Source organism: Choloepus didactylus, chromosome 7 (assembly GCF_015220235.1).
Source record: "Choloepus didactylus isolate mChoDid1 chromosome 7, mChoDid1.pri, whole genome shotgun sequence".
NCBI lineage: Eukaryota > Metazoa > Chordata > Mammalia > Pilosa > Megalonychidae > Choloepus > Choloepus didactylus.
Window position 1 is genome coordinate 27583559 of NC_051313.1, and position 72089 is coordinate 27655647.

At 37.7% G+C, this 72089-nt stretch overlaps 1 protein-coding gene, 1 long non-coding RNA gene and 1 pseudogene across 2 annotated transcripts; 1 reads left to right on the plus strand and 2 right to left on the minus strand.

Annotated features, from left to right (window-relative positions):
- Nucleotides 1-11882: 11882 nt before the first annotated feature.
- Nucleotides 11883-13129, minus strand: LOC119540507 (annotated as a pseudogene).
- Nucleotides 13130-22004: 8875 nt separating this feature from the next.
- Nucleotides 22005-34345, minus strand: GJA1 (gap junction protein alpha 1). The gene is made up of 2 exons (XM_037844531.1): nucleotides 34151-34345; nucleotides 22005-24918 (listed from the first exon to the last, which is right to left on the minus strand). Exon 2 carries the CDS (start codon nucleotides 24900-24902, stop codon nucleotides 23754-23756), a length of 1149 nt encoding a protein of 382 aa, XP_037700459.1. The 5' UTR covers nucleotides 24903-24918; nucleotides 34151-34345; the 3' UTR covers nucleotides 22005-23753.
- Nucleotides 33344-52106, plus strand: LOC119540391. Its single transcript, XR_005218084.1, has 3 exons — nucleotides 33344-33385; nucleotides 51090-51168; nucleotides 52066-52106. It is a non-coding gene; the product is annotated as an uncharacterized LOC119540391 (long non-coding RNA).
- The last annotated feature ends 19983 nt before the right edge of the window (nucleotides 52107-72089 follow it).

The window sequence follows — 72089 nt, forward strand, 5'->3', positions numbered from 1 at the left end:
CTGGCTGGAAGTCACGACTCGAGCCACACGGCGGTTGCGAGAGCAAGTCTTTTACTGAAGCTAGATAAGCATTCTCTGTTACAGGTTTCCACGCGGGGCAGAGTGCCTCGCGGGAGAGCAGCCTCGATGTGGCCGTCAGGTACGGCTCCTAGTGGGCTGTCTCCCCGAGGTTCGCTTGGGCAAACTCTTAAGTACTCTACTCATAACCAATGATCTAGCGCCGCGCATATGCACTCAATTGGCAGATAGGAATAGTGAGTGTGCACGTCATAAGCGGAAGCAGGATATGGGCGCCATCTTGGCTCATTCGATGGGCGGGGGGACTTTGGAGCAGGTTTACAGCGCATGCGCTATGCCCGTCCCGGGAGACGGCTCTCCACATGAACTCACTGGGAAAGCAAAGGATTGGTAACCTAAGATCAAGTTCTAATTTCCCCAAGCTTTTGTGACCTTGTCCAAGTCCTTTTGGTCCTTCTGGAATTATTGTCATCATGTGTACAATGAAAGGATTCCTTACATCTCTTCCATCTTTAGCCATCTCAGTCTTGGTAGAACATATTTTTTACTGGTTTTGTGTAGTAAGTCAATATATCAAGAATTGAAATGTTAAGTAAAATAAAGTGGCCACTGTTCAGTTTTGCTAATGCTACTGTTACGCAAAATACCAGAAATGGATTGGCTTTTATAAAAGGGGTATATTTGCTTACAAATCTATAGTCCGAAGGCCATGACATTGTCTAAATGAAGGCATCAACATGAGTACACCTTCACTGCAGAACAGCCAATGGCATCCGGGAAATCTCTGTTGGCTGTGAAGGCACATGGCTGGCAACTGCTGATTCTTTGCTCTGGGGTTCTGGTTTCAAAATGGCATTCTCCAAAATATCTCTGGGTTTCTCTTAGCTTAGCATCTCCAAATACCATTCTGTCTGCATCTCTAGGAATCTATAAGCATCAGCAAGCATCTCTTGGGGCATTTTTTTCTCTCCTAGCATCTCTGGAGCAAACTCTGGGCTAGCATCTCAAAGTATTGGCAAGCAACTGTTGGCTTCCAAGCATCTAATTTCTGTGTGTCTTGGCTTAGCATATCCCAGGGCAGTTTCCTCTCTCTGCTCTCTGTGAGAGCATTCTTTAAAGGACTCTAGTAAGCTAATCAAGACCCATGCTGAATGGCAGGGCCACATCTCCATGAAAACATTTAATCAAGAGGTCACACCCTGGTCACAATGATTAATCAGTCTGTCCCCACAAGATTGCATTAAGGAATATGGCTTTTTCTGGGGAACATAATATATCCAAACCTGCACAGTCACCTTTATTGGCTGTTGCCAGGTGGGACACATTTCCCAAGTAAGGATTTTCCAGAAGTAAAAAACAATTGACCTGCAGGAGCTTTCCAAGAAAACGGAAAAATGGAACACACACTAGAGTATTGCAGATAAACAACACCTGGTGACAAACCTGTTTCTGGTCAGGAGGGAAACCCTTGCTTCCTCCTGGGATTGGTAGTGTTCTGGTTGGCCAGCAATCCTTGGGTTCCTTGGCTTTCCTGTCATGTAGTGATGTCCTCCCCTTTTTTCTTCAGGTTCAGTTAACTTCCAACTTATAGCTCCAGCTCTTCCTTATGGCTTTCTGTTTATCAAGTCTCCAGTTATACAACCTGATTTTGTTGTCCACTCCTTACCTAAAAATAACATCTTCACAAGATCCTACTTATAATGGGTTCATAGCCACAGGATGGGAATTAATATTAAGACAATATTTTTTTCTGGGGTACATAATTCAGCCTACCACCATTCAAGAGAGATGTGCTAACACACGTACACACAAATGGCACAGGTACACTTATGTTCATGTACATGTGTATCTTTCCTAAATCTGTCCACTAAAAGGACATAAAAGCAATGATTAACTCAGGACTCTGAGAAGAAATGACTGATTCTAGGCCTAGGATATGGACTGTTAAATATGAATCTTTAACATCTTGTGGCACCAAAATGTAAGGAAGTAGTTAGAAAATGATGGGGATATATCAAAGGGACACAGGAGCCAACTTGAAGTGGTCCCCACAGGCCAAATCTAGGTCAATTTTAATTATCAAAATGCAGAATGTGACAAATAAATCTAACTGTATTACAAATGTAAGACATGATCTCACTGAAGGTGGTGGTAGATAAAAGGAGCTGACCTAAGTAACTTTGGCAAGCAGTATTTTGAGTAGAACTATAAGAACAAAAAGAATTGTACATAAACATTTTACTCTAATTTGTAAATTTGTTTCTCACTGGGGTATGGTTTAACAATTCTGAAAGTACTTTACATCTGTTCTAGGGTTGAACAAATAAGCAAGTTAATAGATTATGGGAGCCATGTTTCCTACTGTCAGAGAAAGAAACAATAAGCAAGCAAGAGGAGAAAGCTAGAATGAACTATGAAGTATTGGATTAGAGTTGGAGACATCAGTATGAATTCATATTTAACTTAATATAGACAAATAGACAAATAGTTACAGAAATAATTATAGATAGATATAGATATCATCAGTTGATAAACAGACATATGTTCCCTAGCACTGTTCACTAGGAGAGCCTCGAAGCAGTGTTACCCCAATAGCCATGAGCACACCTGCATGTAGTTCTTGATTTCTAAAACCATTTTCCAATAAAAGGAGAAATGGTTTTCCTAAAGTTGAGGCAGAGAAAATACATGACAAGTCTGGAGCATCTTGTAGTGCACTCCTTTGTAGCAAGAAAGTCAAATAAGTGCTCCAAAAAGAAAAGGATGGAGCATGTCAAAGCAACACAGGAGCCAACCTGAAAGCTCTTGCATTGACCAAAGCTAGAACTAACTGAATGACAAAATAAATAACATATTATTGCATGATAATGCAAAGAATAAAATAAATATACATGAATACATATTGATATAAACAAATAGTTGAGTAAATAATTAAGGGAAGGGAGACATATCTTTCTTATAGAAGAATGCAAATATTATCTGTAAATATTATCCTTCCGGGATATAGAGGCTAATCCCTTTTCCCCTTGAGTGTAGGCTGAATTTAGTTTCTTGCTTCCAAAAAATAGTAAAGAAAGAGAAAAATAGTAACTTTGCAGTCAAAATCACCTGGCAGACACTATGTTAACCAAGTTATCAAGGTTAATATTAATACTAAGTCTTGCCTATGATGTGACAAATAGGGCACTGCTCCTCTGTGGTTTTCTTAAAAACAAAAACAAAAGAAAACGTGAAGGAAATATCAGACAAATACAAGTTGAGCGGCATTCTGACAGAATCTGTCCAGTACTCTTCAAAACTCTCAAAGTCATGAAAAATAAGGAAAGACTGAGAAATTTTCACAGACCATAAAAACTAAGAAATGCAAGATTCTATTATGGATTAGATCCTACAAAAGAAAATGGAAATTAGTGGAAAAACTGGTGATCTTATTGACATTTATAGACTACTTCCTCCCAAAACAGCAGAATATATATTCTTCTTAAACTCACATAGAACATTCACCAAGACAGACCACATTCTGGGCCATAAAACATATCTTAGCAAATTTAAAAGAAATGAAAGTCTGCAGAGTGTAATTTCAGACAACAAAAGGATTAAAGTGGGATTCAGTAACAGAAAGATATCTGGAAAATCCAAAAATATATGGAGATGAAACAACACACTTCCATATAACACATGGATCAAAGAAATGGTCTCATGAAATTTTAAAAATTTTAGGAACTACATGAAAATGAAAATACAACATCAAAATTTATGGGATTCATCCAGCAGGGAAACTCACTGCCCTTCCGCCTACTTGGGACGTGACTCCCAGGGACGTAAATGTGGGACACAACTCCTAGGGATGAACCTGGACCTGGCATCGTGGGATTGAGAAAATCTTCTTGACCAAAAGGGGGAAGAGAAATGAAACAAAATAAAGTTTCAGGGGCTGAGAGATTTCAAATGGAGTCAGTAGGTCATTCTGGAGGTTATTCTTGTATGTTATATAGATATCCCTTTTTAGTTTTTAGTGTATTGGAATAGCTAGAAGGAAATACCTGAAACTGTTGAATTGCAACCCAGTAGCCTGGATTCTTGAAGACAACTGTATAACTACGTAGCTTACATGGTGTGACTGTGTGATTGTGAAAACCTTGTGGCTCACACTCCCTTCATCCAGTATATGGACAGATAAGTATAAAAATGGGAGCAAAAATTAAATGAATAATGGGGGTAGTGGTGAGGGGATGAGATTTTGGGATTTTCTTTTTTATGAAAATGCTCAAAAATTCATTGTGGTGATGAATTCACAACTATACGATGGTACTGTAAACAATTGATTGTACACTGGATGATTGTAGGGTCTGTGAATATATCTCAATAAAACTGAATTTAAAAAAATGTTAACTACTGAGAGAAATTCATGGGATTCAGTGAAAGCAGTGCTTAAGGGAAATTTATGACATTAAATGCGTATATTAGAAAACATGAAGGACCTAAAATCAATTATCTAAGCTTCTAGCTTAGGAAAATAGAGAAAGAAGAGCAATATAAACCTAGAGCAAGCAGAAGAAAAAAAATTCAAATTAGAGCAGAAATAAATGATTTGAAAACAAGAAGTCAATAAAACAATAAAGGAAACCAAAAGTTTTTTGAAAAGATCACTAAAATTGCTGAATCTAGCCATGTTAACCTGCAAAAAAAGAGAAAAGACACAAATTATTAATAACAGAAATGAAAGAGGGGGTCATCATTCTTGATCTCATGGACATTAAAGGATAATGAATACTATGAACAACTCTAGGCCCACAAATTAGATAACTTATATGAAATGGACCATTTCTTTGAAAGACAAAAACTACCAAAACACATGCAAGAAGAAATAGATATTCTGAAGAGACCTATATCTAATAAAGACATTAAACTAATAATTAAGAACTTTCCCCTCAATAAAAGTACTAGACCCAGATAGTTTCACTGTTGAATTCTATCAAACATTTAATGACGAAATGATGCACATTTCTGTAACATCTAGTTAAAACAGAAGCAGAGACAACACTTTCTAACTCATTCTATGAGGCCAGCATTACTCTAATACCAATACCAAATAACAATATCCCAAGAAAGGTCAACTATACAACAATATCAGTCATGGACATAGTCGCAAAAATCTTCAACAAAATATTAGCGAATTTGATCCAACAATGTTTAAAAAGAATTATACACCACAACCAAGTGGGACTTATTCCAGGCATGCTAGGCTGATTCAACATTCAAAAATCAGTTAATGTAATCCATTACATCTATCCTATCAATAGACGCAGAAAAGCATTTGACAAAATCCAACACCCATTCATGATGAAAACTCTCAGCAAACTAAGAATAGATGAGAACTTTCTCAACTTGATAAAGAACAGCTATAAAAAACCTACAGCTGAAATCATCTTTACTGGTAAAAAAAACTAGACACTTCCCCCTAAGATCATAAAACAAGACAAGGATGTATGCTCTCACCACTCCTATTCAAGACTGTACTGGAAGTCCTAGCTAATGCAATCAAACAAGAAAATGAAATACAGATTGGAAAGGAAGAAATAAAACTGTGTTTTGTTCACAGATGGCATGTTTGTCTATGTGGAAAACCCAAAAGAATCAACAACAAAAAATCCTGGAAAAAATAAATGATTATAGTAATTTGCAGGGTACAAGGTTACTATTCAAATGTTAATTACCTTCCTATATGCCAATAATGAACAATTGGAGTTTAAAAGTAAAAGCACAGCATCATTTACATTAGCACCAAAAAACAAACAAATAAACAAACAAAAACTTAGGTATAAATCTAACAAAATTGTACAAGACCTGTAAGGGGAAAACTACAAAATTCTGATAAAAGAAATAAAGAAATTCTAAATAAATGAGATTTTCCACTTTATGGATAGAATCAATATTGTTAAGATGTCAGTTCTTCCCAACTTGATCTGTAGATTCGACATACTTCCAATCAAAATCCCAATAACTAATTTTGTGCATACTGACAAACTCTTTCTAAAAGAATAACCAATACAATACTGAAGAATAACCCACAATACTGAGAGGCTCCCCAGGATAAGGAACTTTCAATACTAAAAGGAAAATTCTAGGCAAGCTGGAATGTTGGTCACACTAACTTCCACAGAGAAGTAAAACCTGTGTTCCCTCCCTTTGACTCTGGGGTGGGGTGGGGGTGGGTGGTAGTGGTTTGTGACTGCTTCAATCAATAGAGTTGTGGTGGATTTGAAGCTATGTGACTTCTGAGGTTGTCATAATAGGCCACACATTGTTTGCCTTGCTTTTCTGGGACACTCTTTCTTGGAGTCCTAAGCCACATTGTCATAAGTCCAACCACCTGAGGTTGTGGTGCTCAAGAGAAGGTTTATAGGCACTCCTGTCAGTAGATCCAGCTGAGCCTGTCCTTCCAGCCATCCCTGCCAAGGCACAGACATATGAATGAAACCATCTCGGACCTTCCACACCAGCCCACTCACCGGGTGAATACCACTCAATGACCTCTGACAATACCATGTGGAACTGAAGAATCACCCAGGCAAACCCGGCCTGAATTCCGAAAGTTATGAGAAATATTTTTTAATATCTCTCTCTATAAAAATAGTTTTTATAATTATAGTTTATAAATTATAAACTGAAGTTTGTTATACAGCATTCAAAATTGGAACGGCGTAAAAATGGAAGAGCACAATGATCTGAAATGGGACACGAGATAGGCTAATGAATAAGTATGATTTACTGTTAAATCCTGTAAGATGGGACTAAAGATCCCTAAATATCTCCTTGCCCTCTAATGGGACTTGCCCCTGATTTCAAGGTAAAATTAAACATAGGCACAGATGGCTTCAGCTATGGTGAGACAAAGGGTCCCAATTAGGAATTGAATAGGACTTTCAATTGCAGGCACTGTTCTTATACTTTTTCTGATAGAGTGTTTTTATTTTGTTTTGCTTTGTTTGGGAATGTTGTTTGTTTTGGGGGGTTTGCAAACTGAATAAAAAGAGAAAAGTCAACCCATTTCAATGAGCAACTAGTAGAAAGAGAGGAATATGCAATAGTCATTAGAAGGTGTGCATATACCTTGTGACTTAAGCTTCTGAATCATACTAGTTAGGGTATAAAATTAGAGTCACAAAAATAATCTCATGGGGTATTTCTCTCATTTTGCTCCTAATTTTTAGCTCAGGATTTCCAGACACTATATCAAGAAATTTTCTCCCTCAACTAATTCTTGGAGTTCTACAAAATGTCTCCCACATGTTCAGAAACGTGGCCCTTCTGCTACTGTGGTGGTGGCAACAAACTTCATCTCTTTTGCTTGGATCCCTTTGGTTGCCTACTGCTAAGAATTCTGGTATGTAGAAGCTGTCCCTGCTGCTGCTGGTGATGAGAAAAAGTGGAAAGTACATGTTATATTTGGTTATGTGTATCTTAAAGCACTGTGGTTTTGACATCTTCACGTCATAGAGAAGTTACAGCGAAATAACCCTTTCAGTTTTTATTGCCAAACTTCCCTCTCTAGGACAAAGGCAAAAATCTATAGAAACTGAACCCAAGAACCGCCTGAACTGCAAACCTGTTGCTTTCTTCAGAATCCTAGTCCCTTATTTATCTGACTGAGAGAATGTCCTTAAATCAAAGCCCATTTATTTCCTCTGAGAAGTCCTGTGGGTATCACATGTGGTGAGAGGCACTGGTGACCAACGGCGATTATCACCCAGTTCCTGCCCTCAAAAGCTCACCTTGTAATAGTGACGATCGAGAACAAAAATAGACAATTATGAGATAGTTTAATACATGCGATGACAGAGGAAATAGAGATGACTATAAAAGCATAGGGTAGTAAGTCATCTAGACTGGGGAGCTACCTGGAAAAGATATCATGACCAAGAAAAGGTCTTGAAAGATAAGAAAGTTTACCTAGGCCAAGAAATGTGTTGCCAAGAGTGTGAAAAACAAATGCAGAAGCATGGAATTGGGAGAGGGCCTGACACTTTCAGGGATGTGCTAGCACCCTTGGCATAGTTTGTTTTCCAGAAGGCTCCTGGCTTCTTTCATAATATGACCACTGTCTTTGGCCTGCACCTCAATCTACCAGGTGTTCAGGGGCATTTTTTCAACTGAAGGTTAATAAAGTACAAAGTGGAATCATGCCTGAGGTAAAAACCACTGCCATTGTTTAAAAGGGAATTGAGGAGGTAAAATTAGGTGAAAGAAAAAGTTGATGGAGAAGAGACAGCAGTCCTTACCTCCTCCCAGGCATCAGGAGGTCTCCTCCTCTAGGTATTTTGGTTCTGGCTCAAGAGGTGGCCTTGGGAGATGGTGTGCCATCGGTCATGCAAAGTGGGACACATTTTCATGGGCACATTTCTCACCTGAGAGGTGCCAATTGCTGGCAAATTAAGCTGTGAGAAAACATGTCTTTTGCAGCAGCAAACTAAAATACCAGGTACTTAGCCCCCCTAATATAACCTACCAGTGGGTTCTCATTCTTTGCTGCTGTGTTTTTGAAGCCCATTCTTTGGGGTCCCACGTTTTGGTAGCCCCAGAAGATCCAGCTAGATTGTCTTTAATTTCCTTTTCAACTTGATACTCACTGTTCTACCCTTAGTTGAGAAATCATCCCAGCTATCCCTAAGCAGCTTTAGATGTCGAAATTTATCATACTTCATCTTACAAACAAGTTAGGCAGGTTACAAAAGCTTGAAATTCCATCCTCACATTATGTTGAGATACCAAAAAATCATAGACTTAGCATGTCAGGAGAGAGCTTAAAGATAAAATAATTGGGCAACCGAAGTTCTGCTATGGGTCAAGGGAAAGATTTTTGTAGAGAGTGAATGAAATTATGTAAGCTTAACTCCTCGTCTTTCTTTTTACTCTGCTCCTTCTTGATCAAGATTACTAACACGATAAAATGTTTTTGAACTCTTACCTTGATTTCATAAACATTATTGTCTCCAGCGTGTCATCTTGTCCCTTTTCCCCTGGATTCAATTCAGAAGGCCACAGAGGAAAGTGTCCTTATCTAAGTTCCTCAAGCCATAGCAATCTTAATTCTTCTTTATGGATTTATTTTCTTTTGTATTATACCCAAGTCATTTACTCCAAAATAATTTATTTCCTTAAATTAATTTTTTAAATAAATGAAGGTGGTGAGTAGAAATGGTTTTGGATTTGTTTTCAGACACTTTTGAAGTGGAGAAGTATCGAAAATAATACATTGCTACAAAATTATTGGTTTACCTGAGTCTTTTATGTCAGTCTAGAGCCTGTGAGCCAAACCTTGGGTTTAGAAACACCTCTCTTCATTTGAGAAAGTTAAAAGGATCTAAGGTAGCATCTGGAAGAATAAATAAGAACAGCTAATGAAAATAGTTTTTAAAATAGTAGATTGAATTCTAAAATGCCCTTCTAAATAGTAAAACCTACTTTGAAATAAAAACACATACACACACACATTTGACAAGGCCAACATAACATAATACTAGACATAGTTGAATAAAGCAGATTTGAGGGACCAGAACTGACTCTATTATGTGAATAATATGATATAGGTGGCATCACAGTCAATGAGAAACAGATGGACAATTCAAACAATTGTGTTGGCCAAAAAAATCAATGTCATAGAAAGGGTAAAAGAGACTGTTAATCGACAAGGGATATCACAAAAATGCAAGGTATGTAATTTGTTTGGGTATTAGATTAAAAAAATCTATTGTAAAAAGACACCTTTGAGCCAGTGAAGAAATCTGAATTTAGAATGAGTATTAGTTGATATTGAGGAATTACTGTTAGTTTTGTTAGGTGTGATAAAGGCATGGTAGTTACATGCTTTTAAAAAAGACATCTTTCTCATCTAGAGAGACATATTGGATTTTTACAGATAAAATGACTAAATGATTGGGCTTTGTTTTAAAATATGCCAGATTAAAAAACAAAAAAAAAAAAGTAGAGGAGAGAGAGATGAAATAAGAAAGACAAAATGATCATTGTTGAATAATATAATGAGAATTCATTATACTAGTCTCACTACTTTCATGTATGTTTGACATCTTTAATAACAACAATTTTATTTTTAAAACACTGGAATCATTTCTTCAAATAAAAATCTTCTAGAAGGGGGGGGGGGGCGGGAGGCAGAGTTTTTTACTGGTGGAAGTGCCAAAAGAAGACTATAAACACTACTTGTTCTTTACCCTTTCCTAGGAGAGCCCTTGAAACACATCTAGGGAACATGGTTTGAAAACTGCTGCATCTGGTTCAACACCCCCATTTGAGGGGAAGAGGTTGTCTCCAAACCCCAGAGTTGACTGCCCCAATCCCATAACTGAGTTATTTTTTGTAGCACGCACTGTACTCACCTCCTCAATTCAACCCCTGCCCACTCTGCCTCTCTCCCTTGTATATTACTGACTGCTCTTGGTGCCTGACAACTTAGTAATTATGTTACTCAACTTTTCATTTGTTCTTGTGTGCAGAATAATTCACAGTGCCGGGCTTTTTGTCTTAAGAAAGGACTGTTTTGGTAAAGAAAATGGTATTGAGATGATTGGTCAACTACTGAAAGAAATTTAACACCTCAACATATACTCCATTAAAAAAAAAAAATCCAATAGTAATAAAAAGAGTTAAACGTATAATAAAAATAAAACCATAAAATGAACAGCTAACATAAAGTTGTGGTTGAATGTATGTATGAAAGAGACAGCCTCCTATATTTTGAAAGTAAAGATGAAAATATGACTATACAAAATTTTTAAAATTCCATTTCAAACACACATTAATTTTTTTTTCATTTTTTAAATTACATTTGGACCTTTAAAAACATACACCATTAGTTATACCACTTTTCAGGAAATATCTATTCTAGTTTTTGGAAGCATATGTGTCACAAACTGTCTTTTGCTTCTAGTCTCCAAGACTATGGAGTTTATCAAAAAGAGAGTCTGACTGTGGGATCCTGAGCCTTGGGGTTTTGAATGTTTTGATTACTGTGAAACAATTTTAAGCAGATGAACTTAATTCTCAGCTGTTTTTCTTCTGGAATGGACTAATCATTTCGAAGTTACTTTTCCCATTACAAGAATATTCAACTCCTTGGGTTTTGTGGTCTATTCCATCTTTGGAAACTTGGTAAAAAAGTAATTGTTTTCTGTAAAATAAAATGAATTTACCAGAATGTACTCTACATTAATTATAACAAAAAGCAGCAAGATAACGTGTATGTGCTGTGTTCACTTTAATGACTGTTTTGTAAACTAGTAACTACTCTAACCTTGGAGACAGCCACTATTTCTGGATCAGTCTGATTCAAGAGTAGCCAAGGGCTACACTCAATACCTTAACACAACTCTTGGTACCTGACATTTTGATTAAAAATAGAAAAGGGGAAGTGAACCAACACTCATACGTGATTACATTTTCAAGAAGCTACTCTTTGCAGAAATAAACAGGAGAGGGGACTTTCAGGATGCTTTTGATGGGACTGGAAAGGGTTTAAAGCTATGGCTTTGGTAAGCACCCAAGTGAGCTGTAGGAAGGCGAAGGTAAGAGTAGATTCCACAGCATCAAAGGATAATTCTCCAAAGAGGTGGGCATTTTCTCAGTCTATATTCTGAGCATTTCAGCAGTTGAGGGCTAGAAACTAGGTCCAAAGAAAAGAGCCATCTTCACAACTGCTCTGGAAAAGGTGACTGTGCCATTAGGCCCATGAGGCTGTACGGTCCCAAAGCCTTTGGTAGTGTGATATGGACAAGAAAACAATGAATACACAAACCACATAACACCATTAAAACTCCAAAAAAACAGTATTTCATTTTAAAAAGTATTTAGAACACATGAAACAAGGTAACATTTATTCTTTTTTTCTCCTCTTCTGATATGGGATCTGTTGGTTGCTCCTCCACTGTTGCAATGTTGCTGTCTGAGCCAGTGTTGCTATCACTGGTTCCTTCCTTCCATACTGTCGACCCCCTCCTGCCCACTCTCCTTGTCCTCAGTAGATGTGCCTTCTTCACCATTCTGTTTGCCTTCTGTTGCTTATTCAAGATGTGCCTCCTCTGTCTCCACTGGAATGCTCTCATCTTCCTTCTTTTCTTCGATTTTATTAGCAGCTTGCTCTTCCTCAGGAACAATACTGCTCTGGCTGCATTCAGCTTGTCCTGCTGCCTCTTTCTCCCTTTCTCCCACCTTTTGTGGGCCTGTTCCTCTGCCTGTGCAATTTCAGCTGCAATTTTCTCCATATCCACTTCTACCTTCAAACTGCACAAACTTTTAAGTTCATTGTTAAATGAATCTGTGCTTTCCAGGAATTTCCTCTTCTTTTTTGGTGTCGCTCCTCTATTTGAAGAAGTTCAGCTTCCAGTTTTCACTGATGAGCCATCAAGGACTGGACCTGTCATTTGAGGACCTGCATCCTAGCTGTTGTGACAACTGACCGAACATCTGGCAACACGCTCACTAAGGATTTCACTGATGAGGTTTTTCTGGAAACGGGCGGTGGCTGTATGCTTCATTGAAAAGCTGTCATCGTAATCGCCTGGGTCTTCAGCAGGCTAAATGCTCATGTAAGGTTCTCCTTTCTCCAAGCGAGACTTTCTCTCTCAACTTTCTTCTTCTAAAGCAGATTCTCACAACTTTTTGCATTTATGTATGCAAGGTATGAGGGGGAATTATGATAGGCCTTCATAGATTCATTGTACTCTATCTTTTCTGCTACATATTCGTTTGAATATTCTTGTTTCTCTTCATCAGTGAGATCTCGTCACAGGCCACCAATAATCTTGCCAATTTCCCACAACTTTAGGTCAGGGTTGGAAGCCTTTACTTGGTCCCAGACCTTTCTGCTGTACCTCATGTAGGGCATCAGTGGCTTAACTGGTTGCTTTGGGAGTTTTGGAATTGTAATACCAGAGGATGCTGTGACCCGGCTGTTGGTGCCTGGGTTCTCTCCCAGCCCGTAGTTGTTGTAGGCAAGACGACTGTATGGATTGTATCCCACAAACCCTGGTGTGCTGGGCATTTGTGTGGCAGGAGCTGGGGTGGGAGGTAGGGTATAAGACGGTCTTTTTGACATTTTGGAAGATTAAGTTCTCAGTTCCTTAAGAATAATATGAGACACCGAGTGCAGAGAGGGCGCTGGCAGCTCCGGCTACACGTCCCTTTGTCCTACACACCCATATTAATTTTTAAAAATTTAAAATCATATAATAATCTAGGAAAAAAGTAATAACAAAAAAAAGACAAGTGGTTAACATTTTTATTATAAAAAGAGCTCTTAAAAATGCTAAGAGCACAGAAGAGCAAAAGGCAAAATAAAAAGGTCATACACAGTCATTTCATATAAGAAATATAATAGGCACATATATATCACTCTTAACTAAGGAATATAAATTAAAATAAAAATGAGAATTTTTACATATCAAAACAGCAATTTTCAAAGCATATCATATATAATTTTGGCTAACTTCAAAAGAGTCTTTAAAATGTTAAAATCTTTTTCTCTAATTGGTAGAATTTATCCTACAGAAACAAACATTAAAGAAAATATATGGTGAACAAATTATTTATCACAGTGTTACGTATTATAGCAAAAAGATTGAAAACAAATCAAACATTCAATAATAGAAGAATGATTAGGTAATTAATGGCTCAAATGCTCAATGACATTTTAAAAGAGAGTCTGTTAATGCAAAAATGCTTACCATCTAAGGGTAAGTATAAAAATAATGAATGACCGTTTCACATAGAAACTATCACCACTAACATTTTATAATTAAAGGCAAACATTCAAATTCAAAACCATTGAAATAAACTCTATAATTAGTCATTCTTCTCTTTCTGTGTTGAGATTAAATGAGTTTTTTTTGGTGTGTGTTCTTTCAAAAAAGTTTTTTCCCCTCAAAATTTCTCTAATAAATACTCATTACTTTCTTAATTGTGTTAAATATTATTTGAAAACCACATATCTTCACTTACAATGTGTAAAGAAGGAAGGAAGGAAAGAAGGATGGCTGTAGGGGCAGAGAAAGCAACACAGCACAGAGTCACCTTAGTGAAATCACTGCAGGCTGACGTATGGCTCTAAGATTTTGCAGGTCAAATGTCAGTTTACTAATAGATGACCTATTATCTGGGCTGTCTCCAAATTTGAGGCAGATGTAAAAACCAGGAAACCCTTGTATACATTTACAACTAGAGTTAGATCTAAAACTGAACCTAAATCATTGGCGTTCTAACACAAGGCCATTTGGGAGACACTGGAAAATTAAGGGTAGACAGACCTGGTTTCAAATCTTGATTGGTTTCAAATCTTGACTGGGCCATGACTTTGGTCTAGTTAATTTAACCTTATGTTACTCATCTATAGGTGATGTTACTAATAATTATCTTGCAGAGTTATTGTGAGGAATATGAGGTAGTTTGGTAAGCACAAAAGAGGGAAGAAGTTGGGTAATGTGAATGGCTATTTTCAACTGATTTCCCCAGGAATATATCTGACAAGGAACCAGAGTGGTAGCTGCCACAAGCACATTCCTTAATTAGCTGGCAATAATTGCTACGTATTGCTATTATTACTATGCTAGGCAAAATGCTAGGCACTGGGGATACAGCATTGAAAAAGACAAAAAGGGCCCGGCTTTCATAGAGAGTAGGATGTATTGTCAATCGCTGAACAACAATTTCCAATCCATACAGTGTTAAGGAGAGAGGAGAGGACTAAACAAGCAGACCAGAAATCCGAGAAGGCTTCAGGAGGCCGGGAGACTTCAGCTGAGATTGAAGGACAAAGAGGCGTTAGCTGGTTGAAAGAAAAGGAGGGATGCAATCTAGAAGAAGAAGCCATTTGTGCAAGGACCAGAGGTGGGAAGAAACTCAGAGCTCTGTAGGTACTGAAGAAAAGGCTCATTTAATCATCACAGCAAGCTTTCAGGAACACATTACTATTTTTGTTTTATAGCTGGGGGACTGAGGCTCAGAGGTTACGCATCTCAGTGAAGAGGTGACAGACACTCCCTCAAATTTTCAATGTCAGTTTACTTGTGCTTTTGCCACCTCAAAAAATTCCTAGAACCATAAATTAAAAAAAAAAAAAAATGTATTCCTGGACAGACTTTCAACAACTTCATGTTTGATGTTATGAGCATTGAAAGGCATGAGAAGAAAAGTGTTCTACTCCTCAAACCTCTATCCCACAAACAACTAAAAATATGCAAAATCTGGTCATTGATGAAAAATACATGTTACTTGCTATAAATGGAAATGAGTGGTAAATATAAAAGTAAGAACACCATGTCCAAACCATCAATACAGCTTTGCCCTGACATATGGTTGTGTTTATGGTTTTGGGAGATACTAAAAATAATAAAGGGCACAAGACTTGTTTTAAAGCATCCTTTCTTAAAATGTGCAGTGTATGAGGATGAACACAAGACCAAATCTTATTTAATGTGACAAAAATATCTTCAGATACCCTTTTGTTACAAATTCTCGTCTAATTCAACTTACATCACTTTTGCATGAAGCATCTGACCACAGAGCACACTGTTATCGATCATGCAAGTTTTGTGAACACTTTTCAAGAGGCAACATACTTTATGTCCTACAAATGTTGGAAATTCTCCAGAAGTCCTGGGGAAAATCTTAAGACCTTTGTGTTTCTAATTCTTGAAAACATTTGCAATCTTAGTGTAATGTGGCTTTTAAAATCAGTGCCTGCCTTTTAAACACCATCTTGCATTTAGCTCCAAATTGAGAGCATTGTTAAAAATATTTCTTAAGTGAAAAACAAAATCCAGACTAGATACTTGAATTGATCATCAGTTATCTTTGTCACCACAAACTCTGTGTGTGCCTAACACTGTGCTAGGCAGATTCATGACAAATTGAGAGAGTGAGTTTTCCTGTTAATGGTAATTTATTTCCAAGGCAAAGGTGCCAGTAAACCACACAAACACATGCACACACACACACAAGAGCTGTACATTCCTTTGATTTGTTAACTTGCTAACTATATTTTTCTATCAGAATTTTTTTTTTTTCTTACTAGGTTAGGATAATTTTATATGAGCAGATAACCACACTGAAAATTTTCATTAATTTTGTGCTATGTTTAATATATTATAGCTTCCTTAACACTCTTCTCTCACACATAATGACTAATCATCATGTAGAATCATCAGTTTAGAGGCAAAGCTTGGCTGTGATGCTGACTAAAAATGACTGGCCAAATGCCAATTGGCTTCTTCATTCCCACGTTTGCTACATTTGGAGCTTTAGATAACCATCACCTACAGTTCTTATGCTCTTTAATTATAAAGTGCTGCAAGTCCTCCAGACAAGTGAGAACCAGAATAAAGATGAAAATTAAATGCATTTTAATGGTTTCCAACTACACTCTTTAATTACAAAACTTAAACATCTGCTAGATTATCCCAGAGTTACTACTGAAATGTTTAACTTGGCACCTCTTTGTTAAAAGGAAAATATTTAGGGGAGCAAAGTGTAAGGTATCAAGGTATATTAAACAAGGGTGTTTGATAACATGAATTAACAAACAAAATCTAACAAAAAATGTTTTAAATGTATATGGGAAAAAGAAGGGGAAACTATATCTTTTAATCCATTTGAACTTTAACTGTAGATTCAGGATGGGGACCAAATTACAGAATTGAATCTTCAATTGTGAATGAAATGTGAGAGGAAAGTATATATTTTAAGATGCCATCAATCTGAAAATTTGGGTGACAGGTTAGGCTGAAGAAACTAATACTGTGAAAATGGAGAAGAAATATATGATTGATAGGTCTAAATCTAAAGAAATACTTTCAGTTGCATTATAGTTTATAGTGTCTGCTGTAGTTTTTTATTTTAAATTTTAAACTGTAACATGAATTTAAAATATTTCAAATATACAGAAAATAATATAACAGGCAAATCTCTGTTATAGTTTTTACTTACATTGAATTATAGATGATAGGATGCTGGATATAGTTAAACTTAGCTTCCAGATTACTTTAGTCTCACTGAAATTTGAAGCTCATGAATGTAAGGTGGTTTCTCTGAAATATTTACAAATCACCTCCCTTAAAAAAGGCAGTCATTGACAAGCTTGGCCAAAATATGGGAAATTGTCTGAGAACAACAATGTCTTTACTCTGGTAGTGTTCATTTATCCTTGATAGGTCTTTATGTAGTGACTAGTTTGAATGATTAGGAATTAATACACTAGAGAATTATTAAGGTCAATTTAATTCCAGTTGCTCTGAGTTGAGAAAAACTTGAACTTGAGTCACAATTGCATCAAAGTCTTCAAAGGGAATAGCAGACCCTGGGACTCCAACTCTTTGTTTAACGAATTTCAACATTTTACCTTTCTTCTTCCAGAGGTCTTTGAGTTAACCTCAATTGCAGTCATTTTCTCACAGTACTGCGCTTAAGGTTGGCTTGAACTTTTGTAGGGAAGGGTTTATGCAATAGTTTAACTGCATTCAGAATTAATAAACAAGCCTGAATATCTAAAACATGTAACACTGACCTGAGTTAGAAGAAGTAGTCTACTCTTCTCTTCACTTAACTTTTTTTTTTAAAGGCAGTTTTATTGAGATACATTCAGATACTGCACAAACCACCTGAAGTATACAATCACTGGCTCTCAGTATCATCACATAGTTGTGCATACCACCCCATGATCAATTTTAGAACATTTTCATTACCTTAGAAAAGAAATAAAAAGGAAAAAGAAAAACCAAATCCTCCCATATCCCTTACCCCCACCCCCACCCCATATTGACCTGTACTATTGGTGTAGTGCATTTGTTACTGTTGATGAAAGAGTAATAAAATATTACTGTTAGCTATAGTCCATAGTTTGTGATAGTTACATTTTTTCCCATAAACCCCTCTATTGTTAACTCATTGTAATAGTGTCATATATTTGTTCTAGTTCATGAAAGAACTTTTTTTATATTTGTACAATAAATCACAGGCACTGTCCACTGCTAGATTCACTGTGTTATACATTCCCATGTTTTAACCTCCAACTTTCCTCCTGGTGACATACATGACCTTAAACTTCCCCTTTCCAACACATTCACACGCCATTCAGAACTGTTGGTTATTCTCACAATAAAGTGCTACCGTCATCTTAAACATTTCCAAATGTTTAAGTTCAATCTGGTTAAACATTTTGCACATATTAAACAACTGCTCCCTATTTCCTTAGCCTCATTCTATATCCTGGTAACCTATATTCTAGATTTGTTGTCTATGAATCTGGTTTGTATCAGTGAGATCATATAGTATTTGTCCTTTTGTGTCTGACTTATTTCACTTAACATAATGTCTTCAAGGTTCATCCATGTTGTTGCATGCTTCGGGACTTCATTCCTTCTTACTGCTGAATAATATTCCTTTGTATGTATATACCACATTTTGTTTATCCATTCCTCTGTTGATGGACGCTTGGGTTGTTTCCAACTTTTGGCAATTTTCTTCACATACTTTCATAGGTTCTTAAACCCCCCTTGGCTTCTGCTACCTTAATAATTAAAAACTATCTTAGTCTCAATGCTAATTTTGAAAAACAGTTTTGTAAAGAGTAACTGACTGATCCGTCAGAGACTCTGGCACACAAGCCAGAATGGGATCCATTTTGTTCCATGTCACTTGGGGGCAGACAGCTCATTCCGTTAGATAAGACTTGGACCAGGGTTTGCCTTCTTAAAGTTTGTCTTCCAAAGTGGGTGCCTCTTAGACTGTTTTTAAATTCAACAGGAAGGTGTGTGGGCATTGAAATTACTCCGTATGTCACAGCCCAAATAAGCATTTAGTCATTTGAAGGAAACATCCAGTGACTGGAAGAAATAATCTGACTTGAAATTTTAATACCTTTGGAGACCAGGAGACAGATGTAAGGGTTTTTTCTTCCAAATTAGCTTTCTTCCTTACATGATACTCTTCCTTTTCTAGTCTTCTTGAAGCAGTGTTCCTGTGGTGTTTGTTCCATGACTGCTCTTAAGTTCTGAAAATTGCCAGCTGCAAATTCTGACATGCCAAGGGCTCAGCTATATTTTGCCCGTCAAGGAAAGGTAAAAACAGAATCTTGGAGCCAGTAAGGATTAAAAGCATGCTTCCACACTGCTGGTGTGCTGTTTACAGAGAGAGCTCACTTTCAGACTTGAATGAACCCCTACACTTCATTATTTTGTTCGGCCTCCAAGTAGAAAGCACAGAGGTTTTGGCATGTTGGAATTTGAAGTATGGAATTTTTAGGAGAGACAATGCCATGTGGGCAAGGAACTAGCACCCTGAGCCGGTTGAATGCATTGGCAATTTTCACAAAATAAGGTAAGAGAAAGGCCCTTGGCCAGAAGTTTAACGAAAAGCTTCTACGGTGGCTAGTGTGAGACACATGGAATCAAATAAGGGCACTGGACTTCGTAGTATTTATTTACATTACTCTGCCACCTTTAAAAATAGATAAAGTTTATTGTATAAAATTCTGAAGTAACCCAATAATGTAAAATATGTAATTAATGAAAACTAGGGGATTTCACATAAAAGCAGAGACTTTGCTTAGAATTAGTTTCCTATTGTTTACAAAATAAGAAGTAACTGCTAGAATTATAAGACTGGAAAGGACCTTGAAAAGTTTCTTTTTCATATTCTTCCCCTCTTTCCAACATGACAATTCTCTCGCTCATTCCCACCCATTGTCAGAGAAAGCCTTTTTTTTTAAATGACCAGATTCTAAAATTATGCTAATACAATAGCCACTAGCCCCATTTGGCTATTTAAATTACAATTAAAATAAAATTAATTGATTTCTTCAACTGCGTTAGCCACATTTCAAATATTCAATAGCTACATGCAGCTAGTGGCTACCATATTGAACAGATAAAATATTTCCACTACAGAAAATTCTACAGGACAGTAATTCTTCTGGAAGATTAAACAATTTCCCATTTTTTAAAGCATCATATTTTATGCAAAATTTATATGGGGAATGTCTAATATTTGTGGAATGTAACTGCATCATTTTCTCATAATTTTTAAACAAAGCTCAATTTAATTCTTAGACACAAGATGCAATTAGATAAGCAAAATGATTTTGAACATCATTTAAAAAAATCCTGGAAAGATGCATACTGTAAACTTCAAGGGGCCAGGACTGTGTGGACATTCTATGGCTTCCCACTACTGAGAACAGTGCCTGATACATGGCGGGTGTCCGAATCAATGATTTCTTCTGGGAATTAGGACTTCTCTGGTATGTATGTTGCAGAATGAAGAGACATACGATTTTCCATTTTATATACCTCTGTAGCTCCTTTTAAAAAACAAAACAAAACTCTGTACTTGTATGATATATTTAAACACTTTTTTAAAAAAGCCCTAAAATTGGGAAATGTTTAGATGGACTATATGGTCATTTCCGACAGATGAACTTACTCTCCTCCACCCCAATGCATACATCAGTCATTTATTTTATACCTTTACCTTACCACCCAATCATTCAGTGGTCTTCTTGTTTATTCATCCACACTTATGCCCCTTGCTATGCACACATACTATTAGATCATTAGTTTATTCCCCATGGCAAATGCACATATACATATGCATGTACACAGATTCTCAACCAGCCAAATACTTGAAACATTGAATAACAATGACATCAAAAGACTGGAAAACAGGTAATTAAAGAATTCCTGCCCTTGAGGCAATGTACATGACCTTTGTTCATGCCCTGCCCCCCAAAAGAAGCAACTGGACTAGATCTCTAAATTGTGAGCTGTGTGGTTCAGTGATTTATTTTCTTGCTTTGTGGTGGATGTCTATGTAAACAATTGTAATTGAGTATCCTTCTTGAAATGAATTAAGTGTTGATAATATAGTTTATATTTAAAACCACAACCGTATTATTTGGCCAGAAATGTTCTACTGCCTTTGAATGGTTCATTTGGCCTTATTTTCTGTATTTTCAAAAGGTCTTAGAAAAATAGATCATAGGTTCCCTTCATTTTTTGGCCCCTGGGCATAACTATATTCAAATTGACCCTTTACTTATTTCTCTCCAGGAGGCTCTGCTGCTTAAAAATTTCAGCATTCTTATCTTCCAATGCTTTCTTCTGTCACATATAGGTTTACTTAATTATCACTTTACCTTAAACCTTATCATTCCGTTAAAGTTTTATTTCAAATTCAGCACTTGTACACTTCATCTTCTTAGCTGAATATCCCAAAATGTTAAAAACTGATGTTATATCTTCTTGACCAAAAGGGGGATGTGAAATGAAATGAAATAAGTTGCAGTGGCTGAGATTCCAAAAGGAGCCGAGGTCACTCTGGTGGGCACTCTTACGCATAGTATAGACAACCCCTTTTAGGTTCTAATGAATTGGAATAGCTACCAGTAAATACCTGAAACTATCAAACTACAACCCAGAACCCTTGAATCTTGAATACGACTGTATAAAAATGTAGCTTATGAGGGGTGACAATATGATTGGGAAAGCCATGTGGATTACACTCTCCTTTGTCCAGTGTATGGATGGATGAGTAGAAGAGAGGAAAAAAAAAGCACCCAGCGATCTTTTTTACTTTAATTGTTCTTTTTCACTTTAATTTTTATTCTTATTACTTTTGTGTGTGTGGTAATGAAAACATTCAAAAATTAATTTTGGTGATGGACGCACAACTATATGGTGGTACTGTGAACAATTGATTGTACGCTTTGTATGACTGCATGGTATGTGAATATATCTCAATGAAAAAAACAAAACAAAACAAAAAACAAAAAACTGATGTTACAGTGAAACTAGTTGATCAATACTGTACTGCTAAAAGATTCCTGAAAATGTGGATTTTATTTGCACAAGTCCTCTTAATCAAGAGAAATATTTGATGATCTCAAGTAGATTAAAGAAAACAATCACACAGAATCAAGAGGCTATCTTTATACTAAATTAAAACTTTATTGAATAAAGAATACTCTCCAGAACACATGATCCGATGGACTACATTACATGCAATGAAGCTGAACACGACAGTAGTTTAACATGGAATGTCAAACAAATTAGTCTTTCTCATTGTACAAAAGTGTTTATGTTGCTGACTTCAGGAAGAAAAGCATGATATTCACTATTTCACCAATCATCTGTGATGAGTTTAAAAATGGTATTTGAAGAAATGGTCAATTTCTTTAGCATATATTTCAAATAAATTAGTTACATGTGTACTACTGAGACCTCTTTCAACCTCTCTTGCATTCCAAATAAAACTGTAGTGCAAACATCAAAGTTGCTGGCCACTCCAAAGGATTGCCAAACTCATAACAGAGTACAAGTTCTGGATTAAGGTGTGAAAAGGATAAAACCAATGCCAGTTACTGCAAAATTCATGTAGGCACACATAAGAGTCCACTCTAAGCATTTCTTCTAAGTCTCTCACATTAATGACTAAAGCCTGTTTACAGTACTAAAATTCTATCATTCAAGCATCAATGATTACATTTCAGAAAAAAATCATCCGTCAGCCATAGCATCACTGCTATATTCTAAAAAAGAAGAAAAAAAAAAAGGGAAAAAGAACCATAATCAACTAAATCAATATCCACAATAGGATACGCGGGGAAAACTCATTTTGGGGGGAAGAGGGGAAGAAGTGTGCTTTACTTGCACAGCAGGAATCATTTAATGTAAACACCGTATTGGCCCACACCACAAAAAAATCTATGAAAATGGTTCAAATTTGAACACTGTGTGTGCATTAATTTCTAATCTGTGTTTGTGAGTTTATACTGCATCTGCTTGTACCAATATAACAAATTAGACATACTTCTTCCACACAAACACACATATACTACAAGTGATTGTTAACTACCAAGCATGGCTTGCCTCCCTGACACTAACTCAAAAAAATATTAAGTGACTTCCAAACTGTTTTTAAAATGCTTACAGAGATCATTAAATGAATGTAAATAGCTGAGGAATGATGACAGGACGTGGTGGTAATGCTATAATGCAAGTGGATGTAAAAGAGAATGTACATAGGACTGGCTGAGATTTGCCAGTGCAAGGAAAGTCTTTCTGTGGGCCTCCTCTGAACATTTAGCCGACACCAAGAAAAAAATTGTAGCACGAGTCCACTGACACCTGGAGGGGCAGACCTAGAAAAGCTTACCTTCAAAGTGCAAACTTTAACAATGGAATGTTTTAGCAGGGACCTAGGACAACCCTCTTATCTTTTTCTTGTTGAAAAGAAATAAAATCGGTTCAGCAAGTATTTCTTCTGGCAAGTTATTTCAGTTCATGGTAAAACAACTACCACCCACTCTTTCATATACCCTAAACCACTCTAGCGGGGGTGGGAGTGGGGTGGGGGGGGAAGGGAAGGGGTGCAGGGGAGAAGAAGCCCTTACCCATCTATCACCTAATGCAACTTTATTTAGAATTTAAGTTCTTTGAATCGTCTACATTAAATAGCAACGTGTACCTCCCTTAATGCCTCCCTGTCCACCGCCTATACCAGACAACCCCAATGAACCCCTGTATTCTAATGTGTGTATTCTAAGCCTCTTACTGAGGCCTTTTGAGTACCACCTCCACTGGAACAAAATTCACACCTAAGGTGCCCTTTCTATGGCACCTTTTCTCCCCTTCCACTGTGGAGCGGAAGTTGGATGCTCTGGGGCAGGTATTCTAGATCTCCAGGTCATCAGGTCGGGGCCTGCTACTGGCCCGACTGCTGGCTCTGCTGGAAGGCCGCTGGTCCACAATGGCTAGAGGCTGTAGTTCATGTCCAGCAGCTAGTTTTTTAGAATTCTGGTTATCATCAGGGAAATCAAAAGGCTGTGCGTGGGAGTTAGAGATGGTGCTTCCTGCCTGCCCCATTCGATTTTGCTCTGCACTGTAATTGGCCCAGTTTTGCTCACTGGCTTGCTTATTGTAATTGCGGCAGGAAGAATTGTTTCTGTCTCCAGTAACCAGCTTGTACCCGGGAGGAGACATGGGCGAGAGTGGAGCAGTGGGGGAGGAGCAGCCATTAAAATAAGCATATTTGGGAGAGCCGCAGTCCTTGGCGGGGCTCAGCGGACCGGTGGTAGCGTGGTAAGGATCACTTTTTCCTTTCACCCGATCCTTAACGCCCTTGAAGAAGACATAGAAAAGTTCGATGATATTCAGTGCAAGAGACACCAAGGACACCACCAGCATGAAGATGATGAAGATGGTCTTCTCTGTTGGGCGAGAGAGGAAACAATCTACTTGATGTGGGCAGGGAGCTCTTTTGCAAGTGTAGACTGCACTCAGGCTGAATCCATAGATGTACCACTGGATCAGCAAGAAGGCCACCTCAAAGATGGACTTGAAAAGGATGCTGATGATGTAGGTCCGCAGCAAGCCCCCTCGCATTTTCACCTTCCCGTGTTCTTCAATCCCATACTTGAATTTCTTTATTTCAATTTGCTTCAAGTGCATATCCACATTCACACCGTCAGTTTGGGCAACTTTGAGTTCCTCTTCTTTCTTGTTCAGTTTCTCTTCTTTTCGCATCACATAGAACACATGGGCCAGGTACAAGAGTGTGGGTACAGACACAAATATGATCTGCAGGACCCAGAAGCGCACATGAGAGATTGGGAAAGACTTGTCATAGCAGACGTTTTCACAACCAGGTTGTTGAGTGTTACAACGAAAGGCAGACTGCTCATCACCCCAAGCCGACTCGACTGCTGTCCCCAGTAGCAGGATTCGGAAAATGAATAGGACGGAGAGCCAAACCTTCCCTCCAGCTGTGGAATAGGCTTGAACCTTGTCGAGGAGTTTGCCTAAGGCACTCCAGTCACCCATGTTGCCTGGGTGCCGTCTGAAAAGAAACAAAAAGACAACTAAATGATCACAGAACTCAAATTATTAAGTTGACTTGACAGTCTCTTTTAGCTGACAATCAAAATATTATTAAAAAAAATCACACACACACAAAAACAAACCAACTGCAACTCTTCCCTATTTTTCCCTCCACAAAGAGATCTCACAATTTTCTTGAGATAAAGTAAGTCTCTTAGAAGCCAGCAGGAGCTTGTAGCAAAGAGTGAATTGCCATTTGAACCTGCAAAAATGTATTACTTGTTCAACCACTGACTTGCCATGTGATGTGAGAAGTTGTCTGCACTGGGTGCCTGTGCTTATTTTACCTGTCTAATAAATGAGGACAGTTCTTGCCTGGTAAACCTGTGCCTGGGATACATGCCTAAGCACAGTGCTGACATGTGCTATCCAAAGCGTAGGGCTCTAAGAACTGAGGCAAGAACACACACGAACACACAGACACACACACACAAAACCTCAGTTGCCAAACCACGATCCTATTATAGTATCACTTTATTCCTGGTTTTTCTCTGAAATGTTTCCCTCTGGTGTATCAAGTATATTTTGTGCATACTCTGTGACACTCATTTATACTTCTGTTTCTTCTTAAACACAGTAACTTGTGTGGTTCCATCTAAGTCTGTCTTGTGTCAAAGAAAAAAATGTCTTACTGAAAATACTGTACTCCATTTTGAGACAGTGTGCCATTACTACTCAGGAACCTAACTTGAAAAACAAAAACCGTATGCACATCACATCAGGTTGAAACAGAACGTCTCAATACTAATTGTAGCAAGAGAAATAAAAAAGACCACTTTTGAGTGCTTTTTCAGCCAAAATGATTGGTTTTCATGTTTTGATTGTTATGCTTTTAAAGTTCTCTTACAGGGCTTTGGGCCCTCAGCTGGTACATTTGATTTAACTTTAAATTTGATACCAGTACAGTCCCATTACTGGGATGAGAAAAAGACCTAAGTCTGTAGAGCTCATGGAGATCCCCAAAGCTACTGATTTAGTCCAATTTAGACTTTTAATTGGCAATAGTCTCCCATAACTGATGAAAAAACTGAGTTCCAAAGGGTATAGGACCTATTCAGCTATCAAAAGAACCAGAAGATTCAAGAATTCATGAGCCCCAGGCTAAGGCTTTCCACTCTATCACACTGGTTTTAAAATTTTAACAGTAAAACTGGGGCAAAGCCAGAAATGTTTCCATTCTTTGGTATATAAAATTTTAGCCAGGGCTGGAAGCTGGGAGAAATGAATAACATGACATGTAGCAGGCATGGAGAACATAAGCTAATTTTCAGCAGAAAGTAGTAATTGGAGGGTTTAGAAAAGGATGAAGTAGTCAAAGATTATTTAATAATTAAAAACAAGCAAAGCACAGACTTTCCAGGAGCTTAGTCATGAATTTCAAATAGTGTAACTAAAAGTAGGATTATGCGGGTTTCTCAGAAACATGTTCACAATCTGAATCTAAAGGAGATTCTCGTGGCAAGTTCAACTATGTGCAGGATTTTCTTCGTGGGAAGTAAATGAAGTCCAGAGATTCTTCTCCCCCACCAGGTAACATTACATTTCTAGCTATAGAGAGGCCATGAGAAAATGAAGTGGAAATCTGGCCTGGGATTTCCTGGATGGAACAAAGAAGAGATAGCTGATACATAAAACTAAGGAATGCCCTGGTTATCTAAATTAGCAGACTAGCTGGGCAGGTCATGGGAATAAAGCTCTCTCAGCGGTCGTAAAAGTGGAGTCTTCTTTAGGAAGGGCCATTTTAGAGTCTGAAGGTGACAAGGCAGACAATGAAATCAATGTATGAAAAGAAGAGGTCAAATAAGAACAAAGGCTTGTAGGTTTGATGAAGAGAATTAAAGAGCCAAGGGAAGAACTGAAGTGAGAGGCAGTAATTTAGCTTTGGTGGACAGTTTGATGGTAGGAGAATGTGTAAGGGGAAAAAACTAAAATTTAGCAAAAACTACTAGACCTGGAATGAACAAGCATTGTCCACGAGGGCCAAGCAAACATAACAGCATTTGTGGAGCTCTATGCATAGACAGTTTCTATGTGATGATGTGTAAATTGGCCCTAATTCTGTTTGTAGAGAATTACAATATTTTGACAGTGTCATCTGCTTTTGCTCAAAGATACTCCAATTGTAGGGGGAAAAATAAGCAACAAAAACAACCAAGTAAATTAAGTATAAAATGATAAACTGCTTGCAGACATCTCAACACATCCCTCCAACGACAGCTCAGGGCAGACTTGGCATGTGCAGAAGTAAGACTGGACAGAGAAGCTACCATTTTAGTCAGTGTTTCATCATTATTCAGTAAAATATGATTGTGTAAATGCTTTTTGGCAACTGATTACTAAATTTCTTTACATCCTATGGAAAACAAAATTCTGAGATTCCACAAAAATACACCATAGTTCCATAGTATGTGAACTGGGTCACTGTGCAGTTCTCAATGTACCAATACAGTGGCAATTTAATTGCAAAGCTGTCTTTTCTCTAACTACCCACGCAGTTGTCATTTGCATTAATAAGTTAACTTCCATCTGAACAAGACATGAATTATTCAACTGGACACTTATAATCTTATAACATATAGACACCTGCCAGCATCACTATCATAGAGACCATCAGATAATGTTTAATGTGATGGCTCAGAATGCTTAGAACTCAAAAAGTGGTAACAAAATTAATCACCTTTTTTGGGTAGTTGTTCACTCAGTCATGAATCAAAAGTTCTACCAACAGGATGTCTCACACCCCTGCTAATATCTTCATTTTTCCAAGAAGACTTAGTTGAAAAATTAATTTCCTTTTACAAGGAAAGGGCATATTATATGTATAAAGAATTATTGGCATTAATTTACAGATTTTGCCTTACCAGTCTCTGGAGGAGACAGGTATATTCCATATTTGGTACATGAGAAGGCTAAGGTGGCTGTAAGTGTATCACCTAATAATTCCTGCCTTCACCTCTAGGTTCCTGAGTTGGAATTCTACATGTAGACCAAGGTCTAGGTAAACAGGCTTTGCAACTTTCTTGCTGGGAGCAGAGGCTCAACAGCCTCTGAGCATCCTTCTTGCACCCCCTGTGTTCTGTGTTACAATGCTCTTTATGGACCCTTGGACTAAAGAGCAAAAGCCATGAACACCTGTGTATGACCTGTCTGATGACTCTCCTGTCGCTTCCCAGTGGTTCCTGAGCTGCATCACAATCACTCAGCATTTATAAAAATTTTAAAACTCAGGTTCCTGGCCCTTACCAGCCCAGATAAATCTGAATTTCTGCAAGTGGGTCCTGGGAAAGGAATTTTTTTTTTCTTTTTTAAACAAATGCCCCAGGTGATTCTGAAGTAAGGATCTGGAGAAGCAGACAAATGAAAATTTACTGGCATTTTCGGAGCTTTCTTGTTACAAATATTTAGGAGTGGGGAAATGGCAGGAGAGCAAAAAGGGACAAAGTGTCCAAAAAAGGTCAAGGAACCAGTACGGGAGCATCTGCTCTCCGGGCATCTGGAAGCTGAGCTCATCCTTGGCTCCACAGCCCCTTCACCTACACTTCTGCTGCTCCCTGAAACTTCCTGAAAATAAAGTGTCGATTAGACATTACTTTTGACTGTCCTTTTGCCAGGGCCTTAAAAAAATCACCACGCCAAAGACGCAGTCAAGCCTCTCCGTATAATTTGTGTGCCAACACTTAGTAGGAGAATAAGAAAGTGTTTTACTTTCAATTTGAACGATTCTCCCAAGAAGTCACAACTATAAAGAGTGGAACTGAAAGAAATAAAGGTAAATAATAGCTTACTGAAACTAAAGTGAGATTTGATATCTATCATTTTTTTGTGATTGAAAGCAAACACTTAAGGAAGGAAATAAGGGTCATTAATATTTGAGAATAAAATCATGGGTCTAAAAATGTATAAGGAAATGTCTATGGAAGTTGCAGATCAAATTATGTAATGAATTTCTTGGGGGAAAGGCCATGCATGTGTATTTTCAACATAACTCACATCCAGTTCATCAGTAAATACTATAGTCTCTATCTTCAAAATATAACCAGACTGTGTGACTGATTCTCACCATGATCCCTGCTCTTAGCAGGGTCTCAACCAGCATCACCTCTTCAGACTTCAGTTCACTAGCCTGGTCTTTTCCTCTAAAAGGAAAGTGTCAACCTAAGAAAGCTAATGAAAACTAAGGCCCTCTCCTATATCTCGGCTCTATCCATGTGGCTTACTTTCTCACTTCCTTGAGGTCTTTGCTCAGCTCTCACCTCATCAGTAAACTTTCCTGATCACCAAGCACGAAACAGCAGTTCTCCTCCCCAGGCACGTCCCTTCCTACCCGCCTTTTCTCTGTTTTACTTTTTACTGTTTGTCTCCCTTCACAAGCAGGATTTCTTACTACCTGCCTTCCTCATCTAGAATATAAGCTCCATAGAGGAGTTTGTTGTGTACTGCTGAAAAGAATAAAAGTTGCCCAATAAATATGATGAATGAATAAAACTTTGCCTGCATGAAAAACATAATGTGCAGGGGGGGAGCGGGGAAGGACCAGATTTTACCTGTTTTTTAACTATTCTTGGGATTCTCTTAATTGTAGTGAAAATTCATGCTATAATATTCATTCATTCTTACAATTTCAAACTTCTAAAGTTTCAAATTAGCTGAAAAGGGGACTTCTGCAATAAAAATTAGTACTGTTGAGTATTTCATATTGCCTTGACTTAAATTTTCAAGTGACAAAAGCTGAAACCTATCTGTGTAAACATCATGCTTCAAATGACTCTTACGCAGGCAGTATAACCGAACTGACAAAAAGAGCTCTTATTAAAGAGTTTCTTGAATTTATGAACCAAGATTGGCAAGGTTGAGGCTCTGAAGGGAAGAGCTGCCAATATTAACCCCGTTAATATAACATCTCCAGATAGCCTGAGTCTAAGTGGGCAGGTAAGTGATTCAAATCAGATACCCTGGGAAATATTCCCTAATCCAGTTCAGGTAATACTCAACCTTTGTTTCCTTCTGCCTAGATAATTAGCTTAATTCTGTGGTAGTACATGAAATATATTCATGTCAATAGCTACTCTACTTAAAATTCTGCCTCTGGTTTCCTGATTACTTTGTAAAGAATGGCACCATTACATTTCTGCAGGTATTTGGCCTTCGTTTACCCTCTTCAAAGTCTATACCAGTCACCACTGAATAATGAGATGGGATGGGGGCAACTCCATCCAAAGGCGGATGATCTCTACCTATAAGAGGCAACTGCCTTCCTAGTTCAACAGCTATTACTGAACAGACCCACTAACACTTTAGAGGTGCTGGAAGAAAACCCCAAGAACCTCTACAGTAGTAAGAAGCTGCAGGTTAAAGCCATTTTGTTCAAAGGTGATCTGATGGATTTAAAAAAAATAAAATAAAACTATTTCCATCAGTTCCTGGTTCCCCCTTCCCACCTCCAATGGACTATTTTTTTTTTTTTCACTTTCTGTTTTTTTTTTTTTTTTAATCTTCATTTTATTGAGATATATTCACATACCACGCAGCAATGGACTATTTTTATTGAACAGACTGGTTACTTTGTCATCACAGAAACATCACCCTTAGGACTCTCCTCAGTATTGATGAAAAACATTCTTCAATGAGCACTGAATGAGGTAACTCATGCATATGAAACTCTTAGAAAGAGCTAAATAAAGTTAGCTGTTAATCTTCAAAAGATCTTTATATATAGCTCATTTATTTTCTAATTTTGGCATCTTTTCTTTAGCAAAATAGCATCTAAGAAATGATTAACATGTTCCCAACAGTGACCAAAGTTAGTTTTCAAGATGATTGTTCAATGAGTAAAATATCGCTTTTTTCACAGTCTGATAACAGGTTTAAGGAAAGGAAGAATTCACCCTTTATCATCTGATAGGAAGAAAAGCCCATGAAGAATGTCTGCTTGTCTGTGGTTTCTATTTGGAGGCGATTCCCCCAAATCTCCCATAAAATATATCTGGCCCACAGAAATCACTAAACAAAAGGGATACTGCGTTTTCCATATCATGCGAATCTTAAGTACTCCATAAAAACACGTTTTTCTAGAGATTATTTAGAAAGCTTTGGATATGAAAATCACGGAATCTTATAAAGCCACTGATATATGAAAAGAACAGCATGCTTTTAGTCAGTGAATTTTGGCAAAAGATGGGCTGTACAAACATAGCCAACATGGTGAGTTTAAGAGAGTTAGGCAAAGCAGAGAATTTAGGCAGTTATCCCAAGAATTAAAAAAAAAAAAAAATTAACCTCCCACAGGAGCTTTGGGGATTTGTTTTTTCTCAACTTGATTATCCATATTGAATATTGGCATTAATCAAAAACCGCTAGGTATTTACTTGTCTCCACAGAGGTGAACTAGAGCGGGTGTGAATAAGCTCAGACAGTCTGCAAACAACGGAGATCTTTGAAGGGAAGTCGGAGCAACAGGAAAGGCCGGTACAAACTATTAATCACTGATGACCTCCTATCGTTCCTTCCCTCAGGGTAGCATACGTAAAGCCTAGGAGGCTCATTCCAAGTTCCACCTCTGGATATCATAAAAGAAATGGAAAGGAATGCACTGTATGAATGCTCCCTTCTTCTCTATGAAGGAATTGGAAACATCTAAATAACAAAACATTCCGAATAGCTGAGAATACACCCTTTTAAGATGATTGCTACCAGTGTCTTGGAACCCATGATTCCCCTTGGACAGTCAGCATTAAAGAAATCCCACCTGCGGTAAAAAACTTCAAACAAGAACAGAAAAATGCAGAATATGCTTAACAGTGCAGCAAGTAGAAGCAAAAGGCTACCATTGCATTTTCCAGGCACAGGACAGCAACTAAACCATGACTTTGAGAAGTATTAATGTATCCACGCATCTGGAGAACCTGTTGGTTTAGGAATCTAGAATTCAACACATTGCCCGGACAGAATTTGCCTCTTGCCCTTGGTATGATTTTCAGCCAATTCGGCCTATCCTAAAGAAATGGAGATTTTAAAATCCATTCTCTAAATTGCCACGGAACACTTCAGACTGGGTTTAAATGTCCCCAGTTTTCCAAAGGTGGGATTCAGCATCTCTCATCACTGTCTTGGTTCGGAGAGCAAAAGAAATTGAACACAAGCCCATCTAGAGCCTAGCTATTTGCACATTTTATGGTTCTCTTCCCACTCCCATCCCACTTTGTATTTCTAGATAGAAAAAGAGAGGCACGCCTTAGGGTGAGGATGGATTATGATTTTGTTGGTCAAGAAGAGCTTATCGACAACTTTATCAGAGATGCTAGGCAAATATTTGACAGATAACTAAGATGAGAGTATGGCCGAAATGCTGCTGCCTGGAATCCAAGATTTGTGTTTCCGAATTCTCAACCAAACACTGATTTGCTTTTAGACGCGTCATTGTCTCCGGCTTTGTTTCATTAAGGAGCGCACCGCCCGCTCCCCATCCCCGCCCCCCCCCACTCTCTTCCCACCCCCAGCTTCACTCCTGGGAAGTTTCGAGAACTTCCAGAAGAGTTAACAAGTGCAATTTATACAAGACAGTTCCCAAGGTATTTACGTTTCTTTACCAACGTTTATATCACAGGATTCAGCAAGTTTAAAGTAAAACACACACACACACACACACACACAAAACAGCGCGGGTGGGGGTGGAGGGAGAGGGGTGGGTAATTAGATTGACGAATTTAATTAGTCACTTGCTCCTCTCTTACTATTTGGCTCGAAGCCCACCTCCTCCCCTCCCTCCCTCCCTCCCACCCTGCTTCCTTTTCGGCGTCAGAACTGGGATCTGTGCTCGGTTTCACTTGTAAGGATTTGAAGGGAACATCTCTGCAAACGTCTCAAAACCCCACAGGCTTGGGTAGCGCAGAGCAGGGCAAAGCGGGCGGATGCTAAGATGGCAGGAGGCGCCCCGCACCCGCCAGCCCCAGGCCTCCGGCCTCGGCAAAGGTTTCATTTTTAATTGCTTTGCAGGATACTCGGGTGCAAAAACTTCAAACTGCAGGGTCACGCCAAGAATTTAAACTAATTACTTTAGTCTGTGGATCAAGACAGAACAGAAAAAGTCCTTACCGGGCAGGAAATGTTTGGTTGCATTTATGGCTAACAGAATGTGATTTACCAATAAGAGCATTTAGGAAATTGAATCCTTTAGACAACAAATCAGTGTAACCTTTGTCTACGTGCAAGCACTCTGGCAGCTCCGACTCGTAAGAAGTTGCCCAGAGCTCTGAAAGCAGTTACAGGTTCCGGCGGGCGGAAGAAAGGGGAAGGTTCAGCTCGCTCCAAGGCGCTACTTAAGAAATTCTGTTTTCCTATTCTTTCTAGGAGCTCCCTGTTTTAGGAGACGTTTCTGGAAACGCACCCAGACATACACTGTTTTCTAACCGTCTGTTCTCCAATGCTCTGTAAGTAACCACCACATACTTCCATCTCCTCAATTGCCAGCGTGGTCGAGAGAAAAAGCTTCCTCTCCCCGAGGGTCGCAAAGCTTTCCATAGTGGTTGCTAACACAAAGTAACTGTACACTCTTGTTTTTTTTTTTTTTTTTTTTTTTTTAAAGCTTAATATTACAACTCTGAATATTACACCTTTTGTTTAATGGGAAGAAATTGTAGGAACAGACCATGTGGAAAGTCAATGCAGGATACTCGGGTGCAAAAATGTTTTTAACAAAGCACTTTGTCAAGAGGTTTGCTTTGCAAGGCTACTGAACATCAATGAAGATTTCCATACGAAAACCCACAAAGTCTACAATTCTATAGGAAGCACACGAAAGCAAATTTGCACTTTGATTTTTAGAGATGCTGTCAGTCAAGTCTTAGACCCACCCCCAAACAAGTGACTACACACCTAGACTACTGAGTACAAAAAAAGTAAAGTTATAATCTAAAAAAAAATACTCTTAAATGAAGAACCAAATATCCATTAAACTAGCGTTTTATTCTAATCCGAAAAGTATGGACCTTATTTTACCTGTTGCATCATTAATAGAAACTTTTTAAACAGTCAAAATAAACACTCAATTTTTACTTTAAAACTCCAGAAACATTTTCTAAGTTCATTCCATTTACAGTATCATAAATCGAAGTTACACTTTAACACACTTAAAAACTTTAGAAAAGTTTACTTCTAGAAAAAGAAACTAATAGGTCAAGTGTTTAAAAACTTACTCTTTTGCTTAAAAGAAGTGAAGTAGGCACGCCAAGTGATTGAATTCCTTGGAGGATGAAGTAAAATGAAAAATTAAGTTCAGGCACTCAGACCTGTCTATTTAAAGTTTAAAAGTCTGCTGCTGTTTGGTACTTTCCTCACTCCTTCCCCCTAATGAAAGAAAAGTGCTGATACCTCGTAAAAGCGTTTTTCTAAGTTGGAGCGCAGAGCTTTTAAAAGTTTCAAGCCACTGACTCAAGCAAGAGGAGGGGCTAGAAGAAAGGGGAGGGAAAAAGGAAAGGCGGGGAGGAGAGTGGAGAGGACGCTGGAGAGCTTGGAAGGGTGGCGGAGAAGAGGCTAGAGGAGTAGCCAGGACAGATAAAGTTGTGGTTTAAATTTGCTGACAAGAAAAAAAAAAGTGGCATTGGAGACGTGACTGCCGCTGCGTGGAGTTTGTTTCCAGAGGGCAATGACTGGGTTTTGGTCTTTGTTTCACCGAAAGTCCAGAGAAAAATTTAAAAACTGTTTTATAATAGTATTACCTTTTCTTAAATAAAAGGAAAATATTTTAGTGTATAAAAATGGTGGAAAAGGATATAGCCAGGGTAAAATAGTTTCATCTTGGGCAAGGTGTGTGAAGTTAGAGGTGGGTGTGACTGAATTCTCTGAAAGGTTTAATTCTTTTCCCCTTAGTTTAAACGGAGACAGTTAACAAAAGAAATGGTGAGGATGAGAGAGAGACCTCTCAAAAAAGGACACATGTGGCTGAATATCCATCCCAATGTACCTTTCAGCCCCTTGACTGCTTTGAATTTTTACTCTTTCCTTCATTTTAGCAAAACGATTATATACATATTATATAAAATCAGCTTTGTTTGACTGTGAATTCTTGATATCTGGTTTCTGTAAGATCTCCAGGGAATTAAAATTTTACAGGATGATCTCAGGCCCATACATGGCAACACATTAACAACCAAATATGCTGCAGTGAAATGTCAAGATCTTTTTATTGAATACAGGCTGAAAGTGCCTATTATATTAAATTGGCCTTAAGTGGGTCCCAAAGCAGGATCTTCCCTGAGAGCAACTCCCCCTCTAAACCCAGTAGAGCTGTGTCATTGTTATGTGCTTCTCCATCGCTCCCTGCTGTCTCTCTCCAGGACTCTGCATTAGGGTTTATTGGCCTGAGACATGTGGCCTCTTGTGTAGATTGGGCAGCTGCTGGAGGGCTCCCCACATGCCACCTCAGAGGGCTGAGGTAGGACAATTCCCTGTAAACAGACTTCAGTGACGCTCCTGAGTTTGGGCAGGAAAATCTCTTGGCAATTATTTGCTGGAAACAAAGCAACTCATCCAGCCTTCATTTTCCTAACCCTTTTCTTACTGATACAAATAACAGAGAAAAGAAAGATCTCAAATATTTCCTGGTAGACATCTTTCACCAAATACACTTTCACTGAAATGACTAATGAAACGTCTTCTGAAATTTCAGTTTTAAGTCATAATTTTGCTTCCTCCTTTGCTGGCTGTACTATTTCCAAGGTTACATTTTTCTTCAAGTGAAGGAAGACAAAAAAAGGTGTTATAGGAATAGAAAACTGTAGTCTGACTTTCAAATCTTCAAGCTCAGCAACCCATAAATGTCATTGGTTTTGTGTTTATATTGTCCTTTCCTTCAAAAGAGTCTGTTTTGTACCAACTAAAAATTATTCATTGGATTCAGAACACATTCATTAAAATGTGATTATTCTTTTCATTATAAGAAAAGCTGGTTCTACCCCTTTTAAAAAAAGAGTAGCCTATGCTTCATTTAATTTACATAAAGATTTGATTTACTTTTGTAAAATTATGTATCAAGTACAGTTATTACTGAAATTACCCCTTTTATTAAACAGATTTCTAACTTCTTATTCAGAATTAATTGTATGAAAAAAACTTGTGATTTGCTATTGTATAATAGACCTTTAAAGCAAAAACTGCTCATTTTGAATTATGTTTTGTTGGTCAGTAAAGGATATTGTTGTAAGTATTCTGCTGCTTTTTTCTTTTTAACCTATCACTATATACCAGTTGGAAAGAGTACTAAGAAATTTCTTTATACCAAATTAAATTATCTGCAGATAGCTCTTGAAGCACTTTCTGAGCCCAAGACTTTCGTTGTCATAGCATGGACCACTAATTAAATAATTAGTTCCCTTAACGTATGGAATATACTATGTCTTCTGTTTCTAAAATGATTTTCCCATGATCACTCTTAGAAGATGAAGACTTTCTCTATGATCTTCCCTTCTTTTAGAATAATGGCTCCAAAATGTGATCCTGTGAGAAATAGTGTACTGGGGTGGGGCTGGGTTACTGTAAATGCTCTCCCTGTTGGAACGTTTTCTCTTCTACACCTAGAAGCCTCTCCAAAGCCTTTCCGTTTTACCAACTCCTCTAGCAATGCTGATGACTTTTATTTTCTCCAAGAATATAATTAAATTTTTTTCATCCCATTTATCTGACCTTAGGGCTTGCTTGTCTTCATGGGGAAGTTTTGCAAAAACTGTGGCATAGATTTAAAAATATGTATTCTTTTTTTCTCACATTCCCAGAAATGGTAATGCCATTTCATTCACATAAACACTGCCTTTCCCAGTATCGGATCTTCTCTTATTGCCTGGCCTTATCTAGGTGTAGAAGAAATAGATGCACTATGATTGTTAGTCAGGAAACACTGCTCTTCAAGGAATGGATGGTCATTTCTGGTTCCCATCATCTGCAGGATGTCTTCAGTCCCCTCCATAGGCCAGGCCTTAGAGGCTATGTTATCCATGTTTCTCTGGGCATTGAGAAATGCCAGTTTTGGGCACAGTTTGAAGAGTAGACTATTTTTCAGAATTCTGAGAAGCACTTCTTAGTGTAAGAATCAATTGTTTTGGATTTTTATCCTTTTTTTTCAAAATACTGCATTCTGGAATTTTAAGAAATGAATGGATTAATTTGTAAGTACATTAATGGCTTATCCCACACAAACTGGTGGATTACTCTCACTTCAATGAGTTGCACAAACATTTAAAAAGAACTGGTGGTCGTAGATTAGAGGCTAGTTAGGAGGATGCTGCAGTGGTAGAAGAATTAATTATAAGAACCTGAACTAGGGTGTTAGCAGGAAGAAAGGAAAGGAACACGGGAATGGAATTAGAGGGCTAGAATTAAATGGGGAGGACAAGGGAGAATTGCTGTAGAAACTGATTTTGGAGTTTTGACTGTGGAGATACAGATGATACTAACACAAAAATAAGGAAGTTAGGGGGAGGAACTGATTTACAGAAACATATATCATGAGTTCAATTTAGAATATTTTGGTATTGACTGAAACATCTGTCTAGAGAGAGCTGACTGATGGTTTAAAATGTGGGCTATAGAGTTCAGGTTAAAATTTTATAAAATTTGGGGTTATACGCAACGAATCAATAGTTGAAGTCACATACAGATGAGATTACTAAGACATGGGATGTGGAAGGTGAGTCAGAAGATAGAGCACCTCGCTTTAGGGGATTTCCCCATTTCATGCAGGCAAAGGAAAGGGCAAGTAAAGAGATGAGGGAGTGTAAGGGAAAGGACATTTAAAATGACTACACATGGGTTTATTTATAAGAGAAAAATCATCTGGCTATTGGGGGAGTCATTAGCTTTGAAGAAAAGACAGTTATTCTTTAATACAAGAGTGAATGCAGACTACAAAGAAAAATAAGTTTTGAGGTGGAGAGTATGGACAGCAGGAAACTAGGATTTGAAGATAACTTCTCAAACAAAATAGGTAAGGTTATCAGCTGACTCTGAGGTAAGAGTGGGTTAGGCAGAGTGGGCAAGTCTGCAGTATCTCCAGAGAAATTCAAAGGCAGCCATGGGAGAATAAAAGGATTATCTAAGACCAGGAGGATCTAAAATGGTTTTGTAATCAAACAATTTGCATTGTCATTTGGATTATATTCATTAGCATCAGAATAAGTGAACTTCCTTTCTATACATGAAATTTCCATTTTATCTTTTATTGGACAGCAAGATAGGAGTAAAAGTTAATTTGGAGCTCCATAAAATGAAAGCTTAGCCAAAAAAAGTGTTCTTAACTTGATTCTGTTGTTCAATCATATTTCCTTCACAGTAGTGAAGATTTTCCATCGTATTACAGCTTTGTGCTAGAACCCTTTTCCAACAGATATTCTTTTGGGATCTGGCAATTTGTTTTGTAACTGCAGAGTTTCACTTAACTGAAATTGACTTCCCATTCATTTAGCATTCTGTCATCCCTGAGAGAGATTTAAGGATCAAAGGTTGACTCACACGGGGTAAAATTTGAACTTATTTCTGTAGCCCACATTTATGTCCAAGCAGATCTTATTGTTAGTTTACCCAAAAAAGTATTTTCGAGGGAATATTTTGTTTAATGGGGAAGACTTTCAGCTAGTGGATAAATATGTCTTTGGCGCCACCTTCTGTACAGATTGAAAATGAACATCCTAAGAAGTAACTGGTAAGTCATTTGATACATTCAAATTTCACCTTTTTATGAAGCTTGTTTAACTTTTACAATCATTTGTGGATGTTTATATTCATTCTTTAAGCAAATATTTATTATGTCTCAGGAACTGTGCTAGATGCTAGCACAGTTTTTAAACTATGTAGTGAAGACTAAAACAGTATCAGGATTGAACTTCATTCAGCTTTAGAGTCAGAACTTAATCTAATTGAATTCTGAAAAAGCAAGCAAATAACACCGGGAAAAAAGATATGAATTTTTTTGTTTTCTTTTTAAGGAGTATGCTCTTTTTCTCTATGATTCCATAGGGGGTGCTATTTTTATAAGCATCCTATTCCTATGCCCACTTAAAAAAAAAAAAAAAAAGACCAGAGGCAAAGCTAAAGGTTTCTGCATATATTTTGCATGTCTATTAGTTTTGGTTGGATAAAGAGAGACTGTAAATAGGACATAAGGCATTTGTACAGATTGACATTCTAAATAAAATTTGCCTGTGTTTGCTCTAAGAATTTAAGTGTAAGAATCATATAACAAACTGAGAAAAATATTTTAATCTTTTTAATTTTAGGCCAGATAAAATAAACATTATTTAAAAATAAATCAGTAAAGTAGTTACCGTCTTAGTCTGTTCATTCACCAATATTTTATGTGTGGCATTGTATTAGATGCAATGGGAACTTGAAGAACGTAGACAGCATTTTTTTTTAATCTTTTTTTTAATTGAGATTGTTCAGATACCTTAAAACTACCCAAAGATCCAAAGTGTACAATCAATTGCCCACGGCACCACCATGCAGCTGTGCATCCATCAACACGATTATTTTTTTTTCAGTTTTTAGAACATTTTCACTACTCCAGAAAATAAACAAAGACAAAAAAAGGAAACTCACATCCTCCCATACACCTAAGCATGCCCCCCCCCCTCCATTATTGATTCGTAGTTTTGGTATAGTACATTTGTTACTGTTGATGAAAGAATGTTAAAATACTACTAACTGTAGTATATAGTTTGCAATAGGTATATATTTTTTCCCTATATGCCTCTCTATTATTAACCTGTAATTATAGTGATGTACATTTGTTCTAGTTCATGAGAGAGATTTCTAATATTTGTATAGTTAATCACGGACATTGTCCACCACAAGATTCACTGTTTTATACATTCCCATCTTTTAACCTCCAACTTTCCTTCTGGTGACATGCGTGACTCTGAGCTTATCCTTTCCACCACCTTCACACACCTTTTAGCACTGTTAGTTATTCTCATTACATGCTACCATCACCCCTGTCCAGTTCCAAATATTTAAGTTCACCCTAGTTGAACATTCTGCTCATAATAAGCAACTGCTCCCCATTCTTTAGCCTCATTCTATATCCTAGTAACTTATATTTCATGTCTATGAGTTTACATATTATAATTAGTTCATATCAGTGAGACCCTGCAATATTTGCCTTTATGTTTCTATCTTATTTCACTCAATATAGTGCCCTCAAGGTTTCTTCATCAACCCGTTTCTTTTGAGATGGTTTTGTTCAAACACTATACATTCCATCCTAAGTAAACAATTGTTGGTTCCCCGTATAGTCATGTATGTATGTATTGAGAACCATCGCCACTCTCTATTATAAGGACATTTCTTCCACAAAGATGGAGGAAGAGTCAAAGAAGGCAGAGAAGCAAAAGAAAAAGGCAAGAGAAAGAGAGAAAAACAAACAAACAAACAAAAACTTGATAGCTAGAAGGTGACAAAAAGAAAGATAGCATTAACCTAAAGTAGAATAAAGAGTCAGACAACATCACTAATGCCTGGAGTCCCATTCCCTTCCCCTATCCCTGCCCCCCCCATAGGCATTTAGCTTTGGTATATTGCTTTTGTTACATTAAAGGAAGCATAATACAATGTTTCTGTTAATTCTAGCCTCTAGTTTGCATTGATTGTATTTTCCCCCCAATCCCACCCTATTTTTAACACCTTGCAATGTTGACATTCATTTGTTCTACCTCATGTAAAAAGATATTTGTACCTTTTATTACAATCATTGAGCATCCTAGGTTTCCCTGAGTTACACAGTCCCAGTCTTTATCGTTGGTCTTTTCTTCTGGTGTCCCACATGGTCCCAGCCTTCCTCTTTCAACCATATACACAGTCATCTTTGTTCAGTGTACTTACATTGCTGTGCTACTATCTCCCAAAATTGTTTTCCAAATCTCTCACTCCTGTCTTTTCCTTTCTGTCTGCAGTGCTTCCTTTAGTGTTTCCTGTAGAACAGGTTTCTTGTTCACAAACTCGGTCATTGTCTGTTTGTCAGAGAATATTTTAAGCTTTCCCTCATATCTGAAGGATAGTTTTGCCGGATATAGGATTCTTGGTTGGTGGTTTTTCTCTTTCAGTACATTAACTATATCACCCCACTTCCTTCTTGCCTCCATGGTTTCTATTGAGAAATCCACACATAGTCTTATCAAGCTTCCTTTGTATGTGATAGATCGCTTCTCTCTTGCTGCTTTCAGGATTCACTCTTTATCTTTGATGTTTGATAATCTGATTATTAAGTGTCTTGGCGTAGGTCTATTCAGATCTATTCTGTTTGGGGTACGCTGCACTCTTGGATCCGTAATTTTATGTCTTTCATAAGAGATGGGAAATTTTCATTGATTATTTCCTCTATTATTGCTTCTGCCCCTTTTCCCTTCTCTTCTCCTTCTGTGACACCAATTCTTGCTTTTTGTTTTGTCTTTAAGTTCCCAGAGACGATGCTCTTATTTTTCCATTCTTTTCTCTATCTGTTCTTTTGTGTGTAGGCTTTCAGGTACCTTGTTCTCCAGTTCCTGAGTGTTTTCTTCTGCCTCTTGAGATCTGCTGTTGTATGTTTCCAGTGTGTCTTTCATGTCTTGTATTGTGCCTTTCATTTCCATAGATTCTGCCAGTTGGTTTTTTGAACTTTCAATTTCTACCTTATGTACGCCCATTGTTTTCATTATACGGTTCATCTCTTGCCATATCTTCCCTAAACTTTTTGAATTCAGTTATTATTAGTTATTTCAATTCCTGCATCACAGTTGAAGTGCAAGTTTGTTCCCCTGACCAGGCCATAACCTCATTTTTCTTGGTGTAGGTTGTAGTTTTTCTGTTGTCTAGGCATGGTTTCCTTGGTTACCCCAATCAGGCCTCCTCAGACAAGAATGGGCTAAGGTCCCAGAAGGAAGAAATATTCAGTATCTGGTTTCCCTGAGGGTGTGTCTTAGAAAATTGGTACACCCTCTGATGCCTCTAGTCACTGTGCTTTTCTGCCCAACAGGTGGCACCAGTTAGCCTATAATTCCTGACTGGTGTAAGTTCTGAATGAAAGGCAGGTAGTAGAGCTGGGCCCCACCGCTTTCCTCTTAGTGAAGATAGACGCCCTAGGGGGAGGTCATTAGCATTTTGATGGTCTCTCTCTGCCTGTGCTATACCCTTGTCTGGGTCACAGAACTGGGAACTGAAAATGGCTGAGGCTTTCTCCACTGAGTCTAAAAAGGAACAGAGCTAGTCTGAGGTGACCCTCCAGCTCTCTGAGGTCAGTCATCACCCAAAGCCTCTGTTTACTTGTTGGAGATTCGTACCTGTAGTGAGCAGTTCACACTTGCTAATTAAAGCCCCGGTTGAAGCTCAGCTGAGCTGTATTCACTTGCTGGGAGAAAGCTTCTTTCTGGCACCATGAGGCTTTGTAGTTCAGGCTGTGGGGGAGGGGTCTCCCAATTTGGATCTGCAGTTCTTACTTACAGATTTTATGCTGTGATCTCGGGCATTCCTCCCAATTCATGTTGGTGTATGATGAGTGGACGGTCACATTTGTCCCCCTGCAGTTATTCCGGATTATTTACTAGTTGTTTCTGTTTTTTTTTAGTTGTTCCAGGGGGACTACTTAGCTTCCACTCTTCTCTATGCCGCCATCTTAGATCCTCTTGTGAATAGCATTTTGTAAGTGGAGGCAATTCCTTTTTTGCAAAATTTTTACAATCTTAAGAACAGGAGCAAACATATTGCTAAAATAACAAAGGCATGAACAAAATTATTTAAATACCTGTTGGATTCATGTCCAAGAAAAATTAGAGACTTAGACTTCAGGAGTCAGCTGATATAAAAATTCCCAAATGAAATATTTACATGCTTGGTTATAGCACCACTTACCAAAGGTGTTAAAATGCCTTTCTGTTGTTTGTCTAAGTCTACTCTATGTCTAAGAATAGAAGTGACTATGGATAGTTTTATACAGTACATGGCCTTTATGTACACCACAAAATTAATAGAGTTTTCATTTAGGATAGCATGGCCAGCATAATTATCTCTAAGAAATCAGGCATCGTAGTAACTAAGTTTTTTATGTCTTAAAAATATTATAGCCCACATAGCTCTAAGAACGATGGAAAGAAAAAAAAACATTAGACCTTTGAGAGACTCTCTAGTTTGCCTATTAATGATTAGTTATTAGAAATGGGTAGTACTTTAGCATCCCATTGTATCCCAGCTGATATAAAAGCAAAGCCCAAAACTGTTATAGTGTGTTATCATTGACAACAAAACACTGGAAGCCAGGGCCAGCCCTATATGAAGGTAGAATATCATCATCCATAAAATATAGCTTAGTTAAATCCAGGGCTCTTTCAAACCAAAACCATTTTCCCCGCTGGCCAGTCCCCTATGAAGGCTGGATTTTCCACCTTTTGATTAGGACTGTGGAGTCTTTAAGGAGGCCCAAATGGAAGTGCAACTATATTGCTTTTTCTCTTTGATTCCACAGGGAGGTGCTATTTTTAAGCATCCTATTATTACTATGCCCACTTCAAAAAATGAGCAGAACCAAAACTAGAGGTTTTTGCATATATTTTGCACATATATTCATTTTGATTGTATAGAGACTGTATAAAAATCATTTATACAAAATATATGTTAAGGTACAAACTAAACTAGTAGCAAAATGTGATTTACCATTTTATCTTATAAAGAGAGCTTTAAAAGACTGAGGATATGAATTCTGATGAGAATACGTGGAGATGAATCAAGAGGTCTGTGAACTGATCCAAGACAGTATGGTTGTACACAATTTGTCCATTCCTTTTGGCAGAAATTTAGTAGCCACCATGAAAGACTGAGGTGTATGACGGCTACTCCCCATGACATTAGTACCAGTTTATAATACAACAAATCTTAGAGCATGTTCTGCCTCATGTTTGGATACTTAACAAGCATATATTAGCAAGTAGGCATTAAGCATTTCAAACAACTTGTTTTCTACCCTCTATGAAGTCCCAACTCTGTTATTTTTAGGTACTGAGGTTTCACTTTGCATGAAAAGTTCTTTTAGCGCAGAAGTAGCAATAATCCAGAAAGAGCCCTCCATTATCATTATAGATTCCGCCACCAGATATCCTCCAGACCAATGGTGGACCCGGGACCGTTTTGATATAAGAAACACTGTTCATGCAAAAGCCTCTAAATTATTGCCTTCCATATATGTTGAACGCCACTAATTTCACCCAGGATAGCCTATTTCTAACATTCATTATGCTGATAATAAACCACTAATTTCACCAGTGAAAATCCCTGTCTGATATTCAGGATGCTAATTAGCCAAATGTCTGGTGTGTTGCAGGGACATGGATGCAGAAGCCCTCTCTGAGGTGATCTTTCTGATGTGTGTATATTTGTGTTCTTGAGTCAAGTAGTTAGCTGCCTCTATGTGTAATTTAAACCAACCAGCACACACATTTGTAGTGCTGGGTTTTTGCCAAAGTTTTTTAAAGTGAATTACAGACATTGCACAGGGTAACTGGGTACGGCTTAGATCATGCAATTTAGTACGCTAGAAAATGGGATTAACTCCTGGGTTTCTGGCGGTAAGAGTTGAAGAGAAAGCCATGAATTGAAAGGAGATGCCAGAAGAATTGGAGGATATGAATAACACATAGGAATTCTTAATTTTACAGTTAAATAGTCCAATCTCAAGAATCTATGCACTTACTCTAAAAAAAGCGTGCGTGTTTCAAATGCTTTTATGTGAAGTCATTGTGTTCAATCTTCATGCTTCATAAATAACTTGAACCCTGCGTTGCTCAAATTCAGTGTACCTTCTTTCATGTCTCACCTTTGACACCCCATTCCCCTCTCCTAAAATCCACACCCCCACCATCCCTGCCATTTTCCAGGCCCTGGATCACTCACGGTGAAATACAGGATAGGCAGGCTGTTCTCACCCAATTTCTAACCTTGGAAGCAGCAGAGAACGTTGGTACTCAGTATTCTCCCGACAATCTTGTTTGATAAAATTCCCAGTCAAAATAAGCGGACTGGATATGTTTGGAAGGTTCAGATGACTTTTCAGTCTCTTGGAGAGATCCATGTGGTATTGAGTGAGATTCGTTCCAATGACCCATTTCCTTTTGGTAATTTTAGTAGCCCTTTTATTTTCATCCTGAAGAAAATGCTAACAAATTTTAAATATTAAAATTTAAAATGTAAAAAGGTAGAAAGTGAAAGAAATTAAGTTATAATGACCATAGATAATAGAGTATTAAAAAAATTCTGAAGCATTAATAAAGGCCATGAATACAGCTTAGCAATGTGAATTTTGTTTCATGAATTTCTATGTAAAGGCTTTCAGCAACTTGGCTTGCTACAAGACAGTTTGCCAGTGGGGAAAAGACTGCTGGGTTGTGAACCAGAACTTTTGATTGAATCCATACCTAAAAGGATAGCACATTGTGTGTTTAGACTAAATTCTCTAAAGCAGCCAGCTTTAGTAGACATTTTAATGAATTGACCACTAAACCAGACAGGACTTAAAATCAGTCTTCATTTTGGACCATAATTAGGCAATGAAAACTGCAGTTTTGGATTCAGACTCAAGAAAGTTATGGAAAGCTTATTATTTCTGTTAGTATTTTTGGGGTTTTGTGAATAGACAATCCTGATAAACTGAGCCACTCAGAGGTTGACGGATTCACTTCCTTTTTTTGTTTGTTTTTATTTTTTGGAGGCTCCCTGTATATTTCAAAATGAAGACATGTTTAAACCATATTATAAAATGTTTGGTGTATTGTAAATATTTACATTAACTGGTCAACAATTTTAATACAAAAACCCAACAAAGCTATATCATTTTGCTATTCATATTATAATTATAAAACTTATTAAAAACAATATAAAATGCAATAGTTCATCATAAGGCAAGATGATCCTGTACTATTAAGTTTTTTATATAATCTAAATAATCAAATGATTTTTCCTTTTCAAATTGTTGGGGTATCTCCTAACCATATGCATAATCATATTTGGAAAAATGTCCAAACTCCACATGTGAGGCTCTTCCTGAACAGGAGGTCAAATAGTCTCCTGCTGATGGTCTCTCTGTCCAGCCCCTACCCTGTCCCCTGGCCTCTGAGAGTGAACAGATCTGGATTCTGGGCTAAAAGTTAGAGCTCCTGCTTTGCCACTGAGTTGCTACTCATTTTGATTTGGATAATTCTCTCTCCGCCTTTTTTTTTTATTCCAGTCTTCTGAATTTTTGCAGCTCATTCAATGCATCTGTTTAGCTAGCACCCATATCAAGAAACAAACCTTTATCAGCAAGTAGCCCTGCTTGAGCCTCCTTTTTTTCATTACTTCCCCTTCCAGAGTACCCACTTTACTGACTTTAACAACACAGAGTGGTTTTGCTTGTTAAAAGTTTTTTTTTCCTTTAATTCAATACAGAATATTCTTTTCTTTGTGTCTGGCTTCTTTCTTTTTCATCCATATTGTTGTTAGGCAGTTGAAGATCACTCATTATCATTGTATAATATATCCTTTTGTGAATATACCATATGTAATCTTTTCTACTGTTGATGGGCTTATGGGTAGGTTTCAGTTTTTGATTTCATGAATAATAATCCTCTGAACATTCTAACAGGTCATTTTTTAAATTAATTTGTAGGAGTTCCTGATATATTCTTGCTATGAGTACTTTTGTTAGATATGTGTGTTGTGAATATCTTGTCTTCCACTGGGTGACCTTTTATTCAGGTAATGGTTTCTTTTGATAAAAAGAAGCTTGTACATTTAATATAATCCAAATTATCAAATGTTTTTTCCTTTATGGTTAGCACTTTTGTAGTCTGTTTCCCCCATTGTACTGCAGTGTTATTTGGGTCGTAAATCAGGTGACCATGCATGTGTGGGTCTGTTATGTTTCGTTGGACAGTTTGTGTATCCTTGTACAAATAATGCTCTCTTAGTAGTGTACCTTCATAATCAGTCTTGATATATAGTAAGATAGATCGTTCAGCTTTGCTCTTCTTCTTCTTCAGGGTTGTGCTGGCTGTACATGCCCTGCATTTCCATATGGTTTTTAAAAAATCAGCTTAATTTTCACATACAAAAAAGTAAAAGATAAAATTTAAATATCTGATATAATTTTGATTAGGATAGCATTGAATCTATAGATTTATTTGTGGAGAATAATCATTATATTCAACATTGTACTGGACATCCTAACCATACAATAAGGTAAGTAAAAGGAATAAGAGGCAAAAAGATTGGAAAGAAAGAAGTAAAACTATCTTATCTGCCAACAACATGATCGTGTGTATTGAAACATACTAAGAAATCTACAAAATAGTTACTCGTACTAATAGTGGACGTATCAAGGTCATAGGGACTCAAGACCAATGTATAATAATTCATTGTATTTTTATATGCTCACAATGAATAAAAAAATAAAATATAAGAAGCTATTTTACTTACAAGATATCAAAACAATAAAATGTGTAAGTTTAGTGAAATTCTCTGCACTGGAAGCTACAAGATATTGCAAAAGGAAATTAAAGAAAACCTAAATAAATGGTATGTATACCACGTTCATGGATTGGAAGGCTCATTGTTGAGTATGATGTTTGGCACTGAAGATTTTTACAAGGCAGAGGAAATTCTCTTTTAATCCTAGTTTGAGAGAGTTTTTCTCAGGAAAGATGTTATAACTTGTAAAATGCCTTTTTTTTTTTGATCAAATAGGTGATCACATGTTTTTTCTTCTTTAGTCTATTGATATGGTGAAATATATTAAATACTTCCACATGTTCATTTTGGCATCTGATTATCTTGATGAATTTACTCTGAAGGTCAGTTTCTCCCTCTTGCCCAGGTTTTATTTTTGATTGGCTTTGTGTTTAGGCTCTTCTTGGACACTTGGTTCAACCTGTTCTAGACCTGTAGAATTGCCTGTGTTTAACTGATCAAATTTTTTCAGCTCTTCTGATTCTTGCCTTGGCAATATAGTACAATTTTTAAGATTGCACTATTTGTGCAATTGTTTCACTCCCAGTAGAAATCTTCCTTTCCTCTGTTTCTTCTACAGGAATCTTGATGTGTTCTGCTTATTTTTGTTTTGCCTCTTTTTTGTTTTTTAATTGTTTTTATTTTTGATTCTCCTTTCATTGCCTCCAGCTGCTTTTGCCTCGAGGGCAAATTCTGGGAGGCAGGGTCACCCTGGAGAGGACTTTCCCAAGGCAGTATTTCCCAGTCAAATCAGGGCCAAGGACTCATGGAGGGGATGTGGATCAGTTCCAAAGAGCCCTGGGGAGAGAGTCAGGAAAGACACCAAAAAGCCTTTTTTGACAGTTCCCCAAAGCTGCACTTTCCTGGCCTACTCAGCAGATGACCCTCTTCAGCAACCTGTTCCCCACAGCCATAAGGAGGTCCTGGGTCTTTAAACCTCCACCACCTTCACCTCTGTTAGGGGACGTGTTGAAACAGTGGCTGCAGCAGACCTTGTCCAGTTCAGAGTCAGGACCCAGTGATCTAAACTCACTGATCAAAAGCTGCGATCAGCATCCCAAAGTAATTTGGGCAGAGAATAAAAATATATATGCAGGGCCCCCCCTTAGGAGCTGGTGGAAAATGCAGAAGTGTTGGACTTCCTCACCTGGATTGTTGCTGATGTTCTCACAAACATTGAGGAATGATGGTTTAGTATGCCGAGCCCTCTGTCTTGGGGCTTGCCCTTATGAAGCTTGTTACTGCAAAGGAGAGGCTAAACCTGCTTATAATTGTGCCTAAGAGTCTCCCCCTGAGTGCCTCTCTGTTGCCCAGATGTGGCCCTCTCTCTCTAGCTACGCCAGCTCGGCAGGTGAACTCACTGCCTTCCCCCCATGTGGGACCTGACTCCTGGGGATGAATCTGGACCCGACACAAGGGGTTGAGAACATCTTTACCAAAAGGGGGATGTGAAATGAAACAAAATAAAGTTTCAGTGGCTGAGAGATTTCAAATGGAATGGAGAGGTCACTCTGGTGGGCATTCTTATGCACTCTATAGATAACCCTTTTTAGGTTTTAGTGTATTGGAATAGCTAGAAGTAAATACCTGAAGCTATCAAACTGCAACGCAGTAGCCTTGACTCTTGAACATGATTTGATAACAGTGTAGCTTACAAGCGGTGACAGTGTGATTGTGAAAACCCCGTGGATTGCACTCCCTTTATCCAGAGTATGTATGATGACTAGAAAAATGGGGACGAAAACTAAATGAAAAATAGGGTGGGATGGGGGGGGATGATTTGAGTGTTCTTTTTTACTTTTATTTGTTATTCTTATTATTTCTGGTGTAAGAAAATGTTCAAAAATAGATTGGGGTGATGAATGCACAACAATATGATGGTACTATGAACAGTTGATTGTACACCATGGATGACTGTATGGTATGCAAATATATCTCAATAAAACTGAATTTAATTATTTAAAAAAAAAAAAGCTCTGATCCAGTACTTGGCCATGCCTCTCCCTGTTCTAATCCTCATCCTTAAATGACCAATAGCTGGGAAACAGTATTTGAATACTTTCTTCAGATATTTGAGAATGTCAATTTGATATAACATGGACTGCTTTTGCCCTAGTTTTGCTCAAAAGTCATTCTCTGAAGCTGCACTGGTATTCATACTTGTCAGTTTTGAGTACTTATCATAAATTTACACAGGAGGTCCAGTTGTAATTTTATTTTTTTGCCAAAGTAACAGTAACTATCAGTGAGTCCCTTACTATTCACATGCACTCTCGCTTTATCCTCATCTCATTTACCCAACGAGGTCAATATTATATATCCACTTAACTGTTGAGAAAGCAGAGGTCCTGGAAATTAAGTAACTTTCCAAAATCATGATAATAAAAAACTGCCAAGTCTATTTGATTCCCAAGCCTGGGCTCATGGTTATATACACTGCATGACTAACTACTGTGAGTTCGTTCGTTGGTATTTATAAGGATGTGATGTTTAAGTATATTTTTAATATATTTTTAGTAAATGATATTCCTGGCAATGGGAAATAGCATTATTGAAGAAAAATACACTGGCAAATGTTAACTCTAGAAGTTTCTTGTGTACACTGGTATTAAATTGATCAAGGATGAACAGGTTTTGTGTGAGGAATATAAACAAGTTTAAACCACAGTTACTCAGTTTTCTTTAGTATATTTAAAATAAATTTGCCCTGTAGTGTCTCTGGAAATTTGAGTAATATGTTATTTCGTAGTGTTGTTGAGTTTTAGGTCTGTAAAACCAGATCCTGCCCACCATCTCTTTTTTTGGATACAATTTTATTTTATTTTGTTGGAACATAGCCATGTACTTGTGTACCTACTGTCTGTGGCTGCTTTAGCACTACAAAGGCAGAGCTCAGTATGCAGATATGCAGCAATAATATGGCCTCAAGCCTAAAGTTTATTCACTCTTTGACCCTTTACAGAAAAAGTTTGCCAACTCCCACCTATAAAGGACCCTCCAGGTTATCTCATTTTCCTTTCTCTCCCATACTCCACCTTCTCATTTGTTAATAAGATACTTGAGATCAAGAGAGGATTGGTGGCATATAAATTAATTACATGTTCAGGAATAGAATCTGGGTCTCTTATCTCCCAATTTAGCATTTTGAATGGTCTTTTTTTTTTTTTTTTTTTGTTAAAGGCTAATGTATGTAGAAAGATGTGGATTTTGTTCCAGTCTCTAAAGCATTTCCCACATGGTGAATTAGTTTCATATGCTAGGGAAACATTTTTGGCAAGTTCAGAAACAAAATCAAATCACAGAGCAACCTGTCTTAAAAGGCTACATTTTCACCCAAATAACACACAATTTGACAGGCTATCATTTAGAAAATAAATGCCAGTGGATAGAAGCAGGTTATTCCTTCACACCTGCTTTTCTCAAGTTACCTAACCTTCATATTTACTGAAATTTTCAGGAGTATAATTGACCTGTCTCAAGGTGTTTCCTGGTTATTATGCTAATTTCCAAAGTTTTAAGATTGATCATAAAACATTTCTGAGAGTTAACAGTCATGTGTTAAGAAGAAAAATGCTTCCACAATAGGTGTCATTCTAATATAGTATGTGTATGAATTTTCCCTTTATGTTTCCAAATGGTATAAAGTCTTATTCTCGACACTGGTTCCGTTGTAAAGCCAAACTGGGACAAGGACAGAAGACTTGGAGCCTACAGTTTTATTTGCGTATGTATGCTAAACCTTCCATCCATTGGCATGGACCATGCTTAAAGGAAAACAACCCTGCTGCACATTGTTACCATTATACTCTTGTTCCAAACATTATTTACAAAGGTCTTCACTGCTATTATGTCATTGGAATCCTTCAAACTTTTAGTGGGTAACTTGCCAAATTTTCTGAATATGACATTTATGACATCAAAGTTTTAAACTTGTTAAAAATGCAAATACCTGGGATTCACCAGACTTATACTGAATCTGAATCTTGGGGTGGGAGAGGTTAGGGATCTATTTTTCAAGTAAGATACGCTGGTGATTCTGAAGTACACCAACATCCCTGTGGTGTAGGGGACTTTCAGCTTCTTTTCAGCTGATGGTCTGGAAAACTGGGTTTGAATCCTGACTACCTTGCATGAATTGCAGTGTGGTCTTGGATAAGTCACAGAGCAAAAAAAGGAGTTGAGGTGGAGTGGGGTGAAATCCTATTGAAAATTCCTGCTTCTCTGCATGCTTCTTTCCTGCACACACACATATGCACCACACATAAAGCAGTTTCTCTTTCTGTATTGAGAAATGTAGTAAAAGCAAGAATGAAGTTTATTGAGAGGGAGGGTTTATCTGTAAAATGGAATGATGATAGTATCTACTCCAGGGGACTGCTGTAAGGATTAAGATAATGCAGATAAAGAGTTTGTATTTAAGCACTCAGTAAAAGTTAACTTGTTAGATTTTATCAATGTTATAATCATTATTAGTATTGGTGGTGAAATGACATAGAACTATAATTCAGTATAATAGACATACTACTTTCCAATGTAAAACCAAAATGATTAAGACTGGCTTCATTCATTCACTCATTCATTGATACATTTATTAAAATAACTTATCATTTCTGCTTCCCAGGGTCCAGGTGCTGCTCTGGACACAATGTGGAAGAGAAAGGCCAACAAATCAACTCGGTGTTCTTATGTTTTCTTTTGAAGTACAATCACTTCCCCGCTAAAGAAATACACTGACAATTTTGCTATGGAGCACCTCTGAGATCTTGTCTTTCCCTAATAAAACAAAGAGTGTATTGTTCATACACAAATATTCAGTAAGGGAGATAAATAATGGTTCGTTTCAACAATTTGCAGTGTCATATTGGTGTCCTCATAGGATTTATATCCATGTTTTCAGAAGACATAATAGCCAAGTCTTGAAGCTGCTGAATTGATAAAGAAGGCCACAAGCGTTTGCTGGAAAGCCATTCCACCCACTTCCACAAAGATGATCATAACTTCCGTTAGATAGTTTTATCTCTCTTCTTGAGTAGTGTGGAATATGCATATTAGACAAGATGGCACTTTAGGAGAACTTGTTGCTGGAAGAGTAGTTCAGATGAAATGAGTTAAAAGGGTTCAATTAAGCTCTCCTCTGTCTGTTGGCATTCACTGTCATTGACTTTTAGAAGAGTTTTATAATCCTTATTGCTATAATTTTAAAGACTTAATAAAAATGGTGTCAATAGCTCTTTCATCATTTAGACTGTCTCCCTTTGAGAATTCCATTACTGCTTCTGATAAATTACTTCTAGAGAGAGAATGGAGAATAGGCAGGGAGGTGGAAAATATTTAGATTGTCACGAGCATTCACGTTATCAGTATTTATTTTACTAGAAATAGCACTAAGAATATTTAAAATGAGCCAGTCAAGAGATGCAGTGCTTGTTGTTCTATAAATTACAACTGGTACTTTTTGCTAAGCAAGTTAAACAAAAATATAGATTGAACATGCTTGTTATCTTATCATATCTCTTCCTTAAGTTTAAATTGAAGAAATTTCCCTGGGAAAATAAAAGGCATGGATTTTCCTTATGTAAAAGTCAAGCAACGGATAAGAAATATTTCTAACAAATATGGGAAATCAAAGTTAAAAACCTAGTATAAAACTAATTTAGTTGCATAAGAGTCTCAATGATAAAGTATATTAATAAACAAATTGAAATTACTAACATATAAAAAATTACCATCCACTAATTAAGAAATATAGACTTAAATGGAGTAACATTTTTTTCCTATGAAATTAGTAAAAATTTTAAGATGGAAATATCTAACACTGATAAAGGTGTGGTGAGACCCTTGTACAGTCTTCGTGGGTATATAATTTACTAATTTTAGAAAGTAATTTAGCAGTAGAACATTAGTCTTGAAAATTTTCACTCTTTTTATTAGTCTGGTCTCCAAGTGTTGCAAGTGATGAAAACCCATATCTCACACCTGCTTAAGCCAAAAAAGGAATTATTGTACCCTAACTTCAGGATGGATTCTGCTACTGAAATTTTATTATCAGGAATCTGCCTGTTTCATCTCTGGCTTCTGTCTTTCCTCTGCGTAAGCTTTATTCCAGCAGGTTCTCTCAAGCAGTCACCAGGAGGTTGGGCTTATAACATACCAAGTTAGCAAACCATAATGAAAGAAAATGAGTTTTTTTTTAATGCAATTTTTTTTTTTTGGCTTTTTAAAAGGTGGTTTATTTGGTTATATAGTTACAGTCTTAAGGCCATAAAGTATCCAAGTAAAACATCAGCAATTGGGTACCTTGACTGGAGGATGGCCAGTGGTGTCCAGAAAATCTTGGTTAGCTGGGAAGGCACGTGGCTGGTGTCTGCTCCAAAGTACTGGTTTCAAAATGGCTTTCTCCCATGATGTTCCTCTGTAGGCTGCAGTTCCTCAAAAATGTCACTCTTAGTTGCTCTTGGGGTGTTTGTCCTCTCTTAGCTTCTCTGGAGCAAGAGTCTACTTTCAACTGCCATCTTCAAACTGTCTCTCATCTGCAGCTACTCTCTCAGCTTCTGTGCATTCTTCAGTGTCCCTCTTGGCTGTAGCAAGCTCACTTCTTCTGTCTGAGCTTATGTAGTGCTCCAGTAAACTAATCAAGGCCCATGCTGAATGGGTGGGGCCACACCTCCATGGAAATTATCCAATCGGAGTTATCACCTACAGTTGTGTGGGTTGCATCCCCATGGACACACTCAATCAAAGAATTACAATCTAATCAACACTAATATGTCTGTCCACACAAGATTGCATCAGAGATAATGGTGTTTTGAGGGACATAATACATGCAAACTGGCACACTCTCAAATTATATAAATCATGTTGATGCAAAGAAAACATGTTGTGTCCTTCTGAAAGTGTCAAAATCAACCTTCATATCTATTCCTAGATCTTATTGTGGATTTTGATATGCTGAAACAAGTACTCTAGAATCTATACAAGAAGAAGGTCTCTACTGCTCTTCATTTCTAAGAGAGCTTGGAATCTACCAACACTCAGGGTAATCTATACAAGTAGAAGTGTTTGTGCTGAAAAATATATATCCAAAGAAAAATATTTTCACTGTTTTTAGATGTACATATTTTACTCCTGAGAAAAGGAAATACCATACTATATCTCTTAATGTCAGATGTAGCTGATGTTCTAAGGATTGTAAAACAATATAAATGTCAAAATATTATGATTCCAGGAAGCAATAGTCTAGTTTCTTTATTAATTTTCTTAGGAACAGGATGCACACTATTTTTTTGATTTGATCCAGTCCAGGATCATATATTGCATGTAATTGTCACTGTCTATTTAATTTCTCTTTTTTAACTGTTGAAACATACATACAACATAAACTTCACAGTCTCAAACACTCCCCAGTATATAATTTGGTGGGATTAATCAATCACATGCAAAATGTTTGCTGTCTTTATAATCATACTTTACCAGAACTTTCCAAATATGCCAAACAGAACTCTTAAACCCAGCATTGATTATTTGATAAAAAAATTAAGATTATGCAAGACTTCATACATATATTGAAACATCAGAACAAAAATATTTCAGAAGCAAAATTAAACAATATATTTTCATTTTAGGTACAGATATTTGAGTTTAAAGTAATAATTTGCCTTTTTCCATATTCACTCTTCAGAAAATTAACAAATTCTATTCTTTATTATTTCATTAGCAAGTATTTTGGTATTCAGTACCTCCATTTTCATGGTTTTCTTATATACTTCTATGAGATTTCAGCCTAGTTACACTACTACACTTTTTTTTTTATTTACCATGTGATCTTTATTGGTAATCTTTATTTCTTCATGTAGTTTCAGTCAATTGTTTAGTGTCTCTTCCTTTCGCCTGCTCAACTCCCTTTAGCTTTTCTTATAGGACTGATCTACTGGTGGTGAAGTCCCTCAGCTTTTGATTTTCCTGGAATGTTTTCATCTCCCCCTCATTTTTACCCTCCAGGTGTTTGTGATTTCTCCAAGTCTCTGATGGTTATTGACTTCTATTTGTATTCCACTGTGGTCAGAGAATGTGCTTTCAACAAATTCTTTTTTTTTTTTTTTTTTTTTTTTTTTTTTTAGTTTATTGAGGCTTGTTTTTATGTCCCAGCATATGGTCTATTCTGGAGAAAGATCCGTGATCACTAGAGAAGAATATGTGTCCCAGTGACCTGGGATGTAATATTCTGTATATGTCTGTTAAAATTCTCTATATCTCTATATCCTTTCTTTGTTTCTCTGTCAGTAGGGCTCCCTTTAGTATCTGAAGTAGAGCAGGTCTTTTATTAGTAAAATCTCTCAGCATTTGTTTGTCTGTGAAAAATTTAAGCTCTCCCTCATATTTGAAGGAGAGTTTTGCTGGATAAAGTATTCTTGGTTGGAAATTTTTCTCTCTCAGAATTTTAAATATGTCATGCCCCTGCCTTCTCGCCTCCATGGTGGCTGCTGAGTAGTGACAACTTAGTCTTATGTTGTTTCCTTTGTATGTGGTGAATTGCTTTTCTCTTGCTCCTTTCAGAACTTGCTCCTTTCCTTCAGTATTTGACAGTCTGATCAGAATATGTCTTGGGGTGGGTTTATTTGGATTTATTCTATTTGGAGCTCTCTTGGCATTTATGCTTTGTGTATTTATATTGTGTAGAAGGTTTGGGAAGTTTTCTCCAACAATTTCTTTGAATACTCTTTCTAGACCTTTACCCTTCTCTTCCCCTTCTAGGACACCAATGAGTCTTAAATTTGGATGTTTTATTTTATCTGTCATATCCCTGAGATCCATTTTGATTTTTTTCCCCATTCTTTCTTTTGTTCTTTCATTTTCTGTTCTGTGGTCCTCGAGGAGGCTGAATTGTTGTTCAGCTTCCTCTAATCTTGTATTATGAGTATCCATAGTCTTTTTAATTTGGCCTACAGTTTCTTTTATTTCTGTAAGATTTCTATTTTTTTATTTACTCTTGCAATTTCTTCTTTATGCTCTTCTAGGGTCTTCTTTATGTCCTTTACATCCTGTGCCATACTCTTCTTCATGTCCTTTATATCCTATGCCATGCTCTTGTTGCCTGTCTGTAGTTCTTTGATTAATTGTGCCAAATACTGTGTGTCTTCTGATCTTTTGATTTGAGTGTTTGGGTTTGGGTTCTCCATATCATCTGGTTTTATCATATGCTTTAAGATTTTCTGTTGTTTTTTGGCCTCTTGGCATTTGCTTTACTTGATCCCTAATTTGTCAGAACTGCAGCTTGGTGGCGTATACTTTCTCTAACTAACCAGCAGATGGCATCCGTGAGTCACCTATTCCCCTCAAGTCAGTTCTCCCCAACTTTGTCTTTGTGGTGTGTGGGGGTCTGATTCTTGTGGGGTCCAATTGGTGCACCAATTTTGGGTGTGTTGTTGGTGCTGTCCGCCCTGAATGTGGGGCATGTGGCTGGGTGGTTAGGGAGGCAAGGCAGCTTTAATAATCAAACCTCCCAGGTGTTCCTGGAGATTTAAGGCTGTTGCAGGAGCCTAAGCCTTCAGTTCGGTCTTTCCACAGATTGTCTGTGCTGTTGACCCACAAGTCCTTGGTATTCGCATAGGATCCCTGGGGTTTCCGAGCGGGTCCCCCTTCCCAGTTGTGCTCTTCCAGGACCTCTGCTGAGGGAAGGCTGTGCCACGTCATAAGTGCGCGCCAGCCTCCAGGGAGGCCCTGGACCGCTGGGTGGTGCAGGGGCATTCCCAGCCTGCTTCAAAGATGGTTGAATGGGACGCGTTAACTTCCCCCTATTCACATAGCTCCGCCCTCCCAGCTCAGGGACAATCAGCTGTGGGTGCACTGAAGGCCACTGTCCATGGCTGATATTGTGGCGTGTGTGCAGTGCTGCGGCAAAGACTCCCTGTTGCACTGAGTTTCTTGGCGCAACTCTGGGCTATGGGTCTGACCCTGGGCAGGAGCGTCCCTTGCCCACTGGGGAGATGGCTGCAAGGAATGCAGTTTTTTTTTTATCCTTTTGGCTCCCCTCTGCTCCCCTGGTCTTGAGACAATCAGCAGCGGGTGTGGGAAGGGGTATCCTCCACACCAGACACTGAGGCGTTAGCCCAGCCTCCTCCCGCCGTGCTTCACTGCGCGGCTCTCCCCGTCATATCTGCAGCCACTCCTGGGCTTTTTTTTTTTTTTTTTCAAAGAACTAGTCCATCTCCAAACACCAGCCCACTGTTTCCCCACACCACAGTGCGGCCACTGGACTTTAAGCTGGCTCACTCACTTGTTTCAGAATGCAGGCTCCTGGTTTCACCAAATGCATGTTCCCTGTGGATTTAGCAGACCTTGTCTGGCTGGTGCTACGCTGCAAGTGGTGTTCTGGGTCACTTTCTGGTTTTTATCTAGTATTGTTCATGGAGGTGTTTTTTTGCCCTGTCTCACCTAGCTGCCATCCTAGGTTCTCCCCTTAAATGCAATTTTATTGAGATGTATTCACACACCATAGAATCCATCTGAAGTATAAAATCACTGGCTCACAGTATCATCACATAGTTGGTGTGGTACATTGGTTACTGTTAATGAAAGAATATTAAGATTTACTGTTAACTATAGTTCATAGTTTGCAATATGTACCTTTTTTCCCATATACCCTTCTAGAGAATGACTTTTCCATGATAGTTCCTGGGAAAGTACAGGACTGAGCCTGGTTATCTGAGTTAGAGCTCACATTTAGTGCTGAACCTGTCACTGCAGCCCCAAGGATAGAATCCTCTGATTGTCCAGGCCTGGGTTCTCCACCCCTCTGGGAAAGCAGGAATGGGGTCCATCTTCCCCAACCACATGGACTAATATGGTGTTCAGTGGTGATTCTCCAAAATGAGATGTTATCACTCAAAGAAGGGCAAATGAAGGGTGGTTAGGAAAAATCAACAGATAGTCACTACACAATTTCTTCTTTAGTAACACCACCGACAGTCAATTTTAAGAAATTATAAATGCCAAGATTTACATCCAAATATTTATTATATTTATTACAGCTTTTGTTATAATGTTAAAAAAAAAAAGCTCCAACAATCTTTTTGTCCAACAATGGTAATTATTTTAAATTAAGGAATATAAAGTGTTTTGGGCAGCCATTAAAATTGTTATTTTTTTTTAATTTTGCTGTTTTAATTTCTTCTGAATACAAGTCATTTTTTGCAAGCTAGGAAACAGAATTACATTAAGCCACTCTATCGTCGCTGATCTAGACTCTGTTTTTTGATCTTCAGCAGAAAACTGTAATAATACAAGGTACTAACAATAGGGTTGTAAAACTTGCCATTTATCTACATTTTTCATTAGAAAACAACAGAAAATCCAGTCGTTAAAGATATGCTATGAAGAACATCTGGATCTATAAAAGGACAGAATGACCCAAAATCATATGTTGGTCAACCTATCAGTGAATCATATCAGAACTGGCCCAGGACTGGTGGAGGGAGAAAGTGTTTACATTTTGAGACTTGCTCTGAGGTTTTAAAATTTCCTGGTTGTGATCAGTAAGAAAGCAAGTAAATATATTACAGATGCACTTACATTAATATTTGACTTTACCAAGGTCTTCTCTAGAATGCAAAGTTAGTGATAAGTGTAGGAGATAAGATATTTAGATATTTTCAAAATAAATTACTTAGTAATGAGAAATTATACATACTGATTTTTTTTCATTTGCTGCAAGAACAATTTGACAATGAAGACTATTTAAAAGAAACGTTCAAGTCTAAAAAGGGTGGTTGTGGTAACTTTTTCCACTGCAGAATAACTAACTTCCTGCTTCCCTATACAATTAACACTGCTATTCTTCCATGACACAATTCAAGTGGAAAAACTCATCAGGAGCTTTTGCCAGGGCCAGGAGATAAAAAATAAAACACATCCCATTTAGCTAATTGTAGGCTTATCTTTGGGATGGACCCATAAAATCTGGCCGTAGTTTCATTAAACATCTGAGCGCTGCAGAATTCCTGAGCCCTTAGCCATAGTTTCCGCCCAGTATCTTAAAGCTGGGCTCACTATCATCTGTGACTCTTCTCTGGCATGAGGGGGGTGCTAGACATCAAAGCCTGGAATGTCATTGTAGGAGTATCCCAAGTAGTCTTTGCAAAGTACAGGTGGTAAAAACCTGGCAGGAACACCAACTTGCCAATGATTAGTACCCGGAAAAACCCAGTCTACTCCCCACCTTCTCTGGTGATGTCACCTGCCAGCAGGAGGGAGCCTATAATAATAAGAAAGGCACCAATCAAAAACATTATGGTGGCAAGTGCAATGGCCTCATAAGGAATCTTAAGAAGGCTGTACTGGTTTGGATGTATTATGTCCCCCAAAATGCGATTATTTTTGATGCAGTCTTGTGTGGGCAGGAAATGTATTGGTGTTGATTGGGTTGGAGACATTTGATTCGATGTTTCCGTGGAGATGTGATCACCGAACTGTGGGTGAAATCTTTCATTGGATAATTTTCATGGAGGTATGGCCCCGCCCATTTAGCGTGGGCCTTGATTAGTTTACTGGAGCACTATGTAGGCTCAGACAGAAGGAGCAATTTTTGCCACAGCAAGAGGGACACTTGGAAGAATGCACAGAAGCTGAGAGAGTATCTGCAGATGAGAGACAGTTTGAAGATGGCTGTTGAAAGCAGACTCTTGCTCCGTAGAAGCTAAGAGAGAAAAAACGCCCCAAGAGCAACTAAGAGTGACATTTTTGAGGAACTGCAGCCTAGAGAGGAATGTCCTGGGACAAAGCCATTTTGAAACCAGAACTTTGGAGCAGACGCCAACCATGTGCCTTCCCAGCTAACAGAGGTTTTCTAGACAGCATTGGCCATCCTCCAGTGAAGGTACCCGATTGTTGATGACTTATCTTGAACACTTTATGGCCTTAAGACTGTAACTTTGTAACCAGATAAACCCCCTTTGTAAAGGCATATCCATTTCTGGTGGTTTGTATTCCAGCAGCATTAGCAAACCGGAACAAAGGCTTTTCTTAAACTGAAGGTCAATGTAGCCATCCTCTGTGCTGGGGATTCCATTAGCCAAGTTTGTAAGAGGCATCATAACAATCTGACACAACTACAGTTGGAGCGCCACACCAGGCCACCAAAGCAGAGAGCTTACCCATGGTTGGCAGCCAAGGTGTCTGAGGCTGCCTGGCACGCCCTACCTAACTGCTGTCCTGCCAGCCCCCTCAAATAGGTTTTAATACTTATCAAGAAAGGATATTTTATAACATAAAGGCAGACTATAAGATAATATATACTGTATGATCTCACCTCTGTTAAAAAATGCATAGGGAAAAAAATCCTAGAAAATCTATTAATATAATTATTCGGCTGAAGAACTGTTGGAGTTCAATTTTTCATAAAACAACTATTTTGGGGTGCTATTTTATGGCAGGAATTTTTATTCTGAATATGGTTTTCTTTATAATAATTTCCTTATTTTTATATATGTTGCAATGCACAACTGAGAGATGCACTGCATTTAGATAGCAATTCAAATAACTTCACTTAAATCCTTCAGGTGTTCTAACCATCCTTTAAAGTTGCTTTCCAGTATACCATCTCATTCAGAGTGTCTCTTATGAAATCAACCGTCAGCTCTATTTGTTTCATGAAGGTATTCTTCTGTAGGAGCCATAAATAAAACCTGTTGATTGACAGAGTGATTCATTTGTTCAGTCATCCAACCCTTTAAGAATTGTTAGAGGGATTAAAAAATAACCCCTGAAGGAATTTCTTAAATGTAGAAAGGCATGGAAGCTTTTAAATCATCATGGGTCAATGAACAGTTTTTGCAGTGATTAGGATATGTTAATTATCCTTCATTTGTTTTGAGTTAAATGAATGTCAGCAATTTTGTTGAAGTTACTGAGTATGAAGAGGTTATGCTCATATGTAATAGCATTCAATTGGAATAACAAAAATCATTTACCTAAATGATCTATTTGCAAAATTTGGGAATGACTGTATCCTATTATTAACGTTAAGATATATTATTGATATTAAAATATACTATTAAATAGGTTCAGAATTAATTCATTTTCAACACATTCAAATAATTTTCATTCCAACTACTGTCTCAGGTGGTGTAGAAAATTACAAAGTTTCCTGGATAAAGGATCTTCTGGCAAGAGTTTGGGGCTGACTTCTGGAACTTCAGCTTCAGTTGGGGACATTGTCTTTTGGGGCTAGTGCCTCCAAGCTGCAGAGGAGACTACTATGACCAACTCCCACTAGAAAGCAGGAATACTTAGTATCTTTATGTATATTTCCTTAGAACAAAGACGGTCACTTATGTAACCATCTTAAGTATGGTTATCAAGTTCAAGCAAATTAACATTAATATTTAGGTTATTGTCAATATTCCAGTTTTTTCATGTATCCCAGTAATGTCCTTTTGGGCCCTTTCTCCTCTGTCATTAGTTCCAGTCCAAGATCATGGATTGAATTTCATTGTCATTGTCTCTTTAGTCACTCCTTTTTAAAAAATTGTGCAAACATAAATACAACATAAACTTTCCCATCTCTACCACTTCCAGACATACCATTCAGTGGTATAATTCACACTCACAATGTTTCACTACCCTCACCACCCTCCATAACCAGAACTTTCCATCACCCCAAAAAGAAAACTCTGCACCCATTATGTATTAGCTCCTCATTGCCCCATCCGCTGCCCTTGGTAACCTGTACTCTACTTTCTGTCTCCGTGAATTTGCATACTCCAGTTAAGACTAGCTATTAAAGGCCATTTTTTATACATGATCGCAAGGCAGCCTGCTTTGTGCAGCAACACACTAGAGTAGGATTTTTTTTATTAATCTTTTTTTTGTTAGAGAAGTAGGTTTACAGAAATATCATGCATAAAATATGCAAAATACAGAGTTCCCCTATACCACCTGTGATGGTTAGGTTTATGTGTCAACTTGGCCAGGTGATGGTGCCCAGTTGTCTGGTCAAGCAAGCACTGGCCTAACTTACTGCAAGGACATTTTGTGGACTTGAATCATCAGTAAATTGAGTGCATCTGTGGCTGATTACTTCTATAATCAGCTAAGGAGAGTGTCTTCAGCAGTGAGAGACATTTAATCCAATCAGTTGAAGGCTTTAAAAGAAGAGGTGATAAATTCAGCAGTCAGAAGAGAGAATTTTCATCTCTGCTTCAGCCAGCCAGCCTCTCCTGGGGAATTCATCAAAAACCTTCATCTGAGTTGCCAGCTTCCAGCCTGCCCTATGAAATTTGGACTCATGCATCCCCACAGTTGCATGAGACACTTTTACAAAATCTCATATTTAGAGGTATCTCCTGTTGGTTCTGTTTTCCTAGAGAACCCTGGCTAGTACACCACCCTATTGTTAACACCTTGCATTATTGAGGTACATTTATTATAATTTATGAAAGAACATTTTTATAATTGTTCTATTAGTTATAGTCTATCATTTACAATAGGGTTCATTGTATTGTACAGTCCTTTTTCAATTTTTTATTCTAGTGATGTATATGTGTCGTAACATTTCCCCTTTTAACCACATTCAAATATTTAATTCAGTGCTGCTAATTACTTTCACAATGTTGTGCTACTATCACTACCATCCATTACTGAAACTTTACAATCAACACCAATAGAAATTCTGTACAATTTAAGCATTAGTTTCCTATTCCCTACCCCCAAAATCAGTCCCTGGTAACATATATTCTAGATTCCAACCCTCTATGAGTTTTGTTATTCTAATTATTTCATGTCAGTGAGATACCATATCTGTCCTTTTGTGTCTGGCTTATTTTACTCAATAAGTTGTCTTCTAGGTTCATCCATGTTGTCACATGAATCAGAACCTCATTTCTGTTTAATGCTTTTAATACTATTTCATTGTATGTATGTATCAGATTTTGTTTATCCATTCATCAGTTGATGGATACTTGAGTTGCTTCTATCTTTTAGCAATTGTGAATAATGCCACCATGAACATCAGTGTGCAAATACCTGTTTGAGTCCCTGCTCTCAGCCTAGGGTAGTTTTTGAATCTAGGGTAGTTTTTGAACAGGCTAGAGGAGAGCACTGCCCACTTCTTAATTTTCCCATCTAATGCAAAACAAGAAAGTGATAGATGCTGCCTGCCTGTACATTGAGGGCTTGTGTGTCCAGATAACTCAATACGCATTATATCTGCCATTTATTCAATGCCAAGCACTGTTCTCAGCGATTCACACACAACAGCTCACTTGCTTCTTACCAAACCCTACAGGGTATGTGCTATTATACAAATGCAGGAAGTTTTTTGTTTTTTTGTTTTGTTTTATAGAACAGATGAAGGAATTCAGACTTTGAGAAGTTAAGTTACTTGCCCAAGATCACACAGCTAGTAAATATTTGAGCCCAAATTTATGTTCCGAATCCCAAGGGTGGTTCCTAAAATGTTGAAGGGACACACGCAGGTTATACTTGTAGTGGTAAGTTCTCATCTCTATCTTCATAAAAAATGATTTTTACACTGTAACTGAATAAATAAAATTCTTTCAACCTGATAGCATGTATTTTTCAAAATTCTATTATGTTTTCAACAGACTTTTATTCTTGGAGTTTGAGGGGAAGGAAGTTGTCTGTTCCATACAGCATTCCAATTCCCAATACATCCCTCCTTACATTTGGGCCTTTAAGTATAGCTCTGAATGGCCTTTGAGATGCAGCTGCAATGCTGACCACTAGAGGGAGGTATAGGCTGTGGAGAGCTACAGCAAGATGTGGCTGAGGAACAACCTGGCCATTTCATACCCTTCATTGACAGCTGGAAGTAAGTAGACTGAGCATGAAACCTGGGAGCTCTTTGTTAAAAGAAAAAAAAGATGCTTTGCTATCTGGCAAAGAAGAGTTCACAAACCCCATTGAAGGGAAGAGCCAGGTTGCGGGGCCTTGAAGTGAGAAAGGCTAATATGCTTAATACCTTGAGAGCAGGGTTTCTCAATAGCAGGATCCCTAGCCCCTACCTACTAGATACCAGAAGCACGTTATCGCCAATCTTGATGATCAAAAATGTCTCCAGACACTGTCAAATGTCCCCTAGGGGACAAGGTTGACCCTGATTGATAACCACTATTTTAGAGATCTTGGATCTCCTGGAGATCTGAGGCTCAGGGGATAATTGAAAGGTCTTCCCTTACTGGTGACTGGGAATCTGGGGAATTTCTTGGTCTGGGGTTCCACAAAGTAATCCCAAGCATGGAATGGATAAGATTAGTCCCAGACTATAAAGGAAGCTGTGGACATAGTGCAGCCAACAACTCAACATGTGACAAGGGGGCCAAAGTAGCAAGTAACAGCTTGAAACGTAGAATTATGGAGAAAAGAGTAAGAAATGGATCCAAAGGTGTGAATAGGAAATGATGTCAAACATCATGGGACTCTCAGGTTCAAGACACAAGGCCGCCTATGAGGGGAGACCTCTTATGAGATACCTGCTTGAATGGAAGGGAGCTGTTCACACACACTTCTCTCCCAAACCCCCTCCTCTAGTATTTTCTGTCTCACTTGCTTTTACCATTACCCCTTACTCAATCATGCTAGAAAACTTGGAGTCATTCTTTGCAGTGATTCTCATTAGGAAGGGAGTGATTTAAGTATGAATTTTCCTATCTATTGGAGGCATCGATGGCCCACAGGACCACAGTTACTTTGAGAGTTGTAGTGAACACTCTTTGCACTTTTATGCAGGCTGGCACCTGTTTCCTTACTTGTACATTCGCTGGCCCCAACAACCCAAAAGAAGTTTAGGCAAGAGGAAAGAATAAAACTAATATTATATATGAAACCTATAGAGCATATGAATTCAAAGTTCTATGTGTTTTGAAATGCCAATTAGAGGTTCAACAGAGCTCTGTTTTTGCAAAGGAAATATCCTTGGCTCTTGGATCCTGGCACCAAGAGGTCAGTGGTGGGTGCCCATGGTAGGCTAAGGTCCATCCTCTGGCATGGCTGGATCTCAGTCTAAGATATCCATTCACCTCTCCGTGGCCCTCTGCAGAGAAGACTGTGTATGCATCAATGTGACTGACTCTTGTTAAAGTATGGTTTCTCACACTAAATTACTAAAAATCAGTAGAACATCACTTTCAGGAGCATCTCACTTAAACCGAGTTGAATTGTTTATCCCAGTGGAACACAGTAAGCAGGACTCAAAAATGTTTATTAATTGAATATATGGATAAATGGATGTGTAAATACATGGCTACACTGAATGCTTACAGTATTCTAGTATTAATAGTGGGATCACTTCCACTATTTTGAGCATTTGCTTTTATTCTGGTAAGCAAAGGAATTACAGTCATAGGAAGTGCTGATACTCTGCCCATCCTCCAGGGGCTCTGAGTGTTAACTATTAACAACTCAGAGCTGCCTCCTTCTCTTCACAGAGAATTGCCCTATGCTAAATGCTAGCCAGGAACCACCTCACCTCCCCAGAAGGCTACCCCCACTCCCAACCTTGGCCAATGATTGACTGACATGTGGTTCTAGTCCCCTTGTCTTACAGTGAGATCAAGTCTGTGGTATAATTTGTGTTCCAGAGCTGCTTCATTTATGGGATCAGCTATAGCTGTTTGTTCAGCTGAGAGCACATCCTTGCTGAGCTTTATTTTTCCATGTTTTATTAGTCAGCTCTGACTCCTCTTTCTCCTGAGAACATAGCCCCAGTATATCTCTTTAACAAGAATCTCCATCTCTGGTTCTGTTTCTGGGGAACCCAACCTAAGACAATCATTCATTGTGTTACTTAGAGCAACCAGGACCACATATCAGCATTGGTGTGTGTCCCAAACTTTTCAGAAAAAGAGGATGGCAAAACATCCCAACTGCAGACAACTCTTCCCAGCAGTGACTTGGAGTTACTGCCCTCATCTTATTTTAAGCTTTCTTTTCAATTTAGTGTTATGAGTGTAAGCCCTTGGCTGAAAGCAATGTGAAGGTAGGAACTCAGGACTGGTATTTGTAGAATGGTAGAAAATTACAGCTGGAAAAGACTGTAGAAATTTTCTAGCTTAATATCTTATTTTACAGATAAGTTGATCACAGTTCAAAGAAAGGATTTTCTTTTTTCTTTTTTTTGTGGCTGCTCCATTTTGCTTTTCAACCAGTGGTATATGATGGCTCAGATTTTTCCATTTGTTGTTCTCCAACTTTTTGATTTTAGCCATCCTAGAGGGTAGGAAGTGATAACTCATTTTGGTTTTGATGTGCATTTCCCTGAATACTAATAATGTTGGGCATCTTTTCACATGCTTATTGGCCATTTCTATATCTTCTTTGGAGAAATATCTATTCAAGTTTTTTGCTCATTTTTTAATGGGGTTACTTGTCTTTTTAATATTGAATTGTATGAGTACTTTACATACTTGAGATATAAATCTCATATCAGATATGTAATTTGCAAATATTTTCTCCCATTCTGTGAGCTATCTTTTCACTGTGTCCTTTATTTTTTTTTAAATATTCATTTTATTGAGATATATTCACATACCATGCAGTCATACAAAACAAATTGTAAATTCGATTGTTCACAGTACCATTACATAGTTGTACATTCATCACCAAAATCAATTCATGACACCTTCATTACCACACACACAAAATAACAAGAATAATAATTAAAGTGAAAAAGAGCAATTAAAGTAAAAAAGAACACTGGGTGCCTTTGTCAGTTTGTTTGTTTGTTTCCTTCCCCTATTTTTCTACGCATCCAAGAAAGGATTTTCTTGAGCTGATACAACCAAAGAGTGGCAGTGATGGTATAGAAACAGATTTCCAGTCTCCCATTTTAGTGGTTTCTCCAAACCTGTCTGCTTTTTGCTATGTATTAACTGTGCTTACATTTACAAGAGGGAATCTTATAAGTTGGGTGCTATGCAGGAAAGTTGAAAGAAATATTTTAAACTCTCAACATACATGAAATGCACTTTTAAATAAATTTTAAGAACAATATGACTGTTACAGATGATTTCTACATAGATTTTATGTTTTAGTTTCTTATGCTATAAAAATATACTGGGTTTTCTTGCTAGGGATAAAAACTTAATAAAAGATCCCGTTTTCAAGGAATTTAGTAGGGGAAACTGTAAAGTACACACTGGTGGTACACTAGGGTTATAAATAAGCTGTGGAGACAGGGAGAGGCAATAATTAATGCCATCTGGCAGAAATGGGGAAGGCTTCCGAGAGGATATACTATTTGAGATGGATCTTGAAGGGTGAATAGAATTTTGATAGGTTGAGATGGGAGGACATTGTAGTTAAAGACAATAGAATGGACAACAGCACAGGGAAAGGAAAGTTTGAGGCATGGAAAGTCCTGCCATGTGGCTGCCATGTTTCTTGGGTGTGGAAGACAGGGCTTGAACGTTTGGATAGTGTTACTTTGAAGGTCTGGAATGCTGTACATAATGTTTTCTCTCCTAATTATAATGCTTAGACGTCCCAATCACTCCCAATTTTCACATTCCTAAAAGCTGTTTTATTCTTCAGTCCTCTTTGGGGCACAGCACCATGCTGAGTGCTTAGCGATGTGCTCAAATTAGAGAAGTGAAAGAGGAGAAGAAACCAGCAGGCTTCATCTCCTTTCTTGAACATTAATAAACAGAAGGAAGATTAAAAAAAAAATTAAGAGAGACAACTATTGCTTCAAGAAAAAAGATTAAATTGTCAATCCCTTAATTAAGGAACAAAAGAAACTAACGTATTAAGCATCTACTACTAAGTATGTTAAGCACTTTAGAATTCTCGTTTAGTTCTTACAGATTGCTCCATGAGATATATAACTATAATTATCCCCACACCTAGAAGAGTTCAATCCCTTGCCAATGTCATACACTCCTGGGAGTTAGAGTCTCTCCGGAGCTTCCTCTCGCTGCAACACTTCCCAGCTCTAAGGCAGTGCAACTAGAGCCAGACATTGGAATCCTGTGGGTTACATTCATAAAAAAAACAATTAAAAAGAGAAAATGAAAAGAAGCTAGAAAGAGGACAGAATAGGGAAAAGGAAAGATTAAGAAAGGAAAGAGTAGGAAGGAAAAAGGGAAAATAAAGATATGCTTAAAAAGTAGAGGAGTGATCATAAATTATTATTCCCTCCACCAAGATAATTAAATGTACAAATGTTACATCTCTCAAAATATAATGGGAACAACCAGGAAAAACATTTGGTAGTTAAATATATATTGATCTTTGCTTTACATAGTCTTCAGTTATGAAGAAATACTCTACAGAAAGAAGACCTTGAAAGGAATGGTTACAACCTTTGGTAACGATATAAATGCCTTTTAAATATTCACCATCTAAAAAGCTTTAGAAGTATTCTCAATAAAGTATCATTTAAATTTCAAATCTATTAAAGTCCTTTATTTTTCTTAAAGTCATTTATTGAAGTATATTGAAATGCTCTCATCTATATGTGTAATAATCATAAATGATTTATTTCCTAGAACACATTTTTTTTCCCCAGTGTATTAGCATTTCTGGATTAGTCTTGGCTCTGGAATGCAATAGGAAATATTACATTTCAGACACTCAGAGGAAATCTTTTTGCCCACGCTTAGTGGATAAACATGCATTATACTATTTACATATATTGTATTTCTACTCTCTCCCACTTGGGAAAACAAAGCTTGTAAATCATTTTATACTGCAAGCAATGGAGTCTTTGTTTAGTGAACCTTAGAGAGCATCAGGTGTTTTTCTCTTTGGGTCCTTAGACTGAAACATAATTGTCCCATGTCACATTTGTTCACATCAATCAGTCTACATTATTTTCTTTACAATGTACTTTTTGAGGTGACGTGATTGATGTGATTGAGTGTGATGGGTTGAAAAGGTCTGTCAGGCACTAAGGGAAATTTCAGAATCTCAGGCCTGCAAGCCAGGGAATCTTGGTCTATGCATAATTTGGTACAGAGTTAAATTTAGAAGGGCAATACAGTTCACCAGATTAAGAATTTTTGACAGTGATTCTTGACAAACTATACTTTTTGATGATAAAGAAAAAGTATGTGTAATTTGCTGGGGCAGAGTTAAGGTTAGGAAGTCATTGCCCTGTTGTAAATCAGATACATTCAGAAAGGAATTGGAGTGGAAAGGGATTTGCAGTTAGAAGACTTGGTTCTGAATCCCAGCTCCTCGTGTTCCAGTTATGTGACTTTGGAGAAATCACTTTAATTCTCTGAACCGCAGTTTCTCATCTGTATCATCTATCACACAAAGTATTGTGAGAATGCAAGGAAAGAATGTATCTGAAGGAAAGTTATAAATTACAAAGTACTATAACAAGGCTCCCAGTTCTGTTGAAGACTTGCATTGAATAGGAATTGAATTATTTTAAAACACACAGAAGCTGTAATTGCGGAATAGTTAGGTCTTTGATGCTCAGGAGTTCCTCAAATTGTAAAGGGAAGTCCAATGATGAGTGTCCAAGAATGACTCACACCCAGCGGCCCACATATCTAACAGCTGCCTTTCCATTTTGACCATCTGTAGATTCAAACAGTTGTCAGAGATCTGAGTAGTCATTCTTGTCGGAAATAATTCTGTTGTCAGTTGTCTCCACTTGTATTTCTACCAGTTTTACTGTCATTATAAACTTTAAAGCTGTATTGACATTATTAGAACTCTCCAAGTGGGATTGTGGGTTTGGAATTTTCTTTCCTGTATTCTATTCTTGCCAAAGACATCTGCTCAGAGTCTACTAATGATTTTGGGTTCCTCCTTGACTTTTTTTTTTTTTAAATATAATTTTATTGAAATATATTCACATACCATACAGTCTTCCAAAGTATACAATAATTGTTCACAGTTTCATCATATAGTTATGCATTCAACACCACAAACAATTTTTGAAAATTTTCATCACTCCAAAAAATAAAAATGAAAAGAAGAATAAAAATGAAAGTAAAAGAGAACACTCAAAGCATCCCATATCCCTTCTCCCTCCCTCATTTACTTTTTTTTAAAATTGAAATATATTCATATGGCATACAATCATCCAAAGTGTAAAACAATTGTTCACAGTATCATCATATAGTTGTGCATTCATCACAGTCAATTTTTGAACATTTTCATTACTTCAAAAAATAAAAATAAGAATAAAAATAAAAGTAAAAAGAACACTCAAAACATCCCATATCCCCCTCCTCCATATTATTAATTTACTTTTTGTCCCCATTTTTTCTACTCATTTGTACAGACACTGGGTGAAGGGAGTGTGAGCCATAAGGTTTTCACAATCTCATGGTCACCCAAAATAAGCTATATAGTTATACGGTCACCTTCAAGAATCAAGGATACTGGATTGCAATTCAACAATTTCAGATATTTCTTTCTAACTATTCTAATAAACTAAAAACTAAAAAGGGATGTCTATATAACGCATAAGAGTTACCTCCAGAATGACCTCTCAACTCCATTTGAAATCTCTCAGCCATTGAAACTTTATTTTCTTTCAATTCTCCTCCCCTTTTTGGTCCAAAAGGCTTTCTCAATCACACGATGCAGGGTCCAGGCTCATTCCCAGGAGTCACGTTCCATATTGCCAGGGAAATTTATACCCCTGGGAGTCATGTCCCACATAGGGGGTAGGGCAGTGAGTTTACCTGTCAAGTTGGCTTAGAGAGAGAGGCCACATCTGAACAACAAAAGAGACCCCCTGGGGGTGACTTCTAGGCACAATTATGAGTAGGATTAGCCTCTCCTTTGCAATATCCTTGACTTGTTTTTATAGGTGACCTGAGGTAAGATCATTTAAAAGTTTTTCGGATATCTGCAACCATAACATCAGATAAATGTTCATGAGAAGAATAAAGAGCTAGCTCATTAACTAGAAGTCGAGGTGAGAAAAAGAAAGGTTTTGACTGGAATAAAAATTGGCACCTGCTGACGGATGCTTATATTTGGCAAAGAGGGCCAGCTTTCTACTAGGGTCAAGGGCAGTTGAAATTGCAGTTCTATTTTCAGCTTTAACCTTGGTGAAGATATTTGAGCTCCCTAAGTTTCAGTCTTCTCATGGATAAAAGCCTCCCCTTCTGTAGCTAAATTTGTATAATTGTGAGGTAAATTGAATCCAGTACAACTTAAATGTGCAAAGAAAAAGCAGCTTCTTTATTTCACCTAGGTAGGGAGAAAAGAAAAAAGGTATTAGTTCAATTTAGCTTGAATCAGTAGTATCTAATAATTAAAATATCCTCTTTAGGAAATAGTGTGCAATGTATGACTCTTTCAAGATTCTGCCTCCCTTTCAGTTTCCTTCCAAGGCATCAGGGCATTGAGGAAATCAAGGAAATCAGGACTTCCTTGGCCTCAGCCAGGTCCTTGGTGGTACACTGGTTAGTTTATTTCATTTCTAGTTATACTATTGGTGTCCACTGCTGACAATTACGGCAAAGTGCTTGTTCACTCTTTTTTCTCAATTAAGTTAGAACCTAGTGTTCTCTCCTCACTGACATGATCCCACCTTGGTGCCTCTTGGTGCTGTGTAAACTTCCGAAGACTGCTTGTGACTCACATCCGACCCCAGTCAGAAACAGTCTGCCCTTTGGCCTCCAAGAGCCCCTGTCCTCACTTCAGCTCCCAGCTAGACTT

Excerpts from the sequence above, each read along its gene's own strand:
- GJA1 (XM_037844531.1), bottom strand. The coding sequence starts at position 24,902 with ATGGGTGACTGGAGTGCCTTAGGCAAACTCCTCGACAAGGTTCAAGCC.